Source organism: Lampetra fluviatilis, chromosome 31 (assembly GCF_964198595.1).
Source record: "Lampetra fluviatilis chromosome 31, kcLamFluv1.1, whole genome shotgun sequence".
Lineage (NCBI taxonomy): Eukaryota > Metazoa > Chordata > Hyperoartia > Petromyzontiformes > Petromyzontidae > Lampetra > Lampetra fluviatilis.
The window spans coordinates 6,514,976-6,579,410 of NC_136305.1; the positions used below are offsets into that span (position 1 = coordinate 6,514,976).

The following is a 64,435-nucleotide window of genomic DNA, read 5'->3' on the forward strand; positions in this document are numbered from 1 at the left end:
ATAGCGCACCATGCTGATCACTACACTACCGCTATGCACGGTGTGAGGTACAGACTCACAGAGACACCCATAAACGTCCTCACACACACACATCCGATGACACTCTGCTGACCAACGAGGGTAGTGGTGTTACTATGCGGTCCATGCGGTCCATGGTTTATAATTGGCGACCGCAATTGCATTGTGGGCAACCCAGAAATATATTATAGAAGAGATGGTGAATCCTAACGAGCTCCAATCTTGATAATTGGTTCTTTACCCTTCTATCTGGCAACAAAACTGACACCTTTTTACAAGGAGTCATGTTTGCATAGACCGCAATACCACACCCGGGTGTGGATCAATCAACTTTAAGGACAGTGCACATTATCAGAGTTATGTTCTTTTGTTTGTATTATGACTGCCGGTATTGCGGTCTATGCAAACATGACTCCTTGTAAAAAGGTGTCAGTTTTGTTGCCAGATAGAAGGGAAAAGAACCAATTATCATATTTTTACTGGCAAATGAGGTTCCCATAGTGTAGATGCTTGCCCCGAGCTCTCATACTCTGATGGTGCATTGTCTTTGAGTTGTGCGCCTTTTGGCGTCATCTGGTCCAACCCATATGAGACTAGGCTCTAAGGAAAGCTGTCTCGGGTGTGGATCAATCAACTTTAAGGACAGTGCACATTATCAGAGTTATGTTCTTTTGTTTGTATTATGACTGCAGGTATTGCGGTCTATGCAAACATGACTCCTTGTAAAAAGGTGTCAGTTTTGTTGCCAGATAGAAGGGTAAAGAACCAATTATCATATTTTTACTGGCAAATGAGGTTCCCATAGCTCCAATCTTGTTAAAAATAATCAAATAACATTACATTTGGCGGTTTCGAAATATTACATTTGCCTGATGGGTTTGTACCTTAACGCAAGAGCGCAGAGTGACTGTTGATGGGACATCTGATGGAACAGCTGATGGAACAGCTGCCCATTGTGTTTCGGTTGGGACAGCAGACACATTTTAGTCTTTTGTCTCCGGGCAAGGGTGTATGTTCACACACTGGTGCCGATGTTCACCAGGGGAGTCTAAACAAGTGCAGAGGAGTATAATTTATCATCGTTGACAAATGTCACGATGTTAAACAATGACTCATGGGCTTAAAAAAATATATAACTGAATAATCTTACATAAGGCAGCCATGTAGGCTGGCCAAGGACGTTTCTCCTGCTGCTGCTGTTATTGTTGATAAACACACTCATGAGTTAGCTGAACATATCTTTATAAATAGAAGATTACAGAGCTTGGGCAATTGCTGGCATCGCCGGATCACCACCTAGCTGCTTTCCAGCTTGCCTGTGGTTCCTCAGCGATTGTGAGATGCAATTTGCAAGAATCACGGCGCTGTACAAAGCTAAAACATTTTTAACATAGATGCCAAATTTGAGTCTTTGCTTATCATGCGTTGAGAGTAAATCATAATAATCCCGAGTGTCTTACTTTGGAATTGGGCAGCTATCTCATGGTGACCAACAGCTCTTACATCCTCCAGTCACGATGCTTCTTGTTTCAATACATTCTGTTACTTTTATCATTCGTGTGGTTACGTCAAAGTTCGTGCAGAACACGTTGCATTGATTGTCATAATTTTAAAAAATAAGTCGATGTGATGTCTTGCTCATATGAGCATTTGAAGTGGTGCTCAGCTCCTGTTCGCAGCCCTGAGCCAGTTGTGGAAATTCCACATTCCTATGGTGGGGGCCGAGTCTATCCATAAGACATCCGCTGTTGATTTCTCCACATAGTGGTACATATTTTATCGAATCCCAGAGGGATGATGGGCTGAGTCAATGTCATCCTAAAATGGTCAAGTCTTAAAAGCTAACGATAAAAATTTGCGTGAAAATGTTTTGGACGTATAACCAAGTTATAATAACTTGGTGCAAAATATATAGTTTTTGCCTGTTGGTTAAAGAGAATATCCATCGCGATAAGTAGATATGTTATTTGGAGTGTATTTTAAAAAATAGTTTTTCTATTCAAACTCAGGTCTCCCTTTAAAAATATATTTCTAGTCTTGATGTGTTCGCCTTGACAGCCCACCGTCAATCCATTTCTTGCCGAAGGCCTCGCCATACTGCGTTGGTTATAGGGGATGTTTGACCGTACTTCACCACATTTTGTCAGCGTGCGTTGATGAAGATAGGCTCCGGGTACAACTCGGTTGTCTCTGCGCACACTGATGATAAGCGTGGTCGGGAATCGAACTCAGGTCACCAGCTTCATAAAGCAAAGTGTGCAAAGCAAACCACTGCACCGAGTATTCACACCTCGTTACAATTCAAGCTAGTACCTTTAATCGCAATCTGAACATCAGCACATTACAAATGTATATTCTTTTTCACAAACGTGGCTTGAAACCTGGTCTGCCAGTTTTTGGAATTGAGTGTTAAGCCAAGGAACTGTGAACAGACAAAAATGCCGGAGCATATTTACTTACTAGTGCCTGTGGCAAAATGTACGAAGAATTATTATTATTTTGTGTGTGTGTGTCGATGGGGAGATGAGAAAACAGGCCAGGCCAGCTGCCGCAGGTGCCCTGACATGATGCGTCGAGACAGGAGGGCCTCTCGTGCATATTCATGAGCCCGCTGTCCTCTTTCACGAATTTCCCAAAAGCGAATTTTGGCGATCGTTTGTCGAAAATTTGGTGCGCGGGCGTCCGGTTCAATTAAAATCATTTAGCGTGGAAATTGCACGGCACTGTCGCTGCTCTTCACCACCACCACCACCATCCAGGCCTGCACGATACATTTTCTCACGTAAAATTTGTTTATCCGATGCATCTCCTACAAATTAAAACGTATTCTTGGTTATTTCGGTAAAGTCACGTAGAAGGGAAATAATAAAATAATAAAAATAAAACATAATAACATAATTCTCACGACGTTTCCCTTCTACGTGACTTTACCGAAAGAACCAAGAAGATGAATCCCTGCAGTCACGAAAGCTTTAAATCGAAAATTAAAATGTGTCGTGGGACGCTTTATTGCACAACGTCACCAGTGACACATGTATCACGTGAGCTGAGAGAGGTGCAGTTACGAAAATAAAAGTAATTAAATGAGAGAGAAGCAGACAGGACAGAGGGGTAGTGATCTAGATTTCAAGTTTTCGTGACTGCAGGGATCCATACTCTTTGGTTCTTTCGGTAAAGCCACGTAGATATAAAACAAAATAAAAAATGTGTTTTATATCTACGTGACTTTACCAAAAGAACCAACGAGTAGAGGGGTAGTGATTTGAGAGAAGAGAGATTCGGACAGCATTGATATCAGAGAGTTACATTTTATATTTTTGAATAAAGGCTTTCTTTGTTCATTCATTCAAGCGGGCCTTTGGTGCATCTCAGTAGTTTCCATGAATCGGGCTCCTCTTGCGCCACTTGGAGCCCTACCCTGATGCTTCGTTTGCTTAGTTTTCTTATGCCTAGCTCCACCACTGCTGGCGTCTATATTTAAAAACCTTGAGCCATCCAGCCACCTAATTAAGAGGTCTTCAATGGGGAGTCCATCAATACTCCACCCTACCCTCCTATCCAATAACCCCAACGCTTTGATTCTGGAGCTTTGAGCATTTGAATAGAAGCAGCAGCAAGCAGCAAGCAACATGAAGGACACGTCTCGCTCCAGTGGCAGACACTGCAAATGCCATCAATTGTTGGCTGCCCGTGAAGGAGGGTGCTTCAGGCATTTTCTGCTTCATTGTACGGACAGAGAAGTGGAAGGGGGGGGGGTGTGATTGGAAATGACTTGAGGCCTCCCTTTGGCCGCGCCTTGTCATTCTCCACCGCCTGTTGTGGACGACACACTTGGCGACGGTGGTCATTCTTGACCCCCCCCCCCCGCTTCTTGATTCCAAACAGCCACTCCATCACTTCGTGACGTCACTTTCTTTCTTTTTTCCCCTCTCTCTCTCTCCCCATATCGATTTGTACATCTCACTGACGGTGTCCCGCACTCCAACACAGCGCTGCTCTTTCGTGTCTGCGCCTGCGTGCCACGGTGTCAGCGTGTGCCTCTCTTGTTCTCTTCAACTGCACACTCCCACACACTTCCACGTGATTCCTTTCTCATGCTCTGCATCGGCCAAACACTTCTGCTACCCTCATACCTCAGCTGCCATCCCAGTTTAATTCTCTCCGTCAAGTCTCCCATTGTGTTTCCGTGTGTGCTAGATGTTAAGTACCTCGCCTGGTATATAGGAGGCCATGGGTTCGATCCCGATCCCGACTCTGACACCTGAATATTTGTAGTTTGCACGTTCTCCCCGTGACCATGTGACCATGTGTCCTTCTCCCGCACGGTGCGAAAGAAGTTCAACATACATACATCTGCATTGCTCTGTGTCAACCGCTCTGTGACCCAAGGCCGTAGCCATGGAGTCAACATTGGGGGGGACCAAATCTTCCAGGGGGTCTGGGGCTCCCCCCCCCCCCCAGAACAAAATGTAAATTAGAAAACTAATTTCCTGCCTAAAATATTTTAAAAATTCACTAACACAAAGGATGGATTTATTTCTTACAATAATGTCTAATAGTGTATTGTATTACATTGCTCTGTTTTTTTTACATTTTCTTGTTTCATTGTATGTAATGGCAGAGATTAGGGATTAATAAAGTACAACCATAACCACAATCATATAAGCAGAAATCTATTTTATAGCAATATATTGGGGGGGACATTTTGAGCATATTTGAATATGGGGGGGGGGTGTGTGTGTCCCCCCCCCAATATATATTATAATTACGGCCTTGCTGTGACCCCAATCCTCTTAACGACACTTTACATTTTTAAAAATCTCATTCTGCGTCACCACGTGTCTCTCTCCAACCAATGAAACTGCGTTACCCCAAGTCAGGCCTCAGGGAACGTTCTCCTGACTGAGGGCCCACGAGGACTTAGGTGGGCCAGACATTCACACACATTGGCGTTATGCAAAAAAACAACACGCGAAAAACGATGGCTCATCTTTGTCGTTGTGAAAGGAGTGACTGAGCATGGCTAAATATATAAATTCAGTGTTGCCAGGTCTCAAATGTACCCTTACAGTTACCTGATGAGTGCAGCTAGGATGCTTGCAGTGATGCCGAAATTAAATTTGCAAACCGTTTTGAAGTGTGGCCACATGCCACGTGAAACGAAATCATGGGCTGTGTAAGTTTCCTACGCCTGCTCTAGATTGTCACAGAAGGCAGCATGGCTATTCGCCCCTGATGAGCCCTAAAAAGGACAAAAACAGTGCTTGCGTTTCCATATGACATAGTGTGTCTGTATTTAAGATACTGAACATGACTCTTATGATACATTGCGAGGGGAGGCTGCGCTCAGAAAGAACCGATTGGCTGTCTTCTTGGTTCTTTCGGTAAAGTCACGTAGAATGGAAATAATAAAAATAAAACATAATAAAATAATTCTCACGACGTTTCGGCCACAGAGTCTGACTCTGTCTTCTCGACAGACCTGTTCTCCACCTGAGGACGGCTGCTTGCGATGTGGCCAATTATTTTATTATGTTTTATTTTAATTATTTTATTATTTCCATTCTACGTGACTTTACCGAAAGAACCAAGAAGATGAATCCCTGCAGTCACGAAAGCTTTAAATCGAAATTTAACCGATGGCTGGTTGGTCACGTGAATGATCAATCGATTATTATTATTATTCATCGTCTGTCTCCCGTTGTTCCCCATGTTCTCTCTGTCCCTCGGCTCCTCCTCTCGGCATGCGTTCCTCACTGCGCGCATCCTCTCTGCTTCGCGATTTCTTCGCTATGAGCGCTGGGCTCGTGCAAATCGCGCTGTAGCTTGCAGCCCGCATGCCAGACCGTGTCACTGCGTCAGTGAGCTTGGATCCATTCCACAACAGACTGAAGACTCTGGTTTTTTTGTCCTTCGAATTAGCCACGAACAATGACTCGCACACATTCAACGTGTCAATGTTTATTTTGTTGTATTTGCTTCGTTTGATTGTGATTAATCTATGGCCATTCGGTTCCCATGTTTTAGCATTTTGCAAGCGCTTAGAGTTGTAATAATGTGTTAAGCGGAGTAAAAACATTAAACAATCACGTTTCCATTCCTCTCCGTTTTCTTATCCTCTTTCATCTTTCTCTCTTCACGTTGTGTGCAGCTTAATCTTTGTTTCTGTCTCTCTGTCCTTTTTCTACATGATAACATCAACATGCACAGCTGTCTCTATCTGTCTCTTTGCTCTGTCTATCTCCTGACTGTTTCGCTTTGTGTTCCCCCTCGATCTTAGGGAGGCGCGATGGCACGGTGGTGGCGCTCGTGCCTCACAGCAAAACGAACCTGGGTTCGATTCCTGATTCAGACACCTTTCTGTGCGGAGTTTATATGTGCTGCAGAGTGAGTGGAGTGTGTATGTGCTCCCCCTGCTCTACAGAGTGAGTGTGAGTGAGTGGAGTTTATGTGTGTTCCCCCTGTTCTACAGAGTGAGTGTGAGTGAGTGGAGTGTGTATGTGCTCCCCCTGTTCTACAGAGTGTGAGTGAGTGGAGTGTGTATGTGCTCCCCCTGTTCTACAGAGTGTGAGTGAGTGGAGTGTGTATGTGCTCCCCCTGTTCTACAGAGTGAGTGTGAGTGAGTGTGAGTGAGTGGAGTGTGTATGTGCTCCCCCTGTTCTACAGAGTGAGTGTGAGTGAGTGGAGTTTGTTGTATGTGTTGCCCCTGTTCTGCACGGGATTTCCTCTGGCTTCTCCAATTTCTTCCCAGAGGTTACAACACACAATGTAACTGGTGTTGGCACAACATCCAAATGCAGGAGGACCCTCATTAAAGAAAAGTCTTTGGACTCAGTGTTGCTTTGCTAGGCAAATTCGTTATTATAATCGCCGCGTATTTTCTTTTTGCCTGTTTCACACACACCCTCTCTGTAAATTACTCCTTCCATTCTGGCCGTCAACGTCTCACGTTTATAGCTTCCGTGTTCCTCTCCGTAACTTTGTTTCGCTCACTCTTTCTCCCTCCTCGCCTCTCGACGCGTCTTCTCTCAGCAAAGCCACCGCTGTGTGTCCCATTCGCCCAAAGCTTTTTTTGCCCTTGAGCCAATTTTCACCAGTGGCCATTGACGAGGCCGTTAACTGCAATTCATCGGGTCCAGCCAGGCGTAGCCCCCTGGGGCGATCACAATAGGCCTTACTTTGGTCAACTCGCAACGGAGGGAGAAATTAGAGTCTGGCCACGGACAGGCCAAGCGTGGGAGTCAAACAGCCTCGCTAATTCTCTGACCCCCACGTCCCCCACCGGGCGTCCACGCCTCACACCCCCCTCCCCCAATCCGCTTCCTCCCCCAATTGGCTCCCCCTCTCCCTAATGGCCCACCGTAAAGTGGGCTAGTTCAGTCACGAACGCACATTTTGCACGGGCGAATGTTCTCTTAGCAACCGTTCCAATGTGCATTAACGGCTCCACTGACGATCCGTAATATGGATTAAACAGGTGCATAGGCGTCCTCCGATTAGTATGGTTGGCTACGTACGGTACTAAAGAAGTTCGACATACTGTACATACATGTGCCTAGGGCTGAGAGGTGGCAAATGCATTATTGGATCTGTGTGGAGTTTTTGTGCCGTTATCTTCTCTTAACTGTGGCTTTTTCCTCCGAGTACTTTGATTTGCTACCACATACCGAACACTTATTAATGGAGCTCATCACACATCCCCTATTAGGACCCTCTTGAAAAAAAAAAGTTATCGATGCCAACGTTTTCCTGGGCAGATACAAATGTAACTGTATAGCTATTATTATAATTGTTAATGGAATGGAGCAGTGGCACAGTGGTTAGGGCACTGAACCGATACAGTGCATTCCCTTCACAAACCTGCACTGGCAAATGTGGTGAAGTATGGTAAGAAAAAGCTCCCATGCCTAACACAGGGTATAAAGGCCTTCATTCAGAAGTGGCTTGACAAAGGGATTTACATTATTATATTGTTATTACAGTTCATTAAATGTTACAAAGCAGATACTGAACTAATAATTTCTGAATTCTTGAGCTCTCATAAGGGCACGAGTGCTAATGCTTTATTTACAGCAGAACCACTCCTATCCGTGACCCTATTACCAGCAACTCCTATTATCCGTGAGTTGTATAGGATCTGCCAAGACGTGATTATCCATGCCCCTATTATTCCCATTATCCAGAATTATCCGTGGTATTTCCCCTCCATCGTAGTGGAATAACTTTTCCTGTTATCTGCAAATGTTTCACATGTAAGTGGAGTCTCATGATAACTTCACTCTATTAGCTGCGATTATCCATGATTTTGTTTTGCAGATAATTAGAGTAAATCCACATTACGAATAGGATTCGTAATGTGAATTTCGCCACATCACCATCAGAGGAGTTTTACTGTAAATAGTACATTTTATATGTTGCAACCCAATATTCGATCCGGCAGCTGTGCTTATATGTTTATACAGTATTTGTACAACAAAATCAACACGCTTTGGGGCAATTGTCAAAATGTCGCCAATTATATATTTGTTTTATTTTAAGGCCACTGTTTTATTGACGAATGTGTTACGTTTTTTTGTTTGTTGTTAATTGTGCTTTTGCACCACTGCCGATACAGCAGAAATAATGTGTGCTTATACGGTATATAGATTAGCTAAAGTCACCTTCGCGTGGAATTGTAGATATTTTCCACAATGCCATGCAATCTTTAATCTCAGTAGGTGTCAATTATTGTAGTGTCCTATATTTAGCACGTGAGAGTCCATTAAAATCCACAGTATCTTTTGTTAAAGATTAATTGTAAGTTGTTGTTGTTTTATTTACAGTGTAACCATGGAAAGGAAACCTGGCCAGGCTAGAATATTTTTTTTTACTAATAGAAGTAAGAACGCTGAATCCAAGATGGGAGAGTGTCTCTCCTGAACCCAGAGGGAGAGCGTCTCTACTGGACTCAGAGGGAGAGCATCTCTCCTAGACCCAGAGGGAGAGCGTCTCTCTTAGACCCAGAGGGAGAGCGTCTCTCTTAGACCCAGAGGGGAGAGCGTCTCTCTTAGACCCAGAGGGAGAGCGTCTCTCCTAGACCCAGAGGGAGAGCGTCTCTCCTAGACCCAGAGGGAGAGCGTCTTTCTTAGACCCAGAGGGGAGAGCGTCTCTCTTAGACCCAGAGGGAGAGCGTCTCTCTTAGACCCAGAGGGAGAGCGTCTCTCTTAGACCCAGAGGGAGAGCGTCTCTCTTAGACCCAGAGGGAGAGCGTCTCTCTTAGACCCAGAGGTGAGAGCGTCTCTCTTAGACCCAGAGGGGAGAGCGTCTCTCTTAGACCCAGAGGGAGAGCGTCTCTCTTAGACCCAGAGGGAGAGCGTCTCTCTTAGACCCAGAGGGAGAGCGTCTCTCTTAGACCCAGAGGGAGAGCGTCTTTCTTAGACCCAGAGGGAGAGCGTCTCTCTTAGACCCAGAGGGGAGAGCGTCTCTCTTAGACCCAGAGGGAGAGCGTCTCTCTTAGACCCAGAGGGAGAGCGTCTCTCTTAGACCCAGAGGGAGAGCGTCTCTCCTAGACCCAGAGGGGAGAGCGTCTCTCTTAGACCCAGAGGGAGAGCGTCTCTCTTAGACCCAGAGGGAGAGCGTCTCTCTTAGACCCAGAGGGAGAGCGTCTCTCCTAGACCCAGAGGGAGAGCGTCTCTCTTAGACCCAGAGGGAGAGCGTCTCTCTTAGACCCAGAGGGAGAGCGTCTCTCCTAGACCCAGAGGGAGAGCGTCTCTCTTAGACCCAGAGGGAGAGCGTCTCTCTTAGACCCAGAGGGAGAGCGTCTCTCTTAGACCCAGAGGGAGAGCGTCTCTCTTAGACCCAGAGGGGAGAGCGTCTCTCTTAGACCCAGAGGGAGAGCGTCTCTCTTAGACCCAGAGGGAGAGCGTCTCTCTTAGACCCAGAGGGAGAGCGTCTCTCTTAGACCCAGAGGGAGAGCGTCTCTCTTAGACCCAGAGGGAGAGCGTCTCTCTTAGACCCAGAGGGAGAGCGTCTCTCTTAGACCCAGAGGGAGAGCGTCTCTCCTAGACCCAGAGGGGAGAGCGTCTCTCTTAGACCCAGAGGGAGAGCGTCTCTCTTAGACCCAGAGGGAGAGCGTCTCTCCTAGACCCAGAGGGAGAGCGTCTCTCTTAGACCCAGAGGGAGAGCGTCTCTCCTAGACCCAGAGGGGAGATCGTCTCTCTTAGACCCAGAGGGAGAGCGTCTCTCCTAGACCCAGAGGGAGAGCGTCTTTCTTAGACCCAGAGGGAGAGCGTCTCTCTTAGACCCAGAGGGGAGAGCGTCTCTCTTAGACCCAGAGGGAGAGCGTCTCTCTTAGACCCAGAGGGAGAGCGTCTCTCTTAGACCCAGAGGGAGAGCGTCTCTCTTAGACCCAGAGGGAGAGCGTCTCTCCTAGACCCAGAGGGGAGAGCGTCTCTCCTAGACCCAGAGGGAGAGCGTCTCTCTTAGACCCAGAGGGAGAGCGTCTCTCTTAGACCCAGAGGGAGAGCGTCTCTCTTAGACCCAGAGGGAGAGCGTCTCTCTTAGACCCAAAGGGAGAGCGTCTCTCTTAGACCCAGAGGGAGAGAGTCTCTCTTAGACCCAGAGGGGAGAGCGTCTCTCTTAGACCCAGAGGGAGAGCGTCTCTCCTAGACCCAGAGGGAGAGCGTCTCTCTTAGACCCAGAGGGAGAGCGTCTCTCTTAGACCCAGAGGGAGAGCGTCTCTCTTAGACCCAGAGGGGAGAGCGTCTCTCTTAGACCCAGAGGGGAGAGCGTCTTTTATAGACCCAGAGGGAGAGCGTCTCTCCTAGACCCAGAGGGAGAGCGTCTCTCTTAGACCCAGAGGGAGAGCGTCTCTCTTAGACCCAGAGGGAGAGCGTCTCTCTTAGACCCAGAGGGGAGAGCGTCTCTCTTAGACCCAGAGGGAGAGCGTCTCTCTTAGACCCAGAGGGAGAGCGTCTCTCTTAGACCCAGAGGGAGAGCGTCTCTCCTAGACCCAGAGGGGAGAGCGTCTCTCCTAGACCCAGAGGGAGAGCGTCTCTCTTAGACCCAGAGGGAGAGCGTCTCTCCTAGACCCAGAGGGAGGAACGTATCTTTTGAACCGGGTGGAGAGTGCTATTATTGCCACCCCTAAGGTACAGAAAATCGGAACACATGCAGGGCCTCTTGGAGGTCTGGTGCACAATGCCACACGGGGTCCCCTTATTAATTAAAGGCAATTAAATAGGCCTGTTCTGGGGCCCTTTCTTGTGTGGAGTGCAGGGCAACCCCCCCCACCTCCCCCACATCTGGGCAGCTCTGATATCATGGGAAAGGGCTTTTTCTTCTCGAGTAGTGTGTCATTAAACATCAGACAAAAACCAGGACCGTTACAGTCTCGGGAAGACTTACAGATTTCCTGGGACTGCTACCTCATTAACAGGATGATACTTGGAAAACCAGGACAGGTGTCAACCTTAGAGAGTGCTCCATTACTGATTCTGTGCTGTCATGGGAATGGACATCCTGCCCTGTCAGTCATCCTTCCCCGTACCACCGCAATGAGATTCTCGCACGACCTGCTGCTGCAGCCAAGACAAAACTAACGCTTCGCAAAAATCACTTATCCCACTTTCCCATCTATGTTTTTGTCATCTACCCTTTTTTAATGTTAAAGCAGAACGTGATTGAGTTGTTGAAGCCTGCAGTTTCGTGCAAGTCGGTGGTTCATGTCGGCCACAAATCCCCACTTTCTTGTGCCAAGGACCACAAAAGACGTCTTTGTTGCTTCAGCGAGAGAGAGAGAGAACGGGAGAGAGAGAGAGAGCGCGAAGGACGGAGTGAAGTGAGCCTCAGTTTGTTGCGGCACAGACTCGTTGAACGAATGCGTTAATTCCTTACAGCGGGAATGTGTATTCCTTGGCACAGTGGCTCATTGTTTTACGTGGGCATGCATGCATCGCCTGTTTAATTTCGGGAGAATGTGCTGTGTGTGTGTCCGTGCTCGGACAGAGCGGGGAGCGTGGCGAAAATGGGCTCGTTGGCACGTCCCGTGATTGTGTGGCGTATCGGTCTGTAACTGTGTCTGTAGTAAGCTTTACAGCTTTCAAATATCCATGTTACAATATTATGTGAATCTCAAGACACATATTGGACGGTTTGCGGATGAAAGGGGGTGGATTATGCGAGATTAGTTGGCTTTAGTTCCTCATTAAAAATAAATATAATCAAGGGTAAAAAAAAATCACAGCAAAATAACTGAAATTTAATAGTTTACGATGTTTTAAGCTTTGATTTCAGCTCTCTCGCTGTGATCTTGCTGGTTCAGCAGTTCCATTGCTGGATTCTTTTTTCCGCCTGAGGACGACAGCTTGTGTTGCGATCGAAACGTCGTGATATATTTTTATTTTTATTTTTCTACCTACGTGACTTTACCGAAAGAACCAAAGAATACGGATTCCTGTAGTCACGAAAGCTTCGAATCAAGATTGTTCATTTCAATTAATGTTTAAAATATTAACTTTTTGTTAGAACGCATAGTTGTGTTTTATAAATATCAAATTAATTTCCAGACAATACAAATGCATTTCATTTGCTCTTAGAAAATATTTTATGAACATCTATGCAATGCTGGTATTGTGATGACCATAGTCCATGTATTCTTAATCTGGCTAGAGAAGGGTATGGGATACAATACTGCAAGTATTGCTCCACTGTTTGTAGAGCACTAGTAGAGCACAATTGGAAGCTGAGTTCAATCCCTAGTAAGGTGTCGATTAGACCCATCATCCTGCTAGGGTTCATGAAATAAATACGACTTTGTGGGAAGTCAACAGCCATTGTCTTACAAAAAAATCCGATCAGTGACATTTACGTAATATGGCGATTGTTGCCACTGATTTATCTCTACCAGATGAACACCTTTTCGTGCTGATGTGAACCTGAATACGCTTTGATTTGTGACGTGAAAAGTTACGTGCTAATGTGCCTTGAGAAGAACGTTTTTAATCATTCCAGGTACTCACTTCCAGTTATGACACACGGTCCAACAACTACAAAAATTGAGCAAAAACTTTAAAGGTATTGATCATTCAAACTGTTCAGAAAGGTTAGTTAGGCTTGGGCAGGACATGTTGCCCGACGGGATAACAACCAATGGCCAAAATCCATGAAGGAATTGCAGCCAGGGGATGCAACACATATGGAGCGATGAGATCAGCTGGTGCGTAGGGGCCACGTGGTTTGTTACATCGTAGAATCATGAGAGATGGCAACAGCTTGGGGAGAAGTTCATCCAGCAGTGGATGGATCATGGCTGCTGCTGCTGCTGATGATGATAAAGGTAACACTCGTGACTACTACAAGCACAGTTGCAAACAAACAAACAAAAACAAAATCATGGCTTAATATTCTTAGGTTTTTTCGGTAAAGTCACGTAGGTAAAACATTAAAATTAATAAAAGTAAAATAAAATAAAAATCACGACGTTTCGGATACAGCTGTCGTGGCTGTGACGGTTCCACCTGAAGACGGAAGCTTGTGTTGCCTCCGAAACGTCGTGATTTTTATTTTATTTTACTTTTATTAATTTTTATGTTTTACCTACGTGACTTTACCGAAAAAAACCTAAGAATATGAATCCTTGCAGTCACGAAAGCTTCAAATCTAGAAAAATCATGGCTTGCAATATTTCACGGCACAAAAGACACTAAGAGGTTTACGGCAACTGTCATTCTTCAGGTCCTAATCTTGCAAATTGCCATGCACAGGCCACGTGTGGGAGTGAGCGCGCTTGTAAGGCAATTTAATCCTTGCCGAGTGAGTGATAGTGGAGACAAGAAACGGAGACGGTTGAAAATGTATGATTCTCTGCGGTAAACTTCCTTGGCAGGAGTGGGGCTGGCACGATGTCTTGTCTGCTCAGGACACGAGAGCTCTGTGCATATTTAAACATTGACATAACACAATACACTATCTGTTTTTTGTTGTTGTTGTATAGTATTAAATGCAAAAGCCCGAGACTCGGGAGGCTGATCCCAATGTCTGTTTCAGAACACCGAGAATCTATTTAGTTTTTTATTCCGATCTCATCGGATCAGATGCTGAGCAGCAATGCGCCTGCAGAGTGTTTGTACAACATGGGTGACCGCATGTATCAACAAGAGCTGTAGGCTCCTGCGGGGCCTTGCAGTCAGCAGAGGCCTTTGCAGCAATATCAATTGTTGCACTGTACTATGCTCCGACATCTGTACACTGACGAACTTGCTGACGCATGGGTCAAATAACCCATAACCCACTCGGTGTGGGGAGACTCATCCAGCAGTGGATTGACAAAAGGATTGTATACGGTATATCCTCATCATCATCATCAGCCATGGTCAATAACCTGCTGGATTAAGGCCTCTCCGAGGTTTATTTCCTCATTAAAAATAAATATAATCAAGGGTAAAACAAAATCAAGGCGTCCTCTCATATGCATTCCATTCCTTGACTGCCAATCCGTCACTACTCTTGACCATTGACCGTGATCCCGTCTTGCGACGTGTCCTGCCCAAGCCCACTCCCCACTCGCTGTTGTTAACAGTTTAATTAAGTTAATTAAACCGTGGATGTTCGCTAAACACACGTCTTCATCTGTCTGTATCTCAATCTAATCCCAAGCATGTGTAATGTAGTAACTTGTCGGGAGACGACCTTACGGGTAGCACACTCTTTATTAACACCAACTTATATTACACGGGTGGCTAACTGCAGCCTAACCCACGGGGTTCCCCTGGCTACACCCACACGGGCTCTTACGCCCCGTAGCTTCTCGGAACCCACCCGGCTGGGGTGTCCGTCTCGACTCTGGGTCCCACAGCCTCGTCCCACATGGACGTCAGACCACGGGTCCCACAGTCTCGCCTCCGAGCCACACAGGGCCCCGGCCCTCACAAGGACAGCGGGACTAGGGGTCTCAGGGCCCTACCTCTTCAACTCCGTCTTCGATCTTCAACTGGTTAACAACTCCCCGAGTGCTCCCGCGCGTCCCCCTTTATAGTCCTCCATGCGGACGTCGCTGAGAGCACCCACCCCAGTTGACCAATCGCTGCGCGCTGCCCACGATCATATTTCCCACCTTGTGTCAGCGCGCACAACCACGCACCCCGCGCCGCCCCGTGATCTATCACTGTCGGCGCGCGTCAACACCACCACTACACATGCATCTCTCCATGCTGCTTTGTGGACTTCTCATTTTTTTTTGTCCATGCGCGTTCGCACAAGATCAAACCAGCTTTTCATATGTAGAGTGTCTCTGACAGTCTCACTTGTTGGCATAATTGTCAATGACTGCACAGCAAGGGCACAGTCAAATTGTGGATGCTGATTGGTGTCCTAATCGCGAGTGGCTCCCCGGTGGTTGTCGGTTAGATTGCAGATGCACAGTGACCTGTTATCTACAGCAAAGCTGCTTTCATTAATTACTGTTGACACACTATATGTAGCCCTGGCAAACCCCATTTAACATGTTTAACTATATGCGACCACTATAATTATATTAAACCCACTTAATTGCCGGCTGCTGACTCAGTACCGAGCCTGCTGTTCGTCCGCTAATGTCTCTTTAAAGGTTCCGTCATCAGCATAATTATCATTTGTCACCTTGGTGATTGGGAGAAGGTGACTCAAACATTCCATGAATGTGGTGGGTGTCTCAAAGCAATATCTAGACATGGTGGTGGTGTCCAGATGACAGGCCACCCACAGTGACTGCGCCTCTGCTAAACGCAAATAAAATAACGTATCGCGCTTCATTCAGTGAAGCCCAGTTTTGAGTGCATACTGTGCACAACTGGAAAAAAATCGCAAATTCGCGGCTGTGTAACATGTGGCGATTTCGTGACATGACTTACACGCAATTACCAGGACGTTTTCTCCATGCTACTAGTAGAGCGGCATGGATTAATATTTTTGTACGCATAAATCACAGAACGGTCCTAATCAAGGTTTAACCACTATAACGAAATAATACAAATTATGTCAATACTCTACTCTGATGGATGAAGGCATCGCAGTGTTTGTCATGGAGGTGGTTTCATTGACCATAAGGGTTGAATTCCAAATATCAAACGCCATTGATGTTAGCCATCGCCAAGCATGGGACTCGACCACTAAACAGGCTCAATTCTCTTTAATATTCTGATCGGGCAAATTCCGGATCATTTGGTATCTCATATCTTACAAGATTTGGCTGAATATATTTGTCTCAAACGAAACAGCGTTTTTCTCTCACAGTTGAATTCTTTGGTGAGATCACAGTGTTCTTGCAATGTTGACACCAACCCACACAAATCATGAATATATGTATTGTTTTATTATTTATGTGGAGAGACAGATATGGACAGGAAGCGTATTGGCTGCGAACACATTGTTCACACGAAAACACAGACACACACGCATGCCAAAAACATATGATTTTTAAAAAAGATGAACACAACCGCTGTTAGTGGCTACTACGTGTGGAGAGTGATGGGTGACATGGCGTGGTGGTTTGGAGACTGCTCTCCAACTATCTTAGGTGGGTTTGACCCCTGGTCACGATGCACAACAGTTACCAATTCGAATCTAAACCTGCCAAGGGTTTCCCAGAGACCCTCTCTGCCTTTACTCAGAGTCCGTTGAGGTGTGGCCACTATCAGCAGCTATACAGGGGATTTAAACATATTCGCTTCAATGACCATAGACAATAAATAATAGATTAACTATAAATACAAACAGGTTTTTCAACTTAAACAGGAAAGGAAGATCTTGACATTTTTTTTTCTGCCAGGTGACCTTTTATAAGCAGTGGGGAGAGTATTCTTGTATCAGAAGTTAGTCTTTGCTTTCTGTCACGAGTGGGTAATGTTAGGATGTGTTACTTATAGGTTACATGCCTCTTGGTTTATTGTAACATTGTAAAGTGTTTTGAGAGGCTGGTTGTCATGGTAAGGAGCGATGTAAATAAACTTGAATTGAATTACAGCAGAACTGCACTTATGTGTTTACAACACATTCCTGCGGAGGGAGCTGGTAGGAACGTTGGGTTGCTTGGTCAATGGCCAGGGTCAACGGCGGCGTGGTGTATTCCGCAAATATGGCCGACTGTGAGGGCGGGCACAAGCCGGCGTGAGTAGGTTAAACGTTGAGTTTTATAAGGACACCACGGGGTGACCAGCCCCTCCCCACCCAGCCCCACCCCTCCCACCCCCCACCCAGCCCCACCCTCCCCACCCAGCCCCTCCCCACCCTACCCTCCCCACCCATCCCCTCCCCACCCTCCCCTCTCCACCCAGCCCCACCCCTCCCATTTTTGGATGCACGACGGACGGACACAATAATCCCCTGTGGGCTGGTGGAACCAGGAGGTTCCTACCAGTATTACATGTGCTCATATCCAAATTCAACTGCACCTTAACAGCAAGCAACTATCAAGATGCACCTTAATAGGTGCTCGATGACACGCGCAGACACATCAAACACTGCCTTTTGTGTTTCGTGTGTCCCCCCCCCCGCACCTCCCATTAGCAGGGTCGGCTACGTACGGTGCGAAAGAGGTTCAGCATACACACACGCGCACGGCGACTGGCTTCACCCCCATTCGGGATGATGTCATCGTTTCATGCACAGTGGCTGTAACAGAGAGGGACGCAGAGAGGAGGAGGAGGAGATGGAGGGGCACACAGGAGGGACAAAGAAAGAGTGGATGTGTGGGAGGGGAAAGTGGGAGGAGGGACAGAGAGTGGAAGGGGGGAGGGATGGATATCGTGAGAGGGAGAGACAGGATGGAAACTATCAATCAATAATATATGTTTTTTTGGGTTAGATGGCGTAAATATATAAACGTGTCGTTAAAACTCGTCACCACCCGACACAGCCAACTAGTAAGGGTTGCCACGTAAACAGAACATGGCCAATTCGTCACTAGTACAGCACACCGGTGTGTTGGAGAGCCAAGCCACAACATTTGCAATCTGAGTACTGTGATTAGTCGGGAGGAACGAGAGAATAAAGAGGGCGGACTGAGTGAAGTGGGAAGATTCAACGACGGGGATGCCCAGACGGGGGGATGGAGACACCGAGGGATTACAGGGATACCGAGACAAGGGAGGCGCAAGAGTAAAGAGGAGTGACAGGAAGGGAGTGACAGACAAGAGGAGGGGTGATAAAGAGAGAGACACACACAGATAAGGAGGTAACACAGGGGCCTGAGAGGAATTAGCTCTAAGTCGATTTGATTTGTTGCACGGGTGATCACGTTTAGCCAGTTTCTCGGCTATTACACAAGTGAGGTCCGTGGTGCCGTGAGCACAACAACACAACCACGAACACCACCAAAATCGCAGCTGAACGAGTGCAGACAGGGAGGGAGGGCCCTTTAGGAATATTGCACACAACTAATGGGCAGGGAGTGAAGAGGACGGAGTGAGAGGAGAAGTGGGAGGGAGGGAGGGAGCATTGCAAGACAAAGGGAGGGAGGTGACTGAGTGGGCCGGGTTGGGTTCTCGAAAAGGGGAGGGACTTTAGTGGGAGCCAGGGGGGAGGGAGGGGGGAGCCAGGGGGAGCCAGGGGGGAGGGGCAGGGGAGCCAGGGGGGAGGGACAGGGGAGCCAGGGGAGGGCCGGGGGAGCCAGGGGGAGGGACAAGGGAGCCAGGGGGGGACGGGGGAGCCAGGGGGAGGGACGGGGGAGCCAGGGGGGAGGGGCAGGGGAGCCAGGGGGAGGGACGGGGGAGCCAGGGGGGAGGGACGGGGGAGCCAGGGGGAGGGACAGGGGAGCCAGGGGGGAGGGGCAGGGGAGCCAGGGGGAGGGACGGGGGAGCCAGGGGGGAGGGACGGGGGAGCCAGGGGGAGGGACAGGGGAGCCAGGGGGGGGGGGCAAGAGAGCCAGGGGGAGGGGAAAGAGAGCCAGGGGGAGGGGCAAGAGAGCCAGGGGGGAGGAGCCAAGAGAGCCAGGGGGGAGGGACTCACGCAGGAAAAGGGGAGGTGGCAGAGTGAGTGGGGAGGCTGCGCGGGGCTTCGAGGCGGACAGAGCGACGCTCGCTCCGCCACGGGTCGCTCTGTCGAGGAAAGCCTCCGGCACCCCTCACCACCTCCATCGCCTCCAGCAGAAGCTCACGGGTCCCACTGAAGGCTCTGGTTCGACCCCCGACGTCGCCGTGGAAGGATGCAAGGCACCGAGGTCCCGGCACAGGTGAGAGGACGAAGGGGGAGGGGAGTCGAACCCGTCTCGTTGCTGTGCAAAGGTTGACTTGTGTGAAACGTCTCTGTGCCGTGTACACAATACAGTGCAGGGGATACGCGTGTGGTGTTTTTATGTTGGGTGTGGGTTTAGTAGCCTTGTTAGTGCTGTCAAATCTAGTTGTGTGTGTTAGTCGTGAATGAGCATGATCAATCCACTGCTGGCCTGGATGTACAGCACGCGTGTTGTGTGTAACATGTAGTATGGCACTTTGCGTTTGTGTAGCTTAAGTCTCTGTGTGTTACCTGTGTGTGGATTGTCTCTGTGTGTGTTACCTGTGTGTGTGTGCACGTTATGCAACGCTTGCATCGATAACCAATATTCTACGGTATTGATACGTTACCAATGTGTTTGCGTTACCTGTGTAGGTTATAACTGTGCCGTATGTTACTTGGGCGTGTGTGGGTTATGAAACTTGCATGCAATATACTCGATACAATGCATCACAGTAATGCTTGTGTTACATGTGTGTTGATTATACCGATGAAGTTGGCTGTAGCTATATAGATTATATATATATAAATATCGATTCTATGTATATATATAGATCATAGCAACACATGCAACACAAAGAGGTGACGCTATTGCTGTCAATGGATGAATGAATACAGCACTCACTTGTGTACAGCTGACAGGTACTGTGTACATACTGTGTGTACATACCGTGTGTACATACTGTGTGTACATACCGTGTGTACACACAGTGTGTACATACTGTGTGTATTGTGTGTACACGCTGTATGTACACACTGTATACACACAGTGTGTACACACAGTACATACAGTGTGTACACACTGTGTACACACTGTGTGTACACACACTGTATACACACAGTGTGTACACACAGTACATACAGTGTGTACACACTGTGTACACTGTGTGTGTACACTAGGTACTGTGTGTACTGTGTGTACGCGCTGTGTGTACTGTGTGTACACACTGTATGTACTGTGTGTACACACACTGTATACACACAGTGTGTACACACAGTACACACAGGGCGTACACACAGTGTGTACACACTGTGTACACTGTGTGTGTACACTAGGTACCGTGTGTACTCTGTGTACGCGCTGTGTGTACACGCTGTGTGTACACACTGTATGCACTGTGTGTACACACTGTATGTACTGTGTGTACACACTGTATGTACTGTGTGTACACACTGTATGTACTGTGTGTACACACTGTATGTACTGTGTGTACACACTGTATGTACTGTGTGTACACACTATGTACTGTGTGTACACACTGTATGTACTGTGTGTACACACACTGTATGTACTGTGTGTACACACACTATGTACTGTGTGTACACGCTGTGTGTACTGTACACGTACTCTGTATGTACACTGTGTGTACTGTGTGTACACTGTAGGTACTGTGTGCACACGCTGTGTGTACACACTGTAAGTGTTGCGTGTGTACGCGCTGTGTATGTACACTACACGATAACTCCTCTAATCCGCGTTCAATACGGTCGAGGGAACAACATCACGGATCCTATAATCCGCGGGGGGGGGGGTTAAATCGCGGATAATAAGATGAATTTACCACGCAACTCTCTCTTATCCGCAAATAAACCCGTGACTCGTACGTTATGGGTAAAATCGCGGTTTATCGCGGATAATAGGAAGAAATATCCCCGGATAATGAGTTAATAGTACAGCACACCGATTGTGTTGGAGAGCAAATCTACAAGATTCACAAATCTGTCTGTCCGCCTGATGATGCTAGTTGTAATTACTGGCGAAACGTCGTACTCGGATTGTAAATGTCGTGGGTTCACTCTCCAACACACCGATTAGTGCTGTACTAGTAACGAATTGTCACGTTTCGTTTACGAGACAACCTTTACTAATTGGCTGTGTCGGGTGGTGGCGGGTTTAACGACACATTCATATGTACGCGATTTAACCCCGAAAAAAACCCTATATTCTGGATGTTACCTATGTGTTGGCTATCCAATACATGTGTGTTTATTGAACACCATCTTGTGTTACCTATGTGTGTGTGTATGTGTTTGGGGGCACACTTGTTTGTATAGCACATACAATAATGCTGTCTTGGTGTGTGTGCGTGTGATCATTTGGACTACACACCATTTCTGAACGTCAGTACTGTATATCCGCTGTTGTGTAGAGAACCCCAATGTTTATTGTCTTGTCTGTTTATTTTCTCCGTTTTTGCGTGGCATAGACAATACGGGGCTGTGTACCTTGGCTCAAGGCGTGAACCCGCACCTGGGAGCGTATTGGCTGTCTCTGCATTACAATGTGTCGGCTGGACGCGTGTCCTTTTGTTACCTTGTGTGTTGGCCATAAAGAATTGACAATACTTATTCAATAGGTGTTAGGGTGTTTGTTGCTACCCGTGTCTGCTGGCTTTACTGGTCTATGTTTATTGTGCCTGTGTGTTTTGACAATTTATATTCGGTGTATGTTGCACGTACGAACGTTGAACTTCTTTCACGCCGTACGTAGCCGATCGTGCTAATCGGATGTGCGTACTGTATTTTACCCGTGCATTGGCTATGCCTATGCAGAAGAGGTCTTCATGTTGGCTGTAAGGACACATCAATAGAAGGGATTATGCCTCGTGGTCAAGTCTGGTGATGGAATGACTGCCAAAGGAGAGACCATGTCTGAGAGGACGGACCACACAGGTGATGAAGGGATGAAAGAGAGAACGGTCTGTTAGAGATCACATTGGGAAAGTCTGCATCTAGCAGTGGATAGATTATGGCTGGTGATATATGTCAAACCATTATCAGTTCCTACGTTATTACAGGCTAATTCAGACCTTAGTGGTCACTCCGTGCCCTTATAAATCTCAATGTTCACCCCTACAAAGTGTCTGTATTACCTGTGGGCTAACTGTATCTGTATCTCCTACATGTACAGTATGTGGAGTGAATTTCCTGTTTTACCTGTGTATGTGTACTTCAAGTTTAATTTATTTAACAATACTGCAGTAAGCATTGCAGTGTTTCGGTATATCAGCTCAAGGTACTTACATGAATGTGTGTGTGTGCACCGACTGTCATCACTACAGACCAGTGGTTCCCAACCATTCTGGCTGCCAAATCAGTCAAAAATCTGGTGTTTGACAAAAAGAAAATCGCATCTGCACCAGTTCCGCAAACCACTTCCGTCATAACCTTGCAGACACTAGAGTAATCTGTGGAGCACAGGTCTGGAACCACTGCACTATACGATACAATTTACATAGTAGAGTGACAGTATTTTCTATGTACATTACGCCATTATGTTTAAATGACTCTTATTGGGTTTATACTTTGCAATCATCACCCCATTACTGGCAGAAAATTTCCCAGGTCACTCTTGTGCATGAGATTCATCCTGAGTTCTCACTTGGTTAAACAAAATAAACAAAAATTTTGACATCATCACTGTCAGTCGTATTTGCAATCCACTGCAGTAGTCTGAGAACTGAATTATCTGTATTGTCATTTTTCTGGAATATCTCTCAAAGTGCATTAATATGTGTACTCAATTTGTCTATGTGCAGGATGGTGATCACATAGTACATGCATTGCACAATTACACTCATACTTGATGTGTAAGCCCTTTGTCCTCATCACATATCAATATAACTGAGTGTAGTGCATGTGTGTCACACATTGTTCATCTCCCCCAAAACGATGGTTTATATTAAACTGCATCGGACCTGTGGCAGATGTGGCTAAATCCTGCACTCGTTAAACCATGGATCTCAAAGTAAAACCACACTGCCAGCTTCCATCATTCGCTGGCAGAATTTCAGATATTCACCAGGCCACTCATGAAGCCATCCGTTGACTCGCTCGCCAATCTCGGGATAAACATATAAACATAGCTCATCAACTCCCTGCGATATGAAAGAAGAAGCGTGCACCTCATTAAACATGTAAAATATTAACCTGCGCGGTTTACACGTCCCATCATAAAATATGCAGTGTGTGTGTGTGTGTGTCGCCTGCACGATGCGCGTGTGTTAGTGTCATTGTGCTTTCATCTCTGTCGAATCATTAAATCCCAGCGACTTCCATCTTGGGGCGTGTGGCCTCTCACCAACATCTGTCACCGAGACCTCGGGCTCATTTTTCATCGTTTGGCCAGATGCACAAGCGACTGTTTACCGCACTTGCTTGTCGTGGCAAGTCGACCGTTGCCGCGTTCGCAGTTCCAGCGCGTATGCCGCTGTGTGGCGGTTATGCCGCCACAGAGACCTCTTTGTTTGGTCAGGACCACAGCTGCGCCTTGCTGATGATGCCCAAGAGGTGTTAGCATGTGTTTGCGGTGGCCTCAATTAACTAAACACAGCGTAATTGGAAATTGTCATGTATTTGCAAAGGGCAGTTCGGCAAAATCTATTGTTGTACTTATGCGTATATTCTCCCTGAATTCGCCAACCCGCATTGGCCAGCATGGTGAAGTGTGGTCTAATCACTCATATGACATGTGGAGGCCTTAACCGGCAGTGGATTAACAAAGGGGATCAATTACTGGTGACTTAACTGTGAAAACAGTTCTTATAATAAGATAACATTTCTCCCATTTCTGGGTCACTCTTATTTCATACAAATATTTAGATAATAACGTGCTATTCTGTGGATAATAGGACAGAATTCTGCATGGATCAATTTGGTTGCATCGGACCATGTAATAAGTATACATATAAGAGGAGTCTCAATGTATATCCGTGTTGCACTTGACAGCGTGAAATTAGGTGCATCTCTTCTAGGTCAACTTGGCCGAAAGCTACCGTACACCTCTGCCCCCCCCCCTATCTCTTGTCCAGCGGGTCTTGAGATATGGCTGTACTGTGTTGAGGGGCTTTAGACATTCCAATTGCATATTTCTAACATCGGCACTCGAGAGACAAAGCCAGCTGGGAAGTGTGTGGTCTTCGCCACAAAACCCTCTGGTGTATGATTCCAGTCTTCGTAGGCACTCGCCAATAGCACTTACCCATAAATGGGCTAGTTAGGCTGAAAATGGCCTTTTTGTGGGCTTAAATTCTGACATGTTTAAGTTGGCAGTGTCTTTTAGCACACTGTATTTATATGGCTGATCCTTTGTGCTTCGAATTTGGCTTTTTTTAGCGTAACCTTGTAACAACGTCTTGGTTAGAGGAATAATTAACGGGCTTGACAACGGGAAAGCCTCGAGGCGGCTTTGTCATGGAATACTTTGTTTCCATGAAACAAAGTTTGCAGTGCCAGGCTGACCTGACATGGTCAACAAATGACTCCTCGTCTCCATATGAACTGCACAGCCCATTCCAATGTCTTCGTCGTCTTTCCCTCCCCACTGTGGCCTAGTAATTGAGCCAGTTAAGGCACATTTTTTTGCAGCCAGAAATCTAGGGGAAGTTGTGGTGGGCGGAAGGTGTTGAAATGTAATTAAATGTATGTTTTGTAAAGAATTTTTTTTAAAGCTTCTTACTTAAAAAATAGTCTCATTTACTTACGGGTGGTGGACCAGTTCACAGACTTAATTCAATGACGTATTGCGTTTCATCAGTTGTGATTGGATTGAAGGTTTTCGTTAGGTGTTTTTTTTTAACACTGCAAGTGGGGCGGTGGAGTGGCTTCAGTGGTGATGTGAACACGTCAGGTACAAAATAGGAAAAATAATAATTTACACCCCTTTGTCTGTCCGCTGTTGGATGAGGGCCGCCCAGCACCCTGCCAGCCGAAGGGGGTTGTATGAAAATACTACACGATGCTGACCTGTGTGGGTTGGTGCAGACGGGGAGCATAGACGCCGGAGCGTGGAGTACAATACAACAGTGGATTTTACTACACTCCCCTTTGCTGCCCACCACATAGTCCGATGAAAATCTGATAGTGGGATGGTGGTCACCCCATCCAGGCACTATGCAGGCACAAACCTCTGCTTAGCTTCGGAGATCTGAAGAGATTGTGGTGCATTCGAAGAGGTTTTGATCAGAGGTATGATTTGCATAAATAGAAAATAATGCATATTCTGTGAGTTCAGAATCAAGCTTAATAGGTGAATTTAATTGTTAGAAAATCACGTAGGAAGTTACACTCTACCAGTTCAGCAAAGGTTAATACTGTTCTCATTGAGGCGGATGTAAATGTGGTCAATTGCAGTCACGTAAAAATAACTTTATTTCTTTATAAAAAAAAAACCGCTGCCCTTTTTCATGTAATTTGGAAAATTCACAGAAGTGGTCAAAGTAGCATGCTTTTATCACTGACTAAGTTTACAGATGTGATAGAAAGTACTTGGAGACTCTTAAGCACATTCTTATCCCATGATGGGTTTTTTCCTTTTTTTTACTGCACTGCAGTAATTTTAAAATTAACCTTTAAATGAAATGAATTACGTAAGATGATTTTTATTCCATTTATGTTACAATTGTGCTTTCAGCATCATGTCACGAGGTGAAGACATTTTCACTCGTAACTCTGCCGTGATCAATGTTATTACCACCATGTGTCAGAGGTTTTGGATGATGGAATTACGCAACTATTTTTAAATCCACTTTTTCTATATCCCAACTAGAGTAAAACTTTTTTAATACCCTACAAAATGTATTTGTCATGTGTAAAAACAACCGATTGTTTTAGTTCCCAAATCTTGACAGGGTCAAAACACATTCCTGCGGAGGGAGCTGGTAGGAACGTTGGGTTGCTCGGTCAATGGCCAGGGTCAACGGCGGCATGGTGTATTCCGCAAATATGGCCGACTGTGAGGGTGGGCACAAGCCGGCGTGAGTAGGTTAAACGTTGAGTTTTATAAGGGCACCACGGGGTGACCAGCCCCATCCCCACCCAGCCCCACCCCTCCCACCCAACCCCACCCTCCTCACCCAGCCCCTCCCCACCCAGCCCCACCCTCCCCACCCAAGCCCCTCCCCACCCTCCCCTCTCCACCCAGCCCCACCCCTCCCATTTTTTGATGCAGGACGGACGGACACAATAATCCCCTGTGGGCTGGTGTAACCAGGAGGTTCCTACCAGTATTATTTTTTTACGCGATGTTACCTTTGTGCAATCTAGTGATGACTGAGTTAAAACCGTCCGCTCCACTCCACTTGAGAACCTGGTTTAATTTCAGCAGTGTCAGCCCTCGGTGTCTTTGATCTCTGAGCCACTGAGTCATCTCCATTGGCTCTCTTCCTCTTTTTAAAGAATTGAAGGCTTTCCTGAATCCCTTCCGCCACAGTGGCTGCTGCTGTTGATGACGTTAACATTTGGGCAGGTGGAATTACAGGTGATGCTATCTGTAAGTTGGGAATGTTCTCCATGCGTTTGTTTGCTGGCCTGTGCAAGGAATGGAGTGTACCTGCAGAAAATCCCACAAACTCTGGCACCTTTACAAATACAGCCTGCCAGAAACCTACTTGCTGTACTGCCCCACCCCCCCCCCATCTCTAGAGGGATCACTGCTTCATTGCCAGTAGCTGGTGTCACACACGACATCATCATTTCCCCACCAGCTAAAATCGGTGATTCGGAGTGGTCATTTCTATGTGATCAACCAACCCTATATCCGTGTCGTTAGATTCACATGAGGGTTGGGCCTGTGCCGACCTGATACCAGATACGGACCTCAACCGCAGTTCGCACGGAGGCCAGCCACGTGAGACGTAACACTTCGAAACGGCCCTCAAATGGCATTTATCCACCGCTCCGTGCGTAAACATGCGGGCCTGTTATATTCAGCCAGCCCTGAGTAAGGAAAAAAGTTCCCCAACCCTGATTTGGACAAAGGTGTTGGTTGGTCTCCACTTCGCGGGCTGAAAATATACGTGACTCTCGCGGGAATCGAACCTACGACCTTGGCATTAATAGCACCGCACTCCCAACCGACCGAGCTTAAACGTGTGCAACTGTTCTTTGACCCCCGCCACCTCCAATTACATCCCTGCTCCCTCCTCCCCTGTGCCCTGGGTGTGACAGGTGTTTCAGCAGGAGGACTGCATTTGTGATGGACAGCGTGGGGGGGGGGGGAGATCCTGGCAGGAGGGGTAGGGAGTACGCCGCGGAGATGGGAGAGAGTTGGCAGGGTGGCGTCAAAGGGGTCGCATATTTGCAGCTACCTTACACCCCTCACCTGCTGTGTGATTTGGCAGAACACAACCCCTGAGACCGGGGCAATACTATTCCCCTGCCGTCTGTCTTTTCATAGAGGTGGGGGTGAGAAGGAGCGAAGGTTGATGCATTGCAAGCTTTACGAGAGAGCACGAGCCCATTTGACGTAGCGGTGTGTTTAGTGTTGGCACCGCGTGTCGTTCCGTGAGATGTGCGACGTTTCGCTTGGCCTCATGCGAGCGAAACGTCCGGCAAGCATGCCGATCGACATAACTAAGAGCGGTTGCTGCGTGGGTTAATTTTTTTTCACTGCTGTGCCCCGTTCCAGCTCTTTTCCGATGCGTTTTTTTAGTCGTGCCGCGTGTTGTTGGGCGGCACGGTGCTGGTTGTTTCGCTTCCAACTCGTGGAGCATCATCAGCCTGTGGGCCTTTTGGGAGCCATTGTTTTCCAACAGCTTTTAAGTTGAGCAGCAATCTTTGGTCCCATTTTGCGGTGGGGCCAAAATTATTTCAAAGTTATGCAATTTCAATGCACAAGCAAAGCCAGGTTGCATAGCACGAGGGGTCCTTTCTGGATACAGTTTTAAAGTGTCCCTTACTGGCATGAGTGAAATCTTCAACATTATATACCCATATAAGTTGGAAATTTTACCTTTTCATTCAAAAGAGGAAGGCTGGGAGGGGTGACATCTTTGCAAGTGAATACCAGGATTATCATTTTTATTACTACACTTGTTTTCCCAGAAAAGCCCTCGTGGCAAATTTTTTAATGAGGGTCCTGTCAAGTTTTTGCTATAGAGGGTAACAAGTACGATGCATTTCCCAACTGAGTAATTTTCAGATGGATTTTTTTCATCTTGGCAAATTTAGACCACGATGCTGGCACACGATGGCCTACTCTTTCGAATGTCGTCACGGAATCTTTAACGTCCACCATGAAGCAGACACCCGCAGTATTAAGGGCTCCACGGTGGCGAGATGTTAACTACCTTGCCTGGTTTACAGGAGGTTGTGGGTTTGATCGCGACCCTGACACCTGCTGTATATTTGGAGTTTGCATGTTTTCCCCGAAGTTGCGTGGATTTTTCTCCGGGTCCTCTAGTGTTTCCCTCCACATTTAGAATCAACATGCGTTTAGAGTAGTTGGATGCTTTAAATTTGCACATGATAAGCCACTTCTTTGAGCTATCATTGGTGGCCAGGTCACTTATGAAAAATGAAATAGTTTATAGTTTAGTTGTATGCATCCCTTTTAACTGCCCAACACACGGCAATCCCATCCAATGCTTTATTCTTGATGGAATGTCATGTGATTGTCATCTGGTTAAGGCTCAGAGCTCAGCATCATGAAAACCTCAGAGCTGAGCTGAGCCAGGTGAAAACACCTCTGAAAAGATAGTGAAACTCTCTATCGGAGCCCCTATGAATTATTCATCCTATTATAAACGCATTCACATACGAGTTGCCCATAATTGGTCTCCCGGAAAGACTAAATTCCTCCTATTATCTGGAGCTTCTGCATGGATAACAGAGTGACTTGGAAAGTAGCCACAAATTCAACATTCTCCACCCTTATCAACAAATAAAGAGTCCCCGGGACGTGATATTCTATGCATGTTAGATGTATCTCATATATACATGTTAGATGTATCTAACATGTATATATGAGGAGTGGACCTGAAAGGGGGTGTAAAATGAATCTCACTATTTGTGTTTATGTGCACTGTATTTCATGGATAAAATAATAGATATACAACAGTAATTTTCAGGGATCAATGACGATTGTAGCATCTGCCACTTCTAATCGTATAGGAGGAATTTCACTTGTCCTTCCCCCGCACCTCCAATGAGCACGGTTGGTTACGTACTGTGCGAAAGAAGTTTAAACAAACATGCATTTCACTGTTATTGTTCCGATGTTGGATGGAATCTTGTGCAGTTGTTGATGACGGAGATAAGGCTATCAATTATTCTACGCTTGAAACTATACGGTTTAATTTAGAATGAGTGGAACCTTGGGATTTGAATCTGGGATCTTAGCCGTTTTGGCTCGGTGCTCTGACAAGGCTGTTAGTATCATCCCCCCTGACTCACATTATTGCCTGAGGGTCGGCGAGCCAGACCAAAGCCGCTTTAAGATGTTAAGAGATTCATTGGTAATACTGCAGGCTCAGTGATTTAGAGAAAAGCACTGTCAGGATTCATCTTCTTGGTTCTTTGGGTAAACATCTTCTTAGGTTTTTTCGGTAAAGTCACGTAGAAAGTAAAATAAAATAAAAACAAAAATCACGACGTTTCGGAGGCAACACAAGTCTCCGTCATCAGGTGGGACCGTCACAGCCAGATTAGCTGTATCAAGTGAGGCAATGATTCAAGATGTAATCCCTTAAAAGCGAGTTGAGGGGGGAGGGAGAGGGAGGGGGGAGCTCATCAGACTATGGTAGCCAATGAAAGGAACGTATCGGGAGGGAGGGGGGGCGAGGCCAAAAGGGTGGGCGATGGACGTGGAAGCGCTTGTGCGCAAGCGGCCAATTACTGCACACGCCAACACAATGGAGCGATTGTGCGCAAGCGGCCAGCCACTGCACCCGCCAACACAATGGGCAGAGAGGAGGAGGGGAGGTCTAATACACATGATAGACAAAAGAACGAAAATGATGATGGGTACAAACTTAGGGGGAGCTCATCAGACTATGGTAGCCAATGAATGGAACGTATCGGGAGGGAGGGGGGGCGGGGGGGGGGCGAGGTCAAAAGGGTGGGCGACGGACGTGGAAGCGCTTGTGCGCAAGCGGCCAATTACTGCACACGCCAACACAATGGAGAGAGAGGGGGAGGGGGGGTCTGATACACATGATAGACAAAAGAACGAAAATGCCCATGTTTATACCAATGCTGGCTGAACAATGAAGAGAGTACTGTTAAAATAACTGGGGATGTTAACACTCGGTAAAGTACAGTAAAATAGTGCCTGTCAGATAAGATGGTCCAAAAAATTTGTGATTAAGTCTTTTTTGCGTGGTTGATAACATCTTTCCAATGATTACTAAGTTTGTACCCATCATCACGGTTGAAATTATGTCTGTGTTTGTATATTTGTATGGCTTCGTGTACAAACCTTTGATGGTAGCCGGGAGGTTTGCAGAGAACCTTGGTCTCGGAAAAGACAATTTCATGAGAGCCCACCGAGTTGTAGCAATGATCGGCCACGGCAGAAGAATCAGTTCTGCCGTGTTTCAGATCTGACTTGTGCTCGCGGACACGATCAGAAACATGACGTTTCGTTTCTCCAATGTAGCAATCACCACAAATGCAACTCAATTTGTAGACTCCAGGATACTGTAAGTCAGGAACGACATCCTTCACAGATGGAATCAGATCACGGATTTTATGCACTGTACTGAATCGGACTTGGATCTTATGTTTGTTCAGTTATTTTAACAGTACTCTCTTCATTGTTCAGCCAGCATTGGTATAAACATGGGCATTTTCGTTCTTTTGTCTATCATGTGTATCAGACCCCCCCTCCCCCTCTCTCTCCATTGTGTTGGCATGTGCAGTAATTGGCCGCTTGCGCACAAGCGCTTCCACGTCCGTCGCCCACCCTTTTGGCCTCGCCCCCCCCCCGCCCCCCCCCTCCCTCCCGATACGTTCCATTCATTGGCTACCATAGTCTGATGAGCTCCCCCTAAGTTTGTACCCATCATCATTTTCGTTCTTTTGTCTATCATGTGTATTAGACCTCCCCTCCTCCTCTCTGCCCATTGTGTTGGCGGGTGCAGTGGCTGGCCGCTTGCGCACTATCGCTCCATTGTGTTGGCGTGTGCAGTAATTGGCCGCTTGCGCACAAGCGCTTCCACGTCCATCGCCCACCCTTTTGGCCTCGCCCCCCCTCCCTCCCGATACGTTCCTTTCATTGGCTACCATAGTCTGATGAGCTCCCCCCTCCCTCTCCCTCCCCCCTCAACTCGCTTTTAAGGGATTACATCTTGAATCATTGCCTCACTTGATACAGCTAATCTGGCTGTGACGGTCCCACCTGATGACGGAGACTTGTGTTGCCTCCGAAACGTCGTGATTTTTGTTTTTATTTTATTTTACTTTCTACGTGACTTTACCGAAAAAACCTAAGAAGATGATTCCTTGCAGTCACGAAAGCTTCAAATCTAGAATCTTTGGGTAAAGTCGCTTCTACGTGACTTTACCGAAAGAACCAAGAAGATGAATCCCTGCAGTCACGAAAACACTGTCAGGATGTTTAAGGTTTAGCGTTAATGTTTGAGGCTCATTTCAAGCCAGAATAATACGACTGGGAAGCTTATGATTCATTGTTCACGTCTGAGTCTCCAAACTATAAAGGGCTCTGTGGCTGCATGTGGTTCAGTTTTAATTGCTGACACTCGGTGAATATAACAACAAAGCATTTAAGATTTAAAAAAAATCATAAATACATTTCTAACTTCAATAGGCAGAGAAACACCATGCTTATCGTTCTGATGTGCATTGATTTTATTCTAACCACATGTGCAGTAGTGGATTAATCATGGCTAATGTTCGTGAAATTCCTCATGACCTTACTGTGCAAAGAAAAAAACCCTCTATTGTGTGCAGATGTCTTCATATTTGTATCTATTTGCAGATAAATGGAGTAGCAACAAATGCATCCTATTGTCTGCGTGTGTCATGGATAACCACGTGGGTAAGAATATATGTATTTTTTCACGGACGGGCGTATATGCTGGGATTTGTCAATAGCATCTCCCATACAGAGGTGCATTAGAGACTTTTCACTCCACTACGGTTTATGACATACACCTTAATACCCCAGTCGTTTAGACATAAATTAACCTGGAGTGGCAGTGTGAAAATGCAGGAGTTTCAAATGTCTTGCCTATTTCGGTCTCCAATAAATCACAGTAAACTAGATTGCTCAGCAAAACGTGGGGTGTGGGAGTGTGTGCGTGTGTGTGTGATATCAGATGTGGGGAGCGGTAGTGTAGCGGTTAGCGCACTGCGCTACGAACCCGGCGACCCGAGTTCGATTCCCGCTCACGGCCAACACCAGTGACGATTATCTGAACCGGTCCCGGGCCTCCCCTAGGTCGACTCAGCCTCAAATGTGTACCTGGTGCGGTGTGTAGTGAAACATCGTCACTAGGGAGACAAAGGCGGTCAGGCGTGGTGCTGGCCACCCACCCCCTCGTGTGCCGTGCCGGCCTTCATAGGTGCTCGCTAACAGCACTTGCCCCTACAGTCTGTTAAGGCTATACGGGGATCTTTGTCTTTATCCTTGTGATATCATATAGGGGTTTCATGCGCATGTCAGGGGGTGTGGCGCGTTAGCACATCGAGCTACCATCCCAGCCATCCAGATTCGATTTCCAGCCGAGCACAGACTCCCCCACCCCCCCCCCCCCTCAGTGTCAATCCGGTGTGAACCGCCACTAGGTTGACTTAGCTTTAACAAAAAACAAAAGCAACTACTATTTTTATTTTACCAAGTAAGGCCCACTGAGCTATATAGCTCTTTTTTTACAGAAGCGACCTGTCCACAAATGATAACTCAACGAAGTCGATTTTTCACGTGGAAATGTACAGCAGGCAAACCGCTCTGAATGCATATTAATTCTAAACGTGGAGGGGAAAACCAGAGGACCCGTAGAAAAATCCACGCTACCACAAGGAGAGAGACATGCAAACTCCAAATATACAGCCTTCAGGGTCGGGATCGAACCGGTATGCCAGGCGAGGTAGTTAACATCTCGCCACCGTGGCACCTTCTACTACACTACGTGGCAGGAGATATATTTTAGAAGTTATGGAAGACATAATACGGGTGGATAGGCGCTGTGGGAAAGGGGTCTAGAAGAGATAGGATTGAGGCCGAGTGAAGCAGCGATAGTGGCTAAAGAAAGAAATCCATGGCGGGTATTCATTCGGCCCCATCGTCACTAATGAGCCGATGGAAGGGACTGATGGTGATGATGGTGGCTGCTGCTGCTGCGAACAAAAGCTCGCTCCTGCATACATGGGGCATGAGATCTGCATATAAAGAGGCTTGAGCTTTCTGTATATAATGGGCTTTGGGGATTCTAAGGCAGAAAGAGGTTATTGGGGTTTTGTGAATAAAGGGCTGGGGATGTTCTGTAAATAAGGAGTGGATGAGGAGGAGTTCTGTTCAATAAGTTGCTTTAGTTTCTCCCTATGTACAGATACAGGTAAGACATTTTCGAACGACCATATCCCAAACCTGCCTTTTTCAGCTCGAGAGGGGAGTTCTCTTACGCCAAAACATTTCCTCAACAATGTTCATTCCGTATTGGCAGTTTCTTTTAAAAAAAATGGCCTTGGCTCTGTGCCCTAATTAAGGTCACAGTGGCCCATGGAGAGTGGCGGTGGCGTGCGTGTTGGAGGAGATTCGCTTTAGGAGATCTCGAAATGGTCACGGCTGGGCCTTTGTTCCCTGGCTAAATCCCCCCCCCCCCACCGCTTCCCCTACCCCCCTTTTTCTCCCAGCCACCCAAATGCAGCCTCCGCTCACGCTGCACCCCACCACAACCATCTGCTTCCCATTGCCATATGCCTTTGCCTTCTTTTTCAGCCTCTCCTGCAGGAGGACACTCCGGCCGTCCCCCCAGTCGTGATGTTTATATATTTGTTTGCCCGCGTCTCCATGAGCCCCCTGAACCTCAAGGCCTCCGACCGTTATAAATTTGGTTACTGAGAGGCGGCTTCGTGATGTCAAGTCGTGCCTCGCGGGAAATACATTTTTCACCCAGCGCTAATGGCTTTTAATAAGAAAATTGCTTTTTTTGAATTCACCTAATGCGGCACTCTTTTAAATATAAAAGTGTGGGGGGGGGGGGGGAAACAAGCTGGCGGTCGAGGACGCTTGATCATGCCCCGAGCTTTGTGATCGCACGGCATGAGTGGGCCACATGCGAGCAAATGACATTTGTTATCGTATAATAAGTATTGTAACACCATTCACGGCCGCTGTGTTTTAGCCGTGCGTTCCCCCAAGAACTCTTACGTAACAATGGTTCTAATCATTATGGCATGTGCCGCGGCGTAATGCGTACCACACTGGACTTGTGAAATCAGTGGTCGCCGGTTCGATTTCATCTTGGGGCGCGGCGGTCGAAACAACGGTGCCAGTTTATTCAATACCCGCCCCCATGCCTCTGTCCACTGAGCAGTATAAATGGGTCATCCAGAGTTGATCGGCAGTTCGTTCGTGGTAGGGTAAAGTGTGGGTACGCCCACCTCAACCAAGTATGTCTGATTTAAAGCTTTCGTGACTGGAGGCACTTGTGCCAGCAAGCAATTGCAGGGCTGCACCTTGAACTGTAACAATTATTCATTGCAGTTGTTTGTCAGTCCGCTGCTGGATGAAAGCTAGTCAATGCCATCTCAGTCAAAGGGAGTTGTTTGATCATACTTCACCACACCGTGAGTGCACGTTTTGCGGAGGCGCATAATCTCGGGAAGATTTCGGACATAAACTCGCCGCCGATGTTGGCCGTGGCCAGGAATGGAACTCAGGTTTCTGGGTTCGGTGTGCGCAAACAACTGCGCCTCTGCTCTGCCACAACAAACGCGCATGTGCTCAGGAAAACTAAATCATGGTTAAGATTTTTAGGGTTCATATTTAAGTCAAGACTTGGAGCCAAGATATTGTGCCTTGGCATGGTCACTGAGCCAGCCTGTTTCCACGAGACCAGGCCAACATAAGGAGGTCATTGCTTGAGCCAAGTGTTTGACAAAGCAAGTCGAGTGACTTTTTCGATTTAAAGCTTTCGTGACTGCAGGGATTCATCTTCTTGGTTCTTTCGGTAAAGTCACATAGAAGGGAAATAATAAAATAATAATAAAAAAACATAATAAAATACAATTCTCACGACGTTTCGGCCACAACGCTAGAGGACGGCTGCTTGCGTTGTGGCCGAAACGTCGTGAGAATTGTATTTTATTATGTTTTATTTTTATTATTTTACTACTGGTGACTGTAGCCCGATCAGATGTAGAGACACTCTTCTTTAATCCAGCACCTTGGAAGCAGGGTCGGTGGATTGTATGATACTTTGATGAGACACCGAACTCTAGTGCAGGGAGGTGCCTATGGGAGGGGGAGGGGGGGCAGTACAGCAAGATGGTTTCCGACCTAACCGATAATCTTCTAGTGTGAGTGCATATTCTCCAAGTGCTCCACTTCCCTCCCATGTGAACACTTTCGGTAGGGGTGCAGCTACGCATCGATCCATCGATTAACAAGATAAATTGGCGGACAATACATCCCCTTTGTATATCCGTCTCTGCACGTAAAGAAAACTGGAAGTATTTCTGATACAACCCATCGGCCCAACGGCCTTCTGGAAGTGCAAACTTTCAGCAGCATTGATTCGATAGAATCTAACTCTGGACAGGTTTCGACATACTTTGTCTCATCAGTAGTCATGCTTCCTCAAGTTAATGCTGATGAACTCCTAGACGTTTCAGGCAAGGACCCTCTTTTTTTTTAACATGGGTCCATTTATCGATATCGATTCTCGAGAATGGTATCACGCGTGTCAGTAACAATGTTCAGTGTTTGCAAATGGTGATGTTACATTTGGGTTAACGGAGTGAACAATATAATGCAAACGTGACGGGGGAAAACTAAGACTAGAAACAATATAAATGGGATGTTAAAATCGAGACACTTTATTTAATCGAATTGCAGCCCTGGATCGTGACATTTCATTGATGACCTGATGACGGGCGCTTGTGTTGCGCCCGAAACGTTGTGATTTATTTTATTTTATACCTACGTGACTTGACCGAAAGAACCAAAGAGTATTTCATTGAATTGTTGGGGGGAGGGGCGATGAAGGGGGGGGGGCTGAATTGTTACTCTGCTGACATTAAGTTCAGAATATTCCAAGCATACTCTGCTGAAATTCAGTCAGGAATATGCCAACCATTGTAAGTAGGACTCTCCTAAAACAAGAAGGGCCTTGAGGCTTTGCTCCTGAGTAAATAGATGAATATGCACCACGCGCACGTATAAATCAGTACTAATTTACAACCCACTTCTCCCTTGTGAAGGGGGCCTGTTGTCTGGATGGACTCTCTCATTGTTAAGTAAAGGACTTGATTGATTTATTGGCCGCAGAACTCGCCCGATTGCGCCCAACCCCTCTATAAAATATTCCGCAGGGCTAAGCACTCCTAATGGATGCGCAGGAGGCTGTGATTAATCACAGCATCACTTGACGGTGCATGCATCACGCTGTAACTGCGCTGCAGGACTGTGCCGTTTCGATTTTTAGTTTCAACTCACGGAGGCACGGAGCTCTTTCTGAAATGAAATTCCCCTTTTAGTCTGAGAGAGCGAGAGGGAGAGAGAGAGTGAGAGAGAGTGCGTGCGTGCCGAGCTGTCAGGTGTGGAAAATAGGACATAGTCGTTTCTAAGCCTGAGCCGCAAGCGCTAACGTGGTTCTCACGGATGTCAGCTCGTCTGGCTTCGAGGCTGCATAAGTGCAAAGACAAAGGCACCCCGTATAGCCTTAACCTTTGGGGCGAGTGCTGTTCGCAAGCACCTACGAAGCCCGGCATGGCACACGAGAGGTGGTGGGTGACCCATCGCCGCGCCCGACCGCCTGTGTCTCCCGAGTGGCGATGTTTGCACACCACACTAGGTACTCATTTGAGGCTGAGTCGACCTAGGGGAGACCCAGGACCAGTTCAAATAATCGTCACCGGTGTTGGCCAAGAGCGGCAATCGAACCCGGGTCGCCGGGTTCATAGCGCAGCGCGCTAACCACTACGCTACAGCTCCCCCTCCCCCAATGACACCCACGAGAAGGCAAAGATCCCCGTATAGCCTCTGTAGACTGGTGGTGAAAGAGCTGTTGGTGAGCACCGATTTCGGCTGGAGCTGTGCACGAGGGAGTGGTGTGGCCATCACCACGGCCAGCCGCTGTTGTCGTCTTTGTGCCGATGATTACAGAGACCGCACAAGGTGCCATCCGAATCTGGTGTGGAAGGTCCAGAACAGGTTCGGATGGCACTCGCCACTCGCGTTCGTCTTGGCCGCCAATCGAACTCGGGTTTGGGATTGTAACGCGGTGAGTGTAAGCCACCACGCTGCCGCTACACATGGATGCGCGCGCTCATACGTGCACCCACACACACTCGCGCACACGTGTTACTGTCGACCAGATGTGCCCAACGGAAGTTTCGCAGACCGACACCAGGCCATGGTTTCAATCTGCAGAGGAAAGAGAAAATAAGAGACACAAAAAAACCCACAACCCACACAATAAAATTAATAAATAAGGGACGAAACGCGCACACATTCGGAGGAAACACCGTCATGCTGATGCCGAAAAACGGAATTTCGTCTCCAAATGTTTTCCACGTGTGCCGGCCGGCCGGCATGGAGGCCAGCGTTACTATGGGACACATTAAGGGGGGGGGGTCTATGTGGTGGTGATGATGACTGGGTGGGTGGTGGGGGGGGTGCAGCAGCAGCAGAGGCACTGGGGTGTGGCGGACTGTGTGGGATGGCTGGGGGGGGGCTGGTTGCTGGAGGGGGGGTAGGTCTGTGGGAAGGGAGCAGTAGTTGCTAGAGGAAGGAAAGACTTTGAGGTGGTTAAGGGGTCAGAGCGGGAGGTCAGGGAATTGACGACAGGCCTGCGGGAAAGAGGGGGGGGGAAGAGGCCGGTGGTAGTTTAGTGAGGCCTGCAGCTAATGTTACACTGGACTGGGTGCATGTGATCTGTGTGTGTGTGTGCGTGATAGAATGTGTGCGCGTAGGGAACGATAGTGCAGTAGTTCTTGCACTGCTACCTACGGGCGACCAGCGTTCCATTCCACAGTGGTGAATATTTTAACTGATGTTGGGCTTCCCCCAAGATCGACTCCAGCCATAGCTGAGCACCTGGTGCGGTGTGTAAACATCAGCACTCGGGCAACAAAGACGGCCGGGCATAGTGCTGGCCACCCACCTCCCTCGTGTGCCGTAGCAGCTTTAATAGGTGCTCGCTAACAGCACTTGCCATAACAGTCTGTTCAGGCTACACGGGGCAGGGAATATTTGTGTTATTGTGTGTGCGTGTCATGCGTACAAGTGAAATGTACGCACATGCACACAAGCGGATGTGGGTATTTGGCATGAATCTCCAGGTTCGATTGCTGACAGTGATGCATACCAGCAATGGCACTGGGTATGTGAACCCTACTTGCTAATCCCCTAGGTCAACTCGAGTTAAAATGATTTACCTGGTCAACATCTCGTTTATGCACGTGTGGTTTATGAGGGGTGGATGCTTTGGTTACTACCCGCTTGCAAAAATACCCGGCCGAGGAATTGGCCAAGCGTATCCCAAAGCGGCGAGCCTCCTTATCAATGTACGTTGGTGAGGCTTTCATACGAAACATTGACGGCCGAGTCGATGGTGTAATGTTTCTGGATGAGGTTTTAGAATGATTTTAATCTCATTGGAAATTATCCCTTTGTGTTCGCGCACTGCACTGGTTTACGCCACGGCCGCTGTGAAACCCAGCAACCTGAGAATCCGTTCCCAGCCACGGCTAACATGAGTGGTGGAGTGGGTTTCTACACCGATTCTGGATGGTCCCCCTCCTCCCTCTTCACCAACCCCTGTCCTGAACGACCATTGGGGGAGGTATGGTCAAACAACCGATATGACTGCTGTGAATTGAGGAGGCCTTCATCCAGCGGTGGATTGACGAAGGGCTGAAAATTGTCCGGTACATGCGCAGTGAACCTCCTGGCTTGCGCTATAACTCGATCCATGCAAGGAAGAGTGGATAAATGCAGATTACAGCGTGAATTTGCTGCTGTTTCTGGGATGCTCTCATACATGCTTGAGCACGGATAATTTGGATGAATTACATACCTCTGAAAGACCACTTCTGGGTCCGTTATGGTTGGATCCAACCGTACTAGGATGAATTTGTCATGACTTTCGGTTTACCCCTATTTTCTGTCCAAAAACGCATATAATAGGAAGAATGGATACACAGAAAATCGGACGGTCCCTAGCCCCAATATGGGGCACGGTTAACAGGAAGAGTCGGCAAAATGGCAATTCAGTTCAGTGAAGTTTCATTGTGCCGCGTTCATCTTCGCGTGGCCCGTGCGGGGTTACTGCATCGCCAACACTGGAACCAAATTTTGCGGGGCCCAAGCGATGTCCCCGGTTGACCTCGGCGAAAAATAAATTCCAACGGGAACAAACTCGATCCTTTTGCCTGTAAAACGGTTGCATGCGGCTGAAAGCAACCGCCGCCCCACGGCGGTGCGTGAAGGTTTCTCGGTGAAACAAAACGTCACTTTTTTGGGTCAACACGATCAGTGTGGCATCCGAAACGCCGCGTAAAAAAAAATATTTTTTCAATAATAAAAAAGGGAAAACAAATGGGGAACTGCCCAGGGTAAACAAGCCGCAACCCTCTCTCCCTGGTTAGGTCTTTCCAATTAAGTGAGAGCACACACACGCACACAACAAAAAACACATTGAAATAATGAAGAAAATGGCAGGGGGGGGGAAATACCCCACATATTGGTATATTAAAAAAACTGAGACTGCTTATTTGTACATTCGTGCCGTAGCTTTGGGAACGTTGGCTGAAAACATCGTTATTTATGGAGGACTGAAAATGTTGATAAGGAGAGTTTTAAAAAGTGTTTTTTTAAAGTGTTTTTTAAAACTCCAGACAATCGTGGCAGTGAGCCACATGTGAATTACCGATTGCCACTCGGTCTCATTGCGCTAATTTTCAAGCCTCCGATCGTGAAAAAAAAAAGTCGGCTCAGCTCTTCTACGGGATGGGCTTAGGCTGACAGTCTCACCCCAGCAAAGGTTTCTGGGAAAGGTCAAGAGGTCCTGACTGCCATTTGACCCTGGGGCACAAGACCACAGGCAGAGAGGCGTGACTTCAGTCTCAAGCAGCCAGACAAGGTCACGCGACTCTCGGCACAGATTCTCACAGTCACCGTTTTTGCCTGCCCCATTTTTCGAATGGGAGCCGAGACGCAGACTGAAGTTTACGTCAACGTGATGTTAATTAAAAGCGTGCGAGACTCCCACTCGAATTACGGCACGTGTAGAAATACCCCATACTAAATCTGTAATGATCCATCGATTGTAATCAACTATTTTTATGCGCACGGTACATTCATTGACTCGTGCGTGTAAGAGCAAATTATTATTTTATTTAATCGCTTTTTTTTTTCGAAGCAATTCACAATAGCAACAGTGAATACACTGCCCGAAAAGTGTCCATAATTACAGAGCCTGTTGTTGGAATTTCACAGATTTGGCCCTTTTAATAAACACGAGTGGTTGGGTATGGGAGGAAGAGGAGGGGCCGGGAGAGTGAAGAGCTGTGGCATGTTGGCTCACAGGGATCTCATGCCATTAGCAAGGTGTGTGTGTGTGTGTCCCAGGCTCACTTGAGTGGATTACTTGGAATTTACTAAATTGTATCAGACTCAAGAGGTGTGGTGATCTGAGTTGACCCCTGAGCAGGATTGTAACTCACCACCATCCAATTGTGAGTGAGGCACCCAAAGTTTTGCTGTCACCTGACCACTTCACACCCTTATTTGTATATTATGTCTGGGAGATACGGAAGACTGCATGCTGGATGCTTGCACGTTCCATAATATAGCCACGCAATACCTATTCATGTCACTATGTTGCCACCGGAACTAAAAATGCAGGGCCGTCATCTGTTGATAATTATTGATCCAACTTCTGAGTCGTGGTTGGTTTAAACTCACAGCTCAGTCGAGGTAGCAAGCCTGGGACATGGATAAAAACCACCCTAAATCTCCGCCACACAGCACTTGCACTTGCACATAGACCTCCGCTTGCCAGATCGCCTTGGACTTGACTCAACAGACATCTGTGTGTGTGTGCGGGTACGGCGGAATTGTTCCGCCAATTTGACACCGTGTCGGTTTGCGTGCCGCCACCCCTACCTAACCCCCCCCCTCCCCCTTACCGCACGTGACTACGGTGCTGCCCGGCTAACAGCCGTGCAGCAGAGCTAAGGACGGCCTTTCGACGTTAGAGACCGCTCGCGAAGCGATCGAGCTCGATGACGTGACAAGTCGGATGCCGGTGATATTAATCTGGTGCCATAATTGGTGTCCGCACCCTTCCCATGAGCGCGAGGCTACCACGAAAACGCCACCGCTCCTCTCTCTCGGGCCACGTCTCCCGTCGAATGAATCGCGTGTCGACCTTTGATCGCAAGCGTGAGGAGGAGGAGCGGGGAAGAAGCCGGTTTAAACAGGGGTGCGCTTGGCAATGTCGCAAAAAAGCCGCCCCGGTTATAAATACACGGTGGCCGCTGTGTTTGTTTTCATCGGGAGGCTTGCTGGAGGGAACAAAAGGAGCCACTGAAGGACACTCCAGATGAAAACGGGCGTGCCTGCCCATCCCCGCTGCGACTTGTTGTCGGGAATGTCCCTGCTGCCCTCCTCCCCCTACAGTTTCTGCCCCCCCCCACCACCGTCCCCACCGCCCCCATCACATCAGTCCGAGCCCCAGTTTCTGGTCTGCAAGGTTTCGTCGCCAGGCTTGTGCCGTATAAGTTGTGGGGCATTTTGCTTGGGATGATAACCTTTTAATGCAATGCAACAACAAATACGGAGGGCATACGTGTGATAAAGCTTTGAATTGTATGGACTTAACAGAGTGTAGGGAGAAGTGCTGTTCGCGAGCACCTATGAAGGCCAGCATGGCACACAAGTGGGTGGGTGACTAGCACAGCACCCGGCCGTCTTTGTCTCCCTAGTGCCAATGTTTATATACCACACCAGGTACACATGAGGCTGAGTCGACCTAGGGGAGACCGGTTCAGATAATTGTCACTGGTGTTGGCCATGAGTGGGAATCGAACTCCTGTTGCCGGGTTCATAGCGCATCACGCTAACCGCTGCGCCACCGCTCCCCACTGCAGTCCCAACACGCGCACAGGCACGGGGCTTGTAAATCCGATCTGCACACTCCCCGGTGTTTTTGTCCAGGGAGGCGGCAGGTAACGCAGACGCAAACGCCTTGTTCTGCTCACGGGGTCGCGGAAGTGAGCTGGCTTTAATAGAGGCAAAACAGGAAACGGGCTTCAGTCACGCCGCGGCGTTTTTAATCTTTACCAGATGGAGGGGGCCCGGTGCCTGCACCCCCATTTACCCGAGTCGTCACCCGCTGGCACGTAGCGGTGATCTCAGCCTCTCGTTAACACGTGCGTGCCTTATTCTGTTGGCGTGCCGCCGGCCAGGGTAGCCTGGCGGTCAGCGCACTCGCTCTAAAACTATAAACTAAATAATTTTTCTCATTTTACCGGTTAAGGCCCACTCAGCCATGTAGCTCTTTTTCCAGAAACGACCTGGCCATAACAAATGATAGCCAAATGAAGTGGCTTGTCACGTGGAAATTTATAGCAGCCAAATACTCTTAAACGCATTTTTCTAAATGTGGAGGGAAAAACCGGGATGCCCCCAGAGAAAAAGCCACACAATCACGGGGAGAGAGACATGCAAACTCCAAATATACAGCAGCGTCAGGGTCGGGATCGAACCCACGACCTCCTGTATACCAGGCAAGGTCATTAACATCTCGCCGCCCAACGCTTGTTGCCGCCAAGCCGATCGTTCGCGGGGTCGACAGTTTGATTCCTGCTCCTGCCGCGTTGTGCTCTCTGCGGCGAGGCAAATGTATGCCTGAGTTCTGCAGTCGTGGATAGTGCATTGCACTATGTACCCGGCGGCTTGACTTCGATTCGCGTTAACGACCAAATCACAGTGCTGAATATTTGGTCGACTCGGCAGCCTTCAAAGAGTACCTGGTGCGTTGTGTAAACGTCAGCACGGGGGGAGACAAAGGCGACCGTGCGTGGTGTTGGCCACCCGACCTCCTCGTGTGCCGTGCCGGCCTTAAAAGGTGCTCGCCAACAGTAGTTGCCCCAACAGCCTGTGCTATATATGGGGGTTCTTTATATTTGTCTGGCATTGTGGTTAGAGAGCTGGAAGGTTATGAGTTCATATCCTGCTGTGGTGGATGAAATGAGCAGTCTTTTGCAGGAATTCAACAGTTTCCGTTCTTTGAGAAGATTGAAATTCTACTGCTAGTTCAAGGCCATCGCAGGAAATGTTGCGTGCTATGGTTGTTATTACTGTAAGGCATGCTGTGGTGCAGTGATTCATGAATTCGCAAACAATGTTATGCCTATGGTGCATGCGTTGAATCGTGCATGCGTGATACATTATTTACAATTTGTTCAAGTCGATATGCTAATTGTACGCTCGCGTTACGGTAAGCTATTGGAGTGAACAAAACTGTCAAAACCAGGCAGAAGCAATTGGAAACAGTACGAACTATTAAATTATTGAATTGAATCGTGAGCCTGAAGCGTGACGATTGATCGAATCTCTGGGGGAATGAACAATCACGTGGCCCAGCGGTAGAGCATTCCCCACTTGTTGCAGAGGATCCTGGCTCGAATCCAGTGGCTGTCCTGAATATTACTTTGGGTGTAAACTAAACTTAAAACTACTTGTTTTACCAGGTAAAACCCACGTAGCTATTGTCTTTTTGTTCAGAGGTAACCTGGCCACACATGACAGCTCATTAATGTGGCTTATATCATCACGTGTGGGAATTTACAGCAGCAGCCAAATAATATTAATGCATATTCCTAAATGTAAATGGGGGAAAAACAGGACCCGAATAAAAATCCACGCAATTACCACGGGGAGAGAGAGAGAACACGCTGGCTCCAAATATACACCAGGTATCGTCAGGGTCGGGATCGAACCCATGCCCTCCTACATACCAGGCGGAGGGAGGAAATACAACACGCCTTCTGCTTCACTCATAGGAGGACGTTAAAGATACTGTGACATCATTCACGAGAGTAGGGAATTGTGTGCTGCCATCGGGGTCTATATTTGCTAAATTCTAAAATTACACCACAAATTACTCAATTGTGACGGTACATAGCAATTTTCTTCCACAACTGGCAGACTAATGCCCCAGGTCACTCGTGCGAATCAGACTATCCTGGTCTCTTGAGTTGACACCAAAATAAACTGAACTGAACTTAAATTATATACGCATGCTTTTACTATACAGCACTATTATTTTTTGTGTGTGTGTGCTGCTGTAGTTATAGAGTTGGACTTTTAATTGGAAGGTTTATTTGTTCAAATTGTGGCCGGGAGTCGGCTCAACCCACCATCTGTGCTGGGTGAAATAAATGAGTTCCACATTTTTGGATGTCAACAATGGTTGGTCTATTAGAGACTGGATGCCACAATAGGAATGTGGAATTTCCACCACCGGCTGATGGCTGTCTGCATTGATGGGCAAAGCCTTACTGCATTAATTTGAGAAGGGAGACAAAGACTTGGATGGATGATGATAATGATGATGACTTAAGTATATGTTTGATAGAATGTCATGCCCATGAGCAGTGTTATTCTTAACACTTACCAACTGTTTTTTTCTCTCCATATTTTGCTGCTATTATCTGCCTTTGAAAATGTTTCAATAAAGTAGCCGTTTATTATCCAGATATATATACCGTTGCCTCCAGATGTCTCACCGTGTGTGGCGTCTGCGCTTATAAATATTGCACAACCCCTTTTTCAATATTCATCCGTAACCCTTGACCGGCGCTCTTGACAGATGGTGGTGAATGGTGCTCGCTGCTTCCTTCCAAGGTTGGGTGACGGCCGTGATTGTTGGAGCGAGCTGACCTATTGACCCTGCCTCTGTCTGTCTCTCTCTCCTCTCCCACTTGAAGGCCGAGTGATTTCTTTAGGAGGCGGGGGGAAGCCGTGCTACCGACCACAAAGGGGGGGGGGGCACCTCCTCGGCTCCCAGACCCCCCCTCCGGGGTCATCTCCGTGACCTTCTCTTGACCCCTCTGGACCACCCCGCCATGACTCCTCGACCCTTCACCCCCGACCCCGTGTCCTCCTTCACTCCCGATGCTGGTGAGATGATTTCTATTCTCTGTCGCGAAAAAAGAAACGGCTTATATTCTTCCCCAGCGTCGGGCCGTGCCATGTGCTGGTCGATATACTGTCGGACGTTTTCTCCGCGTGCCGGTTGTTTCATCTTTTGGAGCTGAAAGTTCAAGGCCTGACATCAGATGTCGTGCCGAACAATGCCACTGTACAGCACAAAAAACACATCGGAGACCTACGCAGCAGCACAGCCCCGAAAATCTACGCAGTCGCAACTCCCGTGTTTGTAAATATGTAGCAAAATCCGCACATGTCAGGCCATCTGATGCGAGTTCTGAAGCTTCCGCCGTGAAGAAAAAAAAAACTTTAAAGTTAGAGTGGAGTGCGCTACCGGATTGCGCCTTTATAAAGTTACCGTTTTGGCGTATTGCAATGCAAGAGTGATGTCGCAGTGATGTCAGTAGAGTGCTCTAATGAAGGGTGAGACAATAAGTGAAAGTGTTTGTTATGAATTAAACTTAAAACTCACGTCCGGCAGCCCAGAACACACAGCCTAGACACACGTCCAATAGATATGTTGTTATTTTTACTTGCTTGTCTCTTTATTTAATAACATTCCATCGAGTTGACAGGCGCAATTGACATATTGGCAGACAACCCCTTTGAGCCTGATTGATGAGCGTTATGTTTGGGTGCCGGGTGGATTATTACGCCGCAGGATCATGAGACGTGGTGGCGGCGGCTTGGGCAAGCCTTCTTCTGCTATTGCATCGCATTGACCAAGGCTGGTGATGATGATGATGATGGATCGTGCCATCTTGGTAGAGCTATTGGGGAAAAATAACACGGGCACAGAATGTCCTTCAGGCTTACACGACCTTCCACAAATGTGCGAATCAAACCAGAAATCTTTAACCTGTAGCCTTGGGTCTGTGGCCTTCACACTGCGACGCCGAGCGTGCTTTGCGTTTGTCCATCGAGCACTGATGGCGGTGAACTAAAACCAATCTAAGAAGACTATACAGGCGTGTGCCCCGAATGCGTGTACGTCTATTTAGACGAGCATTAAATTAGATTCTTGCACCCACAATGCATGCAATCGCGTCGTGCGCTGTCAAGAGTGTATAAGTTACGATTGATGCAAATGCCATGATATACCAAGGTTAAGTTTAGGCTGATGGAGTGGCCAAAATATGTTCAAATAATAATTGTGAAAAAATATGAAGCAATACAAATGTCCGTGTACCCCCGTGCATGCCCATGCCACGCGCGTGCTCATCTTTGTACCGGCGTACCCGCTCATCTGCTGTGCCCGTGTACGTCCCCGTATACTTGCTCGTGTGCGTGTCCGTGCGCGCGTGCCTGTGCGTGCGTGCCTGTGTGGTGGCCGTGTGAATGCCCATTCGCGCGTGCGCGTGTGCCCGCAGGTGTCGGGAATCCGGGGGCCAGTCGCTGCGACGACATGGCGGTGCGTACCTACGAGGTGGTGCCGGCGGCCATCGCCGCCACGTGCTGCCTCTTCGGCTTGATCTACTGCTTCTTTGGTGGGTGTCGTCTCTCCTCCGGCCTCAGTTCTTACCTCCCACGCGTTTTCGCCGGCAGATCTTTGCCAGTGACCCGCTTTTGAATGGCGCGCCAGATCTCATCGGAACTCCGGAGCTGAGCGAGGGTTGAGCCTTTGTTGGAACGCACCTTCCAATTAGCGCGGTTGGCTACGGTAACGGGTGCGAAAGACGTTGAACGTTGCATACACTTGGGGGGACGAACGCGCGTCAATGAGACGGGTGTTATTGGGTGCTTCGGGCCAATGTGGTGGGCAACAGAAAGCAGTGCATCACAATCATTCGACTGCGTCGTGTTCCCGTGTCTGTGCTCCTCCCTTTCACCAACCGTTACCCTAAGCGGGTAACCTGGTGCTGTAGGCTTGGTGGGTTCTGCGAGGTGGCCAGGTGATGTCAGTACAGCACAGGATTATTGAATATATCTGCGTGGAGCTTTGAGTGTTAACGCCGGGTACTCTGGTTTCCTTACCCATGCTAGACATGCGTTAATGGAATTGGCCAAACATTCCAATCAATGCAGGACCTTCTTCAGAAAGAGTCCTGAGACTCTGTCAGGCTGCCGTGGGCATTATTGCCGGTACATGTGTTTGAGTGTTAAGGGCAGAGGGGTGAGATGGATGACTGTGGATTGTGGGACTCATGTTTCTGGCACTGTATTTTTACACACGTGCAACATGCCCACGCAAATGTATTGTCCGAGAATAAATGTGTCAACACCCACGACAGGGGCATGGCCAGATTCCCACGTCTGTAACATTGCCCCAGTTAGTGTTGAGACGACTCGGTGCAGAAGAGTTTATAATTGACCTAACAGCTCGCAGTGCGATCAACGCTGATCTGTTTGCACCTGGTTAATGGTTGCATTCTCGTGATGGCTGCCGCGGTAATGCTGAAGAGAGATGGGGGAAGAGACGGGGAGAGAAAATCGGAGAGCAGTGAATAAGTGGTGGGAGAGATCGAGACGGAGAGGAAATGTGACGAAAGTAGAAACAGAGAAAGACGCAAAAAAAACGAGTAATAGAGAGAGGGGGGGATTTGAACAGTCATGGAGAGAAACACGAATATGAACTTGAGAGAGGGAAGAGAATGTGTGAAGTGGAGAGAGCGAGAGAGATGGGCAGAAGGATTATAAGAGACGGAGCGAGAGAATAAAAATGAGCGAACATATAAAACTCAAGAGCTACAATGATAAGAACGATGCGAAGATATGGAGCAAGAACGAGGAACGAGGAGCGAAATGGATTCCAGAGAGCGAGAGAAGCGGAGGCGGACAGACTTAGACGAGAGAGGGGAATATTGAATCCGCTACACAAACAAAGAGAAAGGCGGCCAATAGCGGCTCTGCACCTTTGGCCGATCTGTTGGCAAAGGAGATGCAGAGGCAGCCGCCCACGTGGATAATCGTGCATTAACAAGAGCCAGATCTGCATCTTAAGAGGCCTGGGCTGCACCCCCCAGCCCCCACCGCGCACGGCTCCCTGCCCCCACCCCCACCCGACTCTCCATCCCCCCCGTCCCTGCACAGACAGCGCCGCTGTGAAATCAAATGAGGCAAGTGCCACGTGCATGGCTCTGTTTTGGCTAGCGGTGAATTTAAGTGGCGTGTGACTCACCCGGCAAAGACGCACGCGCATGCACCCTGGTGTGTGTGTGCGTGTGCACACGCGTGCAGATGTGTGCCGAGACGCAGGTCACCCATGTACCGCCTTGCAGACTGTTGGGGTATAACGGTAAAAATTTAGAGTTCGTAATCATTCATAATTAAGGTTTTTGGGCTGGATCGCGTAAATATAAATGTGTCGTGAACCCACCACCACCCGATACAGCCAATTTGTGAGGTTTGTCACGTGAACGAAACGTGCCAGTTAGGTTTCAATTCGGCACATCATCAGTGTGATGGCGAGTAAAAATCCACAACATTTAGGATTGAGTACGACGTTTTTTGTGTAAACATGTCATCATTGCTCTGGTGCCTTAGCGATGCGTAAAAATAAATCAAATGATAACATCTGACTTGCAGTGCGAAGAATTCAATAAATCGGAGCTCGTTGTCATTCCACTGCTGGATGAGTCCCTCCCCCAAGCTGCGTCGTTCGTGGGGGTTGTTTGGTCATACTTCGCCACGCTGGTCAGTGCGGGTTGGTGAACGGGGGGGGGGGGTTGAGGCCCAGGACCGGTTCAGATCTTACTCGCCGCTGAAGTTAGCCACTTCTGGCAATCGAACTCAGGTGCGGGGCGCAGGGAGCTAATCACCGTGCTAGCGCTCTGCCCCGTAACTTATGTGAGTACAATGAACTCGGCTCTCATTTTTGGATGAGTGGACCTAGGGGAGGCCGAGATCAGATTCGGCTACCATCTTTGTCGGGTGTGTATCCACAAATTGGAACCACCTCATGACGTATTGATCCATCCGTTAATATTGATTTCTTTGGCTCACGAGACACGTATTACATTCTCTCTATACGAATTGATATTTTAGCATTCGTATGTGATGAACGTCATGGATCTACGTCACCCCTGTAGCTACGAGAGGAAGTACACTCACTACAATGTAGAGAGAAAAAAAATGCACATACACCACGAACATATGTCCTTCACTTGTAGATTACACACAAACACCCATGAAACAACAACAACCACCGTTGTCTATTTAGTGGCGGTGACGTCCCGAGATGCTTGTGCCAGGCTAGGTGCTCCTTGAGCACACATCTGACATGAGGTGTGAGCACGCGTGTACACACACACACGCAAACAGAAACAAATATATACAAATTTCCATCACCCACGTAGAACACAGTACACTTGTGTGTGCACTGAAGTTTACACATACTTTGCAGGCACATGTGCTAAATTGGAAACAGATTATTTTCCCTTTTCCAAATAAAAAAAACCGACTGTATTTTCTCGAAATATTTCTTCAAGGGAAACCCTGCCAAGTCTGGGGGGTTTGCCTCGGTGTTCCGAAACCACAGTCAAATGAAACTTTACCCAGGACACATATAAAATGAGAGCTTTAAGAAGGACAACACTTACCACAAACACGCGCTTGCAGCCTGACCAACTCAGCGCAGGTTTCGACGCCCCAGGCGTGTGGGCGTGTTGGTGGGTGGGTTCGCGGTGGTTAGCACTACACCGTGTTATGAAACGAACAATGGAGTTTGGTCCCGATCACTGCTCGTGGTCAACAAAAATTGGCATCCGCGAGGTTCATTCGGCCTAAACCAGGTGACGCCTTGTGCCAAAAGAGTTGGGTGCGATTGAGGGAGCACGTGAACGTTTGTGCACGTTTGGGAGTGCTGCATTTTTGCCACGAGCATGTAGGAGCGTAAATGACATTCATTCTTTCATCCAGGAGAGCCATGCCGAGTCTCAACACTGTGTGTCAAGGGGCGGTCCTGCATCGGGATTTTGGGCCAATTCCATTTCAATGGCCTTGTTTTTTTTCACGTGTGGGATGAAACCAGAATACCTGGAGAAAACCCACGCATACGCGGATACATCTTACTAGTAACAATTATTTCAAGTTGTAACGCGCTGCGCAGGTGCGAGAAACTGGTGGTCAGGCGCCCAGAATTACCCAAGCTTTGCAGTCCTCTGCATATTAAGGTGTAATCGGCCAATTAATGAGCGTTTACAAGTCTGTACATTTGACACATACCTGGCCACCTCACCGCCCAGAGGGTCTGTGAGTTTCACCAATTTCTCCGTGATCCGTCACCCATCACCTCTGGAATGATAGGTCACAGGTGTGCGCAAGTGTGCCCCACTCACTTGCTATTCCATGGGTTGACTCGGTCTAAATTGCTACAAGACCAAGTGCTGAGAGATTTGTGTTCTGCAGGGGGGGGGAGTGAGAGCGTGCCATGGAGTATGAGTGGCAGGGATTGTAATTGTGAGAATGTGCTGCTGATGAGAGCACTATAATGCACGTGTAAGTGTGCACGGCAGCATACGAGGCTACGCAATAAAGCGAGTGAGTGCAAGTGTACGTGTGTGAGAGAGCTTCTTGGGGGAGCCTTGTAAAGCTTGAGAGAGCAAGATTGTGCACACAGGTGGATGCTGGGAGTGTACACATGTGTGGCGCGAGAGGGTGTGAATGCTCACAGTGGTGAACAAGAGTGCGCACGATGCTGGAGAGTCCTGGAGGGCATCGGCACGTGCGGGGAAGCACGCATGTGTGAATACGAGAGCACGCGTGTTGGTTCAGGAGTTTACAAGAACATTGTTCATCAGCGAGTCTGCACAACTACCATCCCGACCCGCTCGCAACCTCCTGCCCGTGTCCCCTCCAGCACTGTGACCCTCTGCCCGTCTCACCCCACCGTCTCCCCCCCCCCCCCCCCAACTCCAGGCTACCGCTGCTTCAAGGCGGTCATGTTCCTGACGGGGCTGCTCTTCGGCTCGCTCGTCATCTTCCTGCTCTGCCACAAGGAGCAGGTGTTCGAGGCGCGCCTGGGCCTGGAGGCGAGCGCCGGCGTGGCGGTCGCCATCGGCCTGCTGTGCGGCCTCGTGACGATGCTCCTCCGCTCCGTGGGCCTCTTCGTCACGGGCCTCACGCTGGGCCTGCTGCTTGCCTCGGCCGCCCTGGTCGTCGCCGAGCAGTTCGCCCACCCTCCGTCGGCCTGGGTGCCGGCGGGCGCGCTGCTGGGCGCAGGCGTGGTGTGCGCGCTGCTGGCGCTCCACTGGCAGAAGGCCGTCACGGTGGCGGCCACCTCGGCGCTGGGGGCGGCGGCGGTGACGGCGGCGGCGGACTACTTCGCGGAGGGCGGCGCGGCGCTGGCGTACGCGTACGAGCGGCTGCACGCGGCGCGCAGCGAGGCGCCGCCCTGCTGGTACAGCTGGGCCGTGATGGCGGCATGGCCCGTGCTCGCCCTCCTCGGCGGCGTAGTGCAGTGGAGGCTCACGGCCGACGGCTACTCGCACAGCGAAGGTAACGCGGCGACGGGCGCCGGAGGCTCTCGGTCTGCGTGGCGCCGCGAGAGTTTGACGGTTTCCAGCCGCGGTTTAAAGCCCCCGTGCGCTGCCTTGCGTGCGTTGTGTGCATGAATGTCCGATATTTAGCTCTATACCCCTGGAAGCTTTTACGGGAACCCAATTGTAAGCTCCCGGCGCGCGGAGCAAAATGTACGGGTGCATGTGAGGGTTGTCAGAATTTGATGGTGAGGGTTGGGTGAAAGACTTCGAAATTGAGACTAAGAGTGCGGTGGTGAAGCTTGTGTGAGTGCATTTTCTCTTGAGTGGAGGGTGCATGCAGAGGACGCTCAGGATTGATGGCAGCATAATGGGCATGCAGCTTTCGCTAGAAAGTGCGCGTGAAAGCACTTTGTTTGGCATATCGATGCACGTGTGAAGGGTGTTGAAAATTCGTTATGACGATACAGGAACCAATTTGGAAGTTCAGAATACAATGTAAAGGAGCATTTTCTTGAGTGCAAGTTCCCTTTCTGTATAGGTGTGTTGAGTGGAGCTCGTGTGCAGGGTGGTGGAGGGCAGATTACCGAGATGGGCAATGAGCCGCAACAAGGACTGGCGACCAAGGAAAACACTCCGAGGGTCCAATTCTCATCTCAACAAAACGACCGAAATGCGTTGGCGATCGCCAGTGATGGGAAAAACATTTGTCGTGTTTTTGCCAAATATCGCCCAGAAAAAGAACATTCCCCGAGCCTGGAATTGATCCACACGGTCGGGTACTGCAAGAACAGACCTGGGAGCTGGCAGAAAGAAGGAGGCAATGACTTGCTGTGGTGGTGACTGCCGCCTCTTGCTTAGGCGAAGTGTATACAAGCAAACTGTTTCTCTGTACAAGTAGAACAACAACAAAATTAGGTCATCAGCCGATTGACTTTTCAGACCAATATTCTCAAGCAGTATTTGTGTGTGTAACCAGGAAAACTTTGAATTGGTTTTTGATTCCCTGGGTTCCTTCAGCATTGAAGATCGCCTATTACATAAATACTGCTGGGTTAGGGGTTCATATTTGCAAGAGCACTCCCATCCAAACAAATGAAATGGTAGAGCCCCTCTGTATCGAAGCAGGGCACAAGACAAAATTATAAATGTGTCCCCAGAACTGTGCGCAGTCATCGTTGGCCTGGTTGAAACCATCGGCGTCCTTCGCACATGAGGTGGCTGGATTGCTCGCTCGCTAGGCTCGTCACGGCCAAAGTCAGCTCGCTGAGTCAGCACTGCTTGGGTTCTGGGTGTGAATCCAGGCTACCGCATGAGATGAAATCTCCCCACCCGTTGTGTTTGGCGAATTGAGTGGGGTCAGGTGTCCAGAGCACGGAGCGCCACTGTGAAATCTCGCGCAGTAAAAAAAAATGTGAACCTTGCTTTTGAATGGGATTTGATCCCAGTCACTCTAACGTCGCTCGTGCCGCGCGCCTTCTCTGTGCTGCTGCAGTCATAATCAGGCACCACCGCAAGCGCGTGCCGCTGAAACGCATCAGGCAGCAGGACGCGCGGAAGCGAGTGCGCGGGGTAGCGCAGCCCGAGGCCACATACAGGCGCAAGCCCTGCTCCGTCAAGCGCATCGATGGAGATGTCCTCTCTCCGGTGAGGGCCTGGGGTCACCCTGCACTCACTCACCCACCCTGCACTCACCCACCCTGCACTCACTCACCCACCCTGCACTCACTCCCCCACCCTGCACTCGCTCCCCCACCCTGCACTCACTCACCAGAAGCACATGTGAAAGCGCACGATGCAGTGACCGTTTTTGTTCGATGGCTAGCCAGAAGCCGCTGCGAAGATGACCGGACTTCCCGTGATGGTTTGTGCTCCTTGACGAGATCAGCAAGGCATTGTGGTTCATTTGTGGCAAGCACTTTGTGTGTAGCCCTTGCTGCACCATCAGTCGTTTTGAACATCGCACACAGAGTAACGATGTGCCTGTCTCTGGCCCCCTCCTCCTCCCTCCACCTCGTCACCACCACCTCATCATCCTCCTCACCACCCCCCCACGTGCGATCGCAGAGCTACATCCGCAGCGTGCGCGATCGGCAGCATGGCACGTCGCTCAGCAGCCTCGCAGCGCCGCCCCACGCCATCGTGGACGTCGAGTTCGACTCCGGCTCCATGGTGCCGCTCACGGCCGCAAACCGTGCCGTGCGAAAGTGACGCGGTGGCCGGGGTCCTCCTCCCGGTGGCTGCGCCGCCACCGTTGTTGCCACCGCTACGACGACCACTACTGCTCCTACTAAGGCCGCCACTACTGCCAGCCAGCCGTCACTGTTTTAAATTGATAGCAACCTTTAATCGTCGCCGTCTTGTTAATCTTCACCAGCACCACCGCAACCGCACCACCGCCCCCGCCACAATCACGTTGCCACTACCATTATCGCCACCGCCACCATCTCAATAATAACCGGTACTTTTGGAACCGTTACCATCATCATCACCGTACCACCACCACCGCTGTTCCCACGATAAATACCGCTTTCAGCACAACACCGCCACCGTCATCATCACCACGCCGTCACTCCCACCACCACCACCACAATCTCCCACCAACGCTACCATTTTCGTAATTATCATGACTGCCATCACATTACACCACCATGCCGCCACCTTTGTCATCATTGATGCAACCACTCGCAGCACCACCGTCGCACTATTAACACCACTATAGATAGCATTCACCACCGCCATCATCGTCACTGTCATCTTTTGCAATAGGTATGGCGGTTTACATTTTGAAGATAATCAGTTGTTTGCAGTTAATGGAAGAATAATACAAAAAGTAATGAGATCAGCCACATAGTACAGGGGTTAGAGTTGACATGGTACCGATGGAACCAAAGGGGAAGGGACAAGGCAGCGTGTAGGAGTGAGCGTGGGTGTTTGGGGTGGGGGGGCTAAGAGGCTGGGAGGGTTATGTTGAGGATGAGAGGTACGGGAGGGAGTCAGCAGAGCTTGCAGGGATGGGTCAGGATATTTTCCATTTTTATAGCTCCATGACGTAATTAATTTAGGCTATTATTTTGCACTTTTATCTGTTTTTCTTGCTTTGTTTTAACAAGATAAATGGCCCTTGACACATCCCTGGATCATAATATCCATGCTGAGCTGTAAACAACCCTCCCCTTCCTTATATGTGGCTCGGTCTCACATCAAAACACAGCGGACACGGGGCTATTGTGAAATGGTGAAAAACACAGAAATGTATTGACCACACAAGGCTCTTACAATTTTTACGTGGTTTTACCCAAGTAAACTATTTAGAGATCCTCTCCAAACCCTTATGGTCCGGTGTTCTTGTGACGCACATCCATGACCAGTGCAGTGGCCTGGAGGCCGGTTTGGTGGCCCATGGATGGAGGAACGTGTGCCCCCAGTTCCTTAGTCAAGCCACTGCTGGGCTAAGGGCCTCCCCGTGCCTTTGCGTGCCGTGAGGGTTATTTGACCGTTCTTCACCACGCTCGTCAGTGTTGGGTTGGTGAAGGTGGCGAGCATTGAGTACAGCAACACATTCTGCTGCAGCGTCCTCTGCTGACCACCACTCAAGCACTTCCTCGCCGCCGTCTATGACGACCTGCCATGCGCAGTGCTTCACCCACCACCCCCGATCACTTTCCAGGCTCAATCCCGCTGAGATTCCCAGATTCGGCGAGGGTCTGGCGCAGTCCGGGTGATTTGGTCCCAGGCCATGCAGCGATGCGAGTCCCTGAACTGCCGCTTGTAACAACGGCCACCGTGACGATGGCGAGACGCAGACCTGTGGGGTGATGAGGCCGGTGCCTTTAATCGGCGGTACTGACCGCAGTTTTGATAAGCTATCCATGCTGAAGGGTTTTGAGAGTTCCCACCTTTGTATGGGCTTTCTCCAGGCACTCCAGTTTTGTACCACTTTACAAACGAAGGAATTGTACTGCGTGGGTTATTTTCGCGGTTGTGCCGTACTGTATAGCTGTACCTTCGGGGTTTGTTTTTCCGATTGCACCGCGGCGTGTTGTTTGGCATGATGTCAGACGCTTCGCTCCACGTGCTGGCAGCTTCTTCACGAAGTGAATCGACTGCGAATCTCCCACCGCGCGGAGTGAAATGTCGGGCATCGTGTCCCGGTGGGGGGGGGGGGGGGGACGCCTCACGGAAACAACCTCTGAGAATACGTTGCAGAGTCAACAAAGGAATTGGTCAGCCATCCCACGCAGGGAGCTCTCCAGGAGAGGAAAAGAAAGAGGCCTAAGGACTCGGTGAAGCTTGCCAGAGCAAAGGGCGTCAAATTTTAACGTGCGATCATTTATTACGTCTTGTGCAATGCCTTGCATATCGGGACGAGCGCGTCTGTTGGCATCACGGCAACGACATTTTACCAACGCCTCTTATATTTCGCAGTCCACTTATGGTTAGTGTTCATTTGTTACCCTCCTGTCTAATAAATTACTGGATAGAATTATGGAGGAAATAGTGTAAGTTATGCTATTTAATCTAAGAAGAAAATATGCGTGCACAAGTGGCGCAGACTGCTGTGGACATTGGAAGATGATTCTTTTTTTGGACAAATATTTTTTTTTTCAATTGAGGTATTGCTACATTTTTAAAGACCATTGTCTACCTTTTGTGTTGTCGTTTGCCAAACCCACGATAGATTTTGGTTTACATTATAGAGTTGCAAATCATGACTAATCGTTAGGGGTATAATGGTACGTTGATTCCGATTGATTATTTCGCTCAAGATACAAATAAGGAATTTTCAGAGCAACCACCAATGTTTTCTGATTCGTATCGCGTGAATGTAATGAGATAATGTCACCCCCACCAGCCACTCGAGGCCGCTATATTCACCACGGTGTTAAAGTTTTACTTTATCTTGAATCAAATCAACACCCTTAATCGTGGCGATTAATTTAATCTTGAGGTTAATCGAATTGTTATACCCCTGTTAATAATTTTGTCGAATTAAGCTAAATTTGTAGTTGATGAGAATCAACAATTACACACTTAAATGGTACATGTATTTATAACTGTTTTAATGGTGTTTAACAAAGTGTGTTTTTTTTTCTTGTAGTTAATATGGTTATCACAGCGATCCATGAACTGGTTGGTGCTCTGAGCCAAAATAATGCCACTCATTAGACACTGACGTGGCAAGACTGCTAATTCAACTAACCTTTTGAATTCAACTTGTACTCGTAAGAAATAATAATTTCCGCTCTAGTTCATAGATGGAACAGTACACAAATTCGTTGAATAATATCGGTTGCTAAACTCGCCAAATACATGTACGATTGCAAGCAGTTAAAGAATCAATAATTTACGATTGGCCACATGTCACCGCATGCCGTTGGTTCCAGCTGCCCCTGCCACGCACCGCAGTGGAATGATCGCGCTGATTGTTGAATCGAATCGTTCCGAATTGCACCCTGAATCCTGACATCAAATCACTGGGTTAGGGAAGGGGACAGGGTGTGAAGGAGATTACATTTCCCCCCACACCCGTAACAGTTTACATTGCCATCCTAAGCTCGGAATTTTATATTTTAAACGCTGAAATCAAGACTCGCATCTGACTTGCACGTTTTACAGTCGTTATTGTGGGGTTTTTTGTAATCACTTCAGAAGAAGTTTACGTAGGGGAACTCACTCTCGCCGTTATTTACCAATCAATCACACGGGGGGGGGGGGGGGAAGCCACAATCCGGAATTGCGCGCTAAACATGCGGATTTTTAAAAAAATAATCGTTTGGGCATCACTGCCGTGGATTTGTAGAGCGAATTTGTAAAGCAAGTTTGTATCGAGTGATTTGAGTAGTTTTTTGAGTCACAGTTCCAGTCCAGACAGATTAAGTGTCTTGTTTTAGGTTCGTCTGTGAGAGAGACAGTGGTGGCTTGCATCGTTGTAGGCCCAGATTTGTTTAACCACTTGTCCTGTTTTCCCCAGGATCGTCCTCTTGTTGAGGCAGCTACCCCGGCATCTCTTAAGTTCTTAAGTCTTCCCGGGACATAGCAATTCCTAGTTTGTGTCGGTTGCATAATAATGCACCACTCACGGCCATGCATTTTATATGTAGTTCTCCCCTCTTGTTGTGGTGCTGTGAGATGTTGCCATGAGAAGTAACCATTCTTTTTTTTTACCTCGTAGGTGGCAACCCTGCTTTGTGGACGCTGCCTAATTGAGCTCGTTAGCACGCCATTATAACCATACGTAATTATTCTGCTACATGAGCTCTAAGATATATGGGCGGGGGAGGGGGGTTCCACCTTCATACTTTTATAAATTACCCGTCTAAATCTTGTTTTGTTGTTATTTTAGTGACAAATTCAACAATGTAAATCCGGTTTATCTTTTGGTGGTTAAATGTGAAAAAAAGAAGTGGATTTTTTTGTAGCAAACGCTTTGCTCTCTGGGTAATTGCCCAATTGCATGCCTTGCAATTGGGCAGTCACGTGAGCCAGGATGTGCCCTCGCAATGCAGTGCACCACATGCAGATTGGCTACGTATGGTGCGAAAGAGGTTCAACATACATTGAAACAAAGTGTTGTGTTAACTTATTTTAGGAAAGTAAACCGTCTGTGTTGGCCTTGCCACTCTGGGTTAAATAATACAATATTTCCAGCATATACATTCGTGAAATTCTCTTGTTGCTTGTTTTGCAATGAGCCAGTGCCTGCTTTGGTTGCTATCAACACGCTTTTGAGCAAAACCTGCCTCTTAAGAACAACAGACACATAAATCCTGTGTTCATCCTTACATGCATTATCTTGTGACCTTTATTAACAAACGTGTGTGTGCTGTTGTAATTACTGTATGTCAAGGTGTTCCTAAATAATGCAAAAAAGGAGGTCGTCATTTGTGCGTGCGTTTCATAATCTGAAATGTGTCTTGTTTTTTTAGCTCGTCACTTCGGCTACATGCACAATTGTGCGCCACGACTGTAATCGCTGAGTTTAATTTAAAGCAGATGCTGCGCCTGTCGAGATTTAGCATTTTGAAGAAATGTCGTTTCTCGGCGCCCGCGTTTCCACATCTTGTGGACAAAGCCGCCCTTACAAGTCGCCTCTTATCAGTCCCTCCAGAAAAACGCGGAGTTTTTTGGTGATTGTTGCGGGCAAAAATCGTTGATTATGCGGCACGTTTTCTTACAAAATGCGATGGAATATGCGGGATATTTATGCAATTTTATGCGATTAAATTGCGGGAACTTGCAAAAATTGCGGGAACTTGCAAAAACTGCGGTTTGATGAAAAAGAGAAAAAAAAGTGATTCCCCCAACACCCTATTTACTAGGCTAATACTTTAATGTAAAGAGTCATTTCTTATTACTTCCTATGATAAGCAAGCATACTACATCACAGAAAGTGCTGGGAATATTTAAGTTCTCATCTTGTTTTATTTCAGACCTTAACAAACAGATGGCTCAAACTTACAAAACATTGAGTCGAACAAGTTCTGTAGCTTTACAAAATGAATATGCTACAACTTCTGTAAAAATGAATAAATAAAATATTAAAAAATAAAATGTGTGCTTCCTGTTTTACAGAGGTAGCTATACAAAACAGACATCTTCTGTTAAAATAAGTGTTTTCAGTGCACAGTAACGTAAGCAATACAGTAACAGTACAGTCTTACAGTAATGTAAATTTACATACTACTAACAAAAAAGTGCAATCTTACAACTGTAAAGTTGCATAAACTCCTGAATAAAACTAACTACGTAGCCTCTAACACTGGCCAATCATTCAACATTTTTCAACTTTCTGCTAAGATATATGTGACTTTTTGCAACGAAAATGCGGGGATTATGAAATCATGCAAGCCCGCATATTTTGCGCGCGGAAATCTGCAATTTATGCGGCGAAAGTGGCGTATTTGAAAAAACGCGCCCCCGCATAAATATGCGGACTTTGGCTGATTTTGCATGGAATCATGCGATCGCATAATCGCGTTTTTCTGGAGGGACTGTCTTATTATTAAAAGTCGATGTCAAGCTCCTACGAACATTACGATAAACGTCTGTATACGCATTTGCATGTGGGAAGTGTGTTTCTCCGTTATGCGCACCCTATTATCAAAAAGGCTCGTGACTATAACTCGTGAAATGCCCGTTGAGAGATAATGACTCCCCCAAGACAAAATTATCTTCTAGCCTTACCAGACTGTTGGGGCAAGTGCTGTTAGCGGGCACCTATGAAAGCCTGTACGGCACACGAGGGGGTGGGTGGCCAGCACCACGCCCGGCCAGCTTTGTCTCCTCAGCGGCAATGTTTACACATTGCACCAGGCACTCATTTGAAGCGACACAAACCTTTTCCCAAAAGCCTCTTGCCTTTGGCCAACCCTTGGGGTGAGACCTCGGCAGCACCCCCCCCCCCGCAACGTGATACTAACGTCTCGATCAGATTGGAAAATCTTTCCAATGTAAAGTCACCGTGGTGGTAGGGTCCCCCTTGACTGACGAACGGGACGGAGCTAATGCACGAATGCTTTCAGCCTTGGTTGGAATGCGTTCAGGTGGTAGTGCGCAGCCTGAAACACACTCCCAGATGCAAATGCCGACGGCGTGTGTCGTAATGTTCGTAGGTTTAGCGTGTGGTTTAAAAAAAGCAATGTGTAAGGGATGTGGAAATGTTTAATGTTTACTATCAAAAAGGAACTGTTTGCATTCATAACGAAAAGAAAACAACTATGTAGGTGTAATTGTGCGTTTGGAAACATTCAGTGTTTTATAACTGTATTTTATGATTAATACTGTAATAATTGTGTTTGAAATAATTTGTACATATGTCGATGGAAGGCGTTTAGTGTTACTTTTTGTGTGTGTGTGTGTTGGCCTGGGTGAGGAGCGGTGGCACAGTGATTCGTGCACTGAGCCCGGCTACGCGAGTTCCAATTCCCACTGGCGACCAATGACCGCAGCAAATATTTGACCCCTAGGTCGACTCGGCCTTGAACGAGTACCTAGTGCGGTGTGTAACATCAGCACTGGGAAGACAAAGGCGGCCCGGGGCGTGGTGTCGGCCAACCCATCTCGTGTGCCGTTATGGCCTGCGTAGGAGCTCGCGAAGAGCAAACATTGGACAAGGCTATACGGGGGAGCTTTGTCTTCGTAGCGGCCATTGGGAGTAGTGGTTGACGCACTGCGATCTGAACCCGGCAACCGGACGGAGGTCGCTGCCTGGCCCACGACTGACATGAAACATATTCTTGGTTCTTTCGGTAAAGTCACGTAGAAGGGAAACAATAAAATAATAAAAATATAAAACAATAAAATTCTCACGACGTTTCGACTGCAACACAAGCAATCATCATCAGGTGTGAAAAACAGCAAGACTATTTAAAAAAAAGTGGCGGTGTGTGATTGCTTGTGTTGCAGTCGAAACGTCGTGAGAATTGTATTGTTTTATATTTTTTATTATTGTATTGTTTCCCTTCTACGTGACTTTACCGAAAGAACCAAGAATATGAATCCCTGCAGTCACGAAAGTTTAAAATCAAAACATGTTCTTAAGTTTGACTCGGCCTTCAACGAGTGCCTGCTCCAGTGTGAAAACATCATCACTGGGCAGACAATGGCAAGCCGGGAATGGTGACCGCACCACCCATCTCCCTCGTGAGCAGTGCTCTCCTTGAATAGGTGCTCGCTAACAGCACTTGCCCCGACAGTCTGCTAAAGGCTACACGGGGGTTCTTTGTATTGGTCCGAACACCTTTGTGCTGGAAATTGCACGTGTTGCCATGACGATGGCTGTAACGTTAAATAGGGCTATTGGTGTCGCCTTTGTTGCCAATGATACCACTTCCAAAAGCTTAGGTGGGGTATGGGGGTTGACCACTTGAAAGGAAATCGCAGATTTTGACACGAATCATGGCGGTCCATCAAAAGTGAACATTTTCACCAGCCATGCTCTATCCACTGCTGTAAAGAACGCCTCCGCGTGTCGCCATCCTTTACGTTCCTATGATGCAGGAAGCCATGTGTGGTTCTGCCGTGGATATCCGTTCAGCGGTGTTAATTGGCACCTTTGGCTGCCACTGTCGTTAGGCGCGACTACGACTCATCATCATCATCATCTCTTCGAGCGACTTCCGTTTGTTCTCCCCACGTGTTCCACTCCCGTCTCATTGTCATTCCAAGCGTGCACCGCTCTCTCCGTGCTACATTGCGCATTGCTCAACATTCTTTGTCGGTGCATGTTCACGTTTCCGATTCGTGTCCGAGCAGGTAATAGCCACTTATTGAAAGCTTCCATCTTTAGGCACGTATGTTGCTTTTCGTTCAGTACAGTTTTCGCGGCTTTTGTTTTACTCTTCTTAGTTTGGGCCCAATGTCTTGAGCCTAATTTGGCAGTCTTTCGTAAACCCGCTAATTTCCCTAAATGAATTCCCATGTACTGAATTTGTATGGTCAAAGACGTACAAAATTCCAAGGATGACTCCCTCAAACAAGGACCATCCTCGGAAAGCCAGGATAGAGGTGGCAACCCTCGGCACTTAAACTATAAAACTACACAGTATATATATTTTTTTAATTTTACCAGGTGAAGCCCACTGAGTTATATAGCTCTTTTTCAGAAGCGACCTGGCCACAACCGATAGCTCGGCGAAGTGGCTTATGTGGAAATGTATTGCAGCCAAATACTCTAAACGCACGTTTCTAAATGTGGAGGGAAAAAACCCGGAGGACCCAGAGGAAAAGCCACACAACCACGGGGAGAGAAACACACAAATTCCAAATATACAGCAGGCGTCAGTGTCGGAATCAAACTCCCCACTGTATACCAGACGAGGGGGTTAACATCTCACCACCATGGCGCCCCCTTAATCGGGTTCCTCCTGTATACATAAATATTCTGATTTTTATAGAAGTGACTGAAGTTAAAGTGCCCGCCAAATTTCATCTTCCAAATGCTCCCAAAAGTCTGTTTAGGATATACGGGGGATCGTTTTTTTTGCCAAAGTTATTTGAAAGTCATTCGGCCCTCGGCAAGCAAAGAGTTTCCCTCTACCCGTGCTGTGTACGCACAAGTTTGAGACCGTATGGTTGACAACCCCAGGATTATTCGATAAACCTTGGTCCGGTTTTTCCCAAGCAGTTTCTAAGACATCACACGCACGCCCTCTTGAGTGACCTGTTAGGTATTGCATGCGTTCCCGACATACATTTTCCGTGGCTTCATTTTAACGTGTTTATTATGCGCTTATCATGCACGCACCCACCCAGCATGTGTACGTTTTGCAACAACTGTACCGTAAATGGCCGAGGAGTCGCATGGGTCGGAAAAATCGGAAGTATATTTTTGAAAACTCGCGTATCACTGAGCAAAGGCCCCAAGACGCCAAGCGGCAAGAAACAAACGGCAATTGAACAAGTGGCGGATCTAAGAAGGGGGGGAAGAGGATGACCAACCTCCCCTTGGGATCCATAAAATTTGTATTTTACAAAGAAAGCAAAATACCTGAGAAAATACATTTCACTTTTTTTTAAATTGCTATTAATTTAGGGTCCTATTTAAAAATCTTGAAGCGCCAAGACTGCCACCCCACCTTGCCCCGCCGTGGAAAGTTTAAGAAAAAAAAAATCTGCCTCTGCTTTTAAAAGCGTCACAGATTAAGAGCTCCTACCGTCTCTTAAATTCCAGGAGATGAGACGGCGGGCGAGGGATTCCAATGTCTAAAAGACATCGCAACGAAGAGCGCGTTGTCCTGCCCGCATGGCCGTTGAACAACAACGAAGCAATCCAGTCCGGGAGATCGAATCCCCCACCACGCGGCACTGGTGAAGGAATCAACGAATGCAATTTCGCAGAAACAGCGGTCACCGTGGTGGTAGCCATAGAAGAGTGACAAGGAGGCGACCGGTCACCAGTTGGGCGAGCTACTTGATTGCTTCTGGATCGTCAATCAATCTGACCGAATGTTATCACGTGCAGTGAAGTAATAACTGAGTACAGTATCCCAACCGAGGTGTGATAACAGGATTGCACTTTCGGCAGAATGTGTGTGTTGTAGAGTCGAAATCTTTGTTCGGAGTTAAAGGCAGATGATTTGACACGGAAAAAATTAACCCCTACAAACAAAGTTTTTCACTATAAATCCTTTATATGCGTGTTCAATGGGCCACAACCCAGCCCACATTGGTCTTTGAAACGGGCGGCTAGAGTCCTCTCGTCCTCTGGCTTGAGATGGCTGCCACCTATGGGTCAGATGATTGTCTGCCACCATTAAGCCATTGGTAATTAAATATTAAATATTTTTTTCCCTAAACAGTGTAAAATTTTGTAAAAAAAAAATTCACGAAAATTAATTGTCACGCACAACGAGTCTGTGTGCAAAATATCAGTTCGATTGGATCACGGGAAGTGGGTTCAAAAACTACCGAAATATTTGCACGGTCGTAAGCAAGCAAGCAAGCACACAAGCACGCAAGCAAGCAAGCAAGCGAACTTAATATAAAGGATTTAAAAAGAAAACTATGCTTCTTCGATGAATCAATGGAATTAAAACTAAAACTTTTTTATATTTTGCCAGATAAGGCCCACTGTAGCTGTTTTTCAGGAGCGACCTGGCCACAAATGATAGCTCAACGAAGTGGCTTATCACGTGGAAATTTACAG

The 64,435-nt window shown here is 47.8% G+C and overlaps 1 protein-coding gene across 1 annotated transcript; it reads left to right on the top strand.

Moving 5' to 3' along the window:
- The first annotated feature begins 18,995 nt into the window (after nucleotides 1–18,995).
- Nucleotides 18,996–60,614, top strand: LOC144943493 (transmembrane protein 198-like). The gene is made up of 6 exons (XM_078870984.1): nucleotides 18,996–19,201; nucleotides 45,148–45,340; nucleotides 46,741–46,857; nucleotides 51,227–51,805; nucleotides 53,282–53,433; nucleotides 53,854–60,614. The coding sequence occupies exons 2-6, from the start codon at nucleotides 45,286–45,288 to the stop codon at nucleotides 53,995–53,997; spliced, it is 1,047 nt and encodes a 348-aa protein (XP_078727110.1). The 5' UTR covers nucleotides 18,996–19,201; nucleotides 45,148–45,285; the 3' UTR covers nucleotides 53,998–60,614.
- The last annotated feature ends 3,821 nt before the right edge of the window (nucleotides 60,615–64,435 follow it).

Excerpts from the sequence above, each read along its gene's own strand:
- LOC144943493 (XM_078870984.1), top strand. The coding sequence starts at position 45,286 with ATGACTCCTCGACCCTTCACCCCCGACCCCGTGTCCTCCTTCACTCCC. Across the intron at positions 46,858-51,226 it reads CTTGATCTACTGCTTCTTTG|GCTACCGCTGCTTCAAGGCG; the intron begins GTGGGTGTCGTC and ends CCCCAACTCCAG. Across the intron at positions 51,806-53,281 it reads CGGCTACTCGCACAGCGAAG|TCATAATCAGGCACCACCGC; the intron begins GTAACGCGGCGA and ends GTGCTGCTGCAG.